This window comes from Neoarius graeffei, chromosome 22 (assembly GCF_027579695.1).
Source record: "Neoarius graeffei isolate fNeoGra1 chromosome 22, fNeoGra1.pri, whole genome shotgun sequence".
NCBI lineage: Eukaryota > Metazoa > Chordata > Actinopteri > Siluriformes > Ariidae > Neoarius > Neoarius graeffei.
This window is the reverse complement of record NC_083590.1, coordinates 60,937,903-61,009,991: the sequence shown is the minus strand read 5'-3', so window position 1 is coordinate 61,009,991 and position 72,089 is coordinate 60,937,903. Positions and strand designations below refer to the sequence as shown.

Genomic DNA, 72,089 nt, shown 5'->3' with positions numbered 1-72,089 from the left:
CACATTGAGACAAGAACCAGACCCTCTCACCAAACAACAAGCCAAGCAATATTTCAAAATCATTCAAGTTTCACACCACAAACATAGTCGACACAGCCATACAAACACACACTTTCCCAACAGGCATGCACAGACAAGTAAAAAACTAACAATATTCATCAAACCAGCAATACCCAGAAATGACACACTAGAACGCATACACAACACCACACAATGGATGACACAGAACATGCAGATCCAACACAACTTGCCTAGCTTTTACAAAACCACACACCTCCCTACAACCACACAGCCTTCCAGATTGCCAGTGGCTGAGCCAGAGAAAGATATAGAAATAGATACACCAACTCCACTCTCCCCACAGTACATCAGTCCCTCTCCTCCCTGAACCCCAATTCAAAGACAACACAAACCACTACAGATACTATAAACATCACAGACCCAGACCATTTTCCACCCCTTCCCATCCCTTTACAGCCCACAATAGAAGTCATTTCCCTAGGACACAGCCAGCTACATCCTCAGACACTCGCACAACAAACACCAAATCAACAACATACACCATCTACAACACGTACACCACCATCTATACACCACACTACCACACACCTGAACCAACACATACAGCACATATAGCACACGCACCTATGGCTAACACGTAGGCGATGCAGAAAGAACATACATCAATCAAGCACACACTCACACAACACCAGATGCACACACCAGACGACAGCTCCACCTCCCCAGTAATTCCATACAATTCTCCTAGGTCCTTCTCCATCTCATCCCTACTTCCAAGAATACCCAGAATACATCAAGCACAGATACACTGTACACACACATCAACAAAACCCTAATAGCTCTTCATCCAGAGAAACTCCCTCATGTACACACATCAATAATCACCTGGTTGTATACACCATTGACACTATTCTCCCATACTTGCAGGTTCCACCAGAGGAGACGGCCACAACACCCCCACAGCTAGAAAACACATTGCTGAAATGGTGTGATATCAAAGTCAATCAACTTCTTAATTCCGCATCTGAGCCCTTTTCTCCAATCACTGTGGGGACATCCCCTGAGCTGTCTCCTTCATCAACCCCCCCCCCCCCCCCCCCCCGACCTACTACAGTGGTGATTGAAAGTTTGTGAACCCTTTAGAATTTCTTATATTTCTGCATAAATATGACCTAAAACAGTGGTTCTTAACTGGAACAGTCTTGGGACCCACAATTTTCCATGGTCATTAGGTCGCGACCCAATTTTTTTAGTGTTCAAGTCAATTTAATGTAATTCTCAAAATATAACCATAATATGTAATAACATTATTATTATACCTGTGTTTGCATCTGCATGACCATTATATGCTGTATGTCTGATCAATAAACATAGGCAAAACATTTACATTTTTAATTCATTTAATCAAGACGTTAACTTTATACATTTAATATAGTAGGCTGTATGAACATTGCAATATGAATTTGAGCTACAACAACTATTTCTTGACATTAAAAAGACCAGGTTTTGGGCTTTCAATACAGGGTTGGGAAGATTCCCATTCTGGTTTGGAATGAATAGCAAGTATGAACGCAGCAATTAGCAAAATAACACTTGCCTATATTCTCCCGTATGCCGTGTATGCCTGTACAATGAGGAACACCTTTTAATGAGAGAGTTGGGGATGTTTTTTACTAAGTACCAGGGCTTCAAAATCAGGTAGGATGGTAGACAGAGCAACTCATAGATCGTGTTCAGTATCCAACCTGTTCCTCTGTTTTGATTTCAGTTGGACAAGAGTGGAGAAGCCACTTTCACAAAGATAGGTGGTGCTGAAGGGCAATAAGATTTTAATTGCCCAGCTTGCCAACGTGGAATACTCAGCTGTCACACTGCACCAGAACTGACACAGAGTGACTTTGCCGAATTTTGTTTTCATTGACTGGTCACACGACAGTTCGATCAGCTGGTTCTCTTCCTCACTTGGCAGCACAGCGTTTTCAACGTCGGTTTCAAAGGGATCACGCACCCATTCTTCCTCTCTGCTCTGTGCACTCTCCGGGAAGTAGTCATTAAACCACGTTTGCAGTTTGTTGAGATGTGCAGAGATGGTGCTCTTCAGAGCATTTTTGTCCGTGACGCTATCCAGCTGAAGTATCTCTTGACAGGCATTGGGGAACATGTCAAGCCTGTCTTTGGGTACTCTGGTTTCCCACAATGCGAGCTTCCTTTTAAACGCACTGACTTTTTTGGACTGCTTGAACTTACCATGTCCCTTCCCTTGCAAAGACAAATTCAGTGTGTTCAGGTGCTCGAACACATCGACAAGATATGCAACTTTGGCGAGCCACAGTTTGCTGTCAAACAGCTCACCATAGGGCGAGTTGGTCTGAGAGAGGAATGTTGCTAGTTCTGCTTTAAGTTCGTAAAATCTGGTAAAAACCTTTCCTCTTGACAGCCAGCGAATTTCCGAGTGATACAGCACCTGTAGGTGCTCAGCGCCCAGGTCCATACAAAGTGTTTTGAAACACCAACTATTCTTCCCACTGCACTTAATATGATTGACCACTTTAACCACATCTTTCAGTGTGCAATCAAGCGCTGGCACCATGTCTTTTGCTGCTAGTGCCTCCCGATGGAGAAAACAGTGGTTCCAGGTTGCATTCGGTGCCCTCTCAAGTATTCTCTTCACCACTCCCGAATGCCTGCCTGTCATACAGGCTGCACCATCAGTCGTGATCCCAACACAGTTGCCCCAGGTCAAACCCACTGAGCCCAAGTACAAATCCACGGAGTTGAAAATTTCATCCACAGTTGTTGTGGTGGGCAGATCTCAGCTGCAGAGAAACTGTTCTTGTATGTCTCCTTCCCAAACGTGTCTCACATGAACGACTAATATTGCATGATTGGCGATATCTGTGGATTCATCCATTTGCAATGCGAAGTGGGTGCTTGTCTGGATACGACTTGTAACCTGTTCTTTTATGTTCTCAGACATGTCTTCAATGCGCTTACTTATAGTATCATTCGATAGCGGTATTGTCTTCAACTTATTTGCCGCTGCTTCATTGACCATCTCCCTGACCATATCCATAGCAGCAGGTAAGATGAGGTCTTCTGCTATGGTGTGAGGTTTCTTGGCCTTCACTATCCGATGAGCTACTGTTAGGGTTCTGCTGGGATTCGAACCTGGTTCGCTGGTGTGATAATCCAGCAAACCCCCACTAGGCCACCAGGGGAATGACTCAAGTGCAGAGGCGTGAGGCGGAAGTAGAAAGGTATCAAAAACAGTTTATTTACACTATGTACAATCTAAGGGAAAAAACAAAAAGAATAATCCAAAACTCAGAAGATAAACCAAAAATAAAAATATCCAAAGGTACAAAGTCCAAAATCCAAATAAGAAAAAAGGCAAAAACTCAAACGTTCAGAAGATCAAAAAGGTCAAAAACAAAATCCACAAAGTCCAAAAAGAAAGAAGCAAAAACAAAGAATACAAAGACACAGGCAAGGTACATGGGACAGAAGGAACTAGCACTAACAGCATAACATAGGAAAAAGACTCCGTGATAAGGGAACAAACAGAGGGGTATTTATACACAAACTAATTAAGGACAGGGTGGGGCAGGAAACAGGCAATAAGACAAAAACAGAACACAGTTGTGACCTCTAGAGGCCCAAAACAAACATGACCAGAAAAGGGAATAACAGTGGCCTCTAGAGGCCAAAACAGTCCCAGTCCTAACAGCTACGTGGTAAGACGCACGGAGTGCCTGCACTTGTGTGGAGCGTGTTAGTCGCATTTGTGAAGCCCTCAGTTCTTGGTGCTGTCTTTCAAAATACTCAACTGGTTTATCTTTGACCGTCCAGGTGTTTTGTGTCCAGGTGACATTTCAGTTTCGACGGCTTCATGCTCTCATGTGCAAGTGTCTCACCACATACCACACAGATGGGTTTCTGTACCATTTTGTCCTCAACACAACTAAATCCATATTTCAAATATTCGGGGTCGTACCGTTGTTTCGACATGTTGTTCACCACTCAAATGACTAGCACGCACGTTATGTCGCATAAACATTCTGCGTCTATGGCAACAGATGACACGGAGCTGGAATCGTCTATCAAAATAAGAGTTGTAAATTGTCGCAGAAAAAAGTTGCACTTTTTTTTTTAGTGAATCAATGAATTAGCATTTTTTTTTTTTACACCACAGCTCTGCGACCCACCCAGGACCCCTCCACGACCCACTTTTGGGTCGCGACCCACCAGTTAAGAAACACTGAACTAGAGATTGAGTCCAAATCCTGATGTCAAAAGTCAGGAAGGGAAAGGTGTCAACTGCAAGTAACATGAGCCAAATGTCTGAGTTCATACATATAGAAATGGGTAGACAGCAGGTGTGTGATGCTGTATAAGCAGCAGTTCAACTAGATGCTGGCTTTATGTGCCTCAGAGGAGTCTTTATTATTCCAGCCCCAGAGAATTTTAGCTTCTGGCAGAAAACAAACAAACAACCCAATCCAGACATGTTCAGAACAACCAAATGGGTCCAGGCATGCAACATTACACTTTTAAAATGACATAATTGTTATTAGTAGAAATGTGTGAGGGTTAGGTTTAGACCATAAGGTGAACCCCGTTTTCGTTTTAGGTCGCTCCGACGTCTCTGAACCACATGCTCTTTAGCTGATAAAAAGGACCAAGTTATGTTACACTTATAGCAAACTTTCCGCGTCACAGAATCGCACTCGTTTTTTAAATCGAGACATTTTCTGAAGAACTATTTTCCTCAGAGCTGAATGCGATTTTGATGTCACAAGACACCACGTGACCGAGCTAAACCAATTGCATAGCCGATTTATGACAACAAACTGGAAAAATGACAGCCTGCCTGGTGTTGTCAAATGTAACCAACATAAAGGAATCTCCCAAAATATCCTTCTAAAGTGGGCCAAATTGATTCTTAACAGTGCTTTATTTATAGCACGAAGAACAATGATGCAAGTGGATGATAAAGGCAGACATTTCATGTTGTCATTTTGATCAATAAATGGAAATAATTCTAATTATCATTGATAATGATCATTCATGTATTTCTAAAGTGGGCCAAATGGATTCTAAAGTGCTTTATTTATAGCACGAAGAACAATGATGCAAGTGACCTTTCATGTTGTCATTTTGATCAATAAATGGAAACAATTTAATTATCAGTGATAACCATTCATGTATTTCTAAAGTGGGCTAAATGGATTCCAAACAGTGCTTTATTTATAGCACAAAGAACAATGATGCAAGTGGGTGATAAGGTAGACCTTTTCATGTTGTCATTTTTATCAATAAATGGAAATAATTCTAAATTATCAATGATAAGGAACATTCAGGTATTCATTTGTTCATTTATTCACTCACAACTATATACACAACACATAAAAACAATCATAACAAGTATACATTGACTGGCATAAACTTATATAAATAAACATCATAATAAAATGAATGATAATGTTGCGTTTGGTGGGGGTGTGGAACACAAGCTGAGGAAAATCACGGGTGAGTCTCCTCTTCAATGTATCCTGTCTGTAACACAACAAATCAACAACAATAAAGAGTCATATGAGTACCAGCAAAGGGGGGGCTTCATGTTGTGGCTGATATAGCCACTTTCACAAATCAACACAGACAGTGAATAAAATATTACAGGCTGGAGTTTACTTGCTATGCAACAGATTTAATACCAAGTATTCCCAAGAGAAGCACATAACTAGCATCACACTATCAAGAAGACTGCTGTCTTCCTTATTGCAAAATAATAAATGTCTGTGCGATGGCAAGCTGAGTGGTCACACACACGTATGAAATTTGCCTTGGATGTGACAAATAATAAATTTCCTTGTAATTACCTGTAGCTTGAAGCATCAACACCTTCACTTGACTGCACCAGGTCAATAAAGGTCTTCCTCAGTTGGCTCATTCTCAGCACCTCTTGGTTGATCAGCAGCCTTTGACGGATTACACTCTCACAGAACAACTTATAGCTGAGATCAAACGTTGGCTCAATCCTGAGAAAATAATATAGAAGATATGTGTTGGGATTGTGTTCTCATACATAGGACACACATTGTACTGTATGTGCATTTATGTAAAGTTAATATATGACTTACTGTTCTTTCTCTGCTCTGTCAGGATCACTCAAAAATCTTGTGTACTGTCGGTAGCAACTTTTGTGGTACTGCACCTCCAGAGCCACACAGTCTTTGTCCTTGACGTGAACGAGAATGCTATGGTCGTCCTTTACTTCAGCAGCTTCCTGCAACTTGCCTTGTACAAAATAAAAGAAAAAAGGATGGATACATAGGCAGACAAACAGTCAGACTTCATTTTTCCTGGTGGACTGGTATTCAGTGGCATATTAACATCAAAGCACACAGACATACTATGACATCCATACAAACATACACACTACCCTATTAAAGTCAAAGTGTACTTTATTGTCAAAAATCTTTGCAACAGGCATTATGACAGAAGGGGGGGGGGGCAGTTCTTAACTCAAAACACTGCATTTTGGTCATTTGTGGTTTTGGAATATTATAGGCATGGGGAAGTTATGCATTGGAATGTTATTTTACTCACACCCACACAACACATAGTTCACACACACACACACACACACACACCAGCAAAAGTACAACCAATAGACATCTTTCCATATTCATACAGACATCCATACATCTGTACATTAATGTACTGTATAAATCCACACATACATTCAAATTAGACAAATGCAAGGAGATTTTGTGCAGTCAGTAGCAGTGTAGATAGTCATTCAACTACTCTCTCTCTCTGGCTACATCCACACGACAACGGCAACGAGATGTTACTTAAAAATATATCGCGTCCAAATGGGCAACGATCAGTAAAATATCAGGTCCATATGGCAACGCAACGCTTGCTGAAAACGATGCAATACACATGCCACACCTCTAGGGGCGCTGTAAGACGGTCCCTTCGGAGACACCAGAACAATAGAAGTAGTAAGGACGCATGCGCATAAACTATTATGCGTGAGACTTCATATTAGCCACAAAGTCAGGAAAATCTGTTCGTAAAATTACATTATAATGACCAAATACAATGAAAAGTATTTTTCCAGTCTCACCTGTGAAAGGTAATCCCATGTGATCTCGTTTGGACGGCAAACCTGTTGGTACAGTTAAACGCAGCTAATCTTTATTCTCCGCTTTGACCTATCCAATATGGCGGCAAGGATGACGTATGATTCTACGCGGAAGGCGGCGTCTTTAATGGTCCGGAATAAATTGAATGCTACACGTTGATGGATTAATTTGTTGTTTCTCACCTGTGAAAGGTAATCCCATGTGATCTCGTTTCGACGGTAAACCTGTTGGTACAGTTAAACGCAGCACATGAATCTTTATTCTCCGCTTTGACCTATCCAATATGGCGGCGAGGATGACGTATGATTCTACGCGGAAGGCGGCGTCTTTAATGGTCCGGAATAAATTGAATGCTACACGTTGATGGATTAATTTGCTCTTCTACGCCCTTTTTGAGGAATGTATTGTCGGACTTAAACCAACATCTGAAGAGGTGAGATCACTCCTTTTTTTCCCTATTTTTGCTGGCGGGATTGACTCTGCCCTAAGGGCAGAGTCTGTCTCGATCTCTCTCTCTCTCTCTCTCTCACTTTGCACCATTACACAATAAATATTCACAGTGAAAATATTTTGTAAGCGCGTTTCATGAACCAAGTTATAGGATTTGTTGACAACTCGCATGGAGTTCGTTACACTTCTACCCGGCATGAAGCACTCACAATCATGTGGTTGTGACGTCATTGTAAACAAATCCTACTCATCCAGACGACTTCACAACGGCAACATTGCCAGATCTTTCCACTCTGGAACCCGTTCTCAAAAAGATTGCGTTTTGGGCACCCAAAACGCCGGTGCCGTGTGGACGCCAGGCCTAAACGATAAGCAATTGTATCGGAGTCATCTGAATCCGTTGCCGTGTGGACAGGGCCTCTCTCTCTCTGTGTGCTGGGGGATGGGATGCATTTGCATAGACTACCTACTGTGTAGTAGTGATGTGTCGGTTGCGAACGATCCGGTTCAAAGAGCCGGCTCTTTGAAGTGAACGACGGGAGCTGGCTCTTCGGTGGGAGCCGAGCTGGGGAGCCGAATTAGCCCATGTTTACATTAGACCGTATCAGCGGATCATCAGATTAACGTTTTTAAAACGATTAGTGTGCACACAGCAACACCAATACACGATTTGAGTGCACACAGCAATACCAATACACGGATACGCTCGGCTCCGCAGGCATCCTGCGCTCCAAATCACTCCGCCCTGAACAGCGAGTGCCCTCTGGAGGGTCCGCACTCCGGCCTTGCGCAGCTCACAGAGCGCGCGAGTGAAGTGAACAAGCTGTGATTCGGGACTGAGCCGCTGTGTGTGTGTGATCCCAGTGCATATCACTTGCAAGTGGAAGGATGGCAAGCCTAAAGACAATCATAACTACACAATGGGCAGTATTTGCATCAGTATTTGCAGTATTTTCATACTTTTATACTCTTTAATGAAAGGTGATACAAGGCGGAAGTCCGCGCCGTTTTTCAGCAGTCGCGTCACATGACCAACGCCAGCGAATCAGGAAGGTGGATGTCACAGTGACGTTGTCCAATGAGACGCCAGCTAGAGCTCAGCACAGCGTATCCGCGTATTCTGAATGTTTACACAGCACCGGAGCTGACACGATCTGGATTGAATACGTGGACGCTGGCGGATTCCCGTTTCCCGGCATTTCCAGGCGGTTTAATGTAAACGGACAGTGCATCCGCGAAGAAAACGAGACAGATACGGTCTAATGTAAACGTAGCCTTAGTTTTTTGTCCTTAGGTGCCTCAGAGAGAGAGAGAGAGAGAGAGAGAGAGAGAGAGTTCAGCTCAGCTGAAGGATGATTGTCTATTTGACAACCATGATCATTGTTTTGTTGCCGTGAATTCCTAAAGCTCATGATATAAATTGTCGCTCATAAATTGACAGGTTCGGTCGGCAACCGCCTTGGCATGGCCAGATTAATCTGCGGTATACAACGAGACAGCAGTCATTATAACAGGAGCATATTTGCTGTTCCAGCGGCTTCTCATTACTGGTGGACATGGACAGAAAGTTCCACAGAATGGAATATAACACTGTTCTGTCTGAAACCACCATCCTCGACCCCCGTTACAAAAAAGTGGCGTTTAACGACAACAGAGCACTCGATGAAGCTCTTCAAAGAATAACCACAGCAGCTGCAAGAATTGGCCAGTCACTATAAGGGGGCCAAGAGGGAGAAGAAGCAGCAGAGGATGTGCCGGAGGAGCCAGCATCTGCTGTATGGAGGTTTTTTGAAGAGCGGGCCAGTGGAGACACTGCAAGCAGGAATCCCACGGCAGATTCCATAATGGAAGTACGGTCCTATCTTGAGGAGCCCCTGTTACAGCGAAACGCAGACCCACTAAGCTGGTGGGAGACCAAGGCTGCACTCTATCCACGGCTTACACACGTGATGGCACGGAGGATGTGTATAGTGGCAACATCTGTCCCCTCAGAGAGGATCTTTTCAAAAGCAGGACAGATTATAACTGAGAGGAGAAATAGAATCAGCCCTTCCAAGCTGAGACACTTGGTTTTCCTCAATGCCAATCTCCACTAAAGACTTATTCTGGGAGTTTGTGCAGCCTTAATGTAAATAGTTTTTTGTTATTGACACTTTTGTAATTTTTACTTCTTTGTTCATTGTACTTTATACTTTTTATACTTATTTTATATACTTATTTAATATTTTATTTAATAAAATATTTTTTTGCACATTGTTCTGTGTTTGTTAAAATAATTTCCAACTTTGCTTCATAGTTTCTTAGGCCTGATTTATACTTCATAATTTATTTTGTGGCATTTTGTTCAAGGTCGAGTGTGAAATAAAGCCATAAAGGATAAACAGTTGATGTCTTCTGTGTATTTTATATTGGTAATATAACACAGTTTTGTATTATATTTGTGAGAAAATAATTTATTAATTGGTAAGTAAGTTTTATTTCTATAGCTAGAACATTGTTACACTGCTATACTTTACAAAGCTTTACAATGGCTACAAAAACTAAAAAATAAAATAGAAAACATCCTAGGGCGGCACGGTGGTGTAGTGGTTAGCGCTGTCGCCTCACAGCAAGAAGGTCCGGGTTCGAGCCCCGTGGCCGGCGAGGGCCTCTCTGTGTGGAGTTTGCATGTTCTCCCCGTGTCCGCGTGGGTTTCCTCCGGGTGCTCCGGTTTCCCCCCACAGTCCAAAGACATGCAGGTTAGGTTAACTGGTGACTCTAAATTGACCATAGGTGTGAATGGTTGTCTGTGTCTATGTGTCAGCCCTGTGATGACCTGGCGACTTGTCCAGGGTGTACCCCGCCTTTCGCCCGTAGTCAGCTGGGATAGGCTCCAGCTTGCCTGTGACCCTGTACAACAGGATAAAGCGGCTAGAGATAATGAGATGAGAAAGCATCCTATTGATAAAATATAAATAATAATGTAATTAATTAACTAGTTAATTGCAGCAATTAAATCTCATCTCATTATCTCTAGCCGCTTTATCCTTCTACAGGGTCGCAGGCAAGCTGGAGCCTATCCCAGGTGACTACGGGTGAAAGGCGGGGTTCACCCTGGACAAGTCGCCAGGTCATCACAGGGCTAGCAATTAAATCAAAAATAAAATCTCAGGAGCCGTTTGGGAGCTGAAAGAGCCGGCTCCTTATAGTAAGAAGAGCCAAAAGAGCCGAAATTCCCATCACTACTGTGTAGTGGGGGATGAGGGTGAGATGCCTTTTAGCTTACCTGCGGTTAAAGTCTGTGTCTTTGACAAAAAGTTTCTTTTTGTCGTCTGCCAGCCTTGACGACATATTTCGCGCTTGTCATGAACCTCCGGTAACATGTGGGATGGAAAGCCGCGTCTTCGGGAATTTTATCAAAATCCAAGTCAAGACAGTGTTTGTAATGTTCGGATTCGTCTCTGCACTCACCCTCAACTCCAGCCACTGCCGAAGGCTGTCTCGGTAAGTATTCCACCGTATGCTGGTGAAATTCTGTGTTTTTTCATGCTTCACAGAAAATATGTGCATATAACAAATCTTACGTGTCGAAGATTTAGTTTTTTCAACAGTTTCGGCCGAGTTTTCTTCTTCTTCGGTGCTGCTGGATGATAGCACTGCTGCCATGCTGCTTCTGTTTACCTCGCACAGCTGGCAGCTCCCAGCTACCCGATTCGTCCAGTCTGATGACGTTTCAACCGTGGCACCTCTCGCGAGCCAAAGTGTTATTACGCCTGCCGAATATGTACATGCGCCTTGGAGATACTAGTTCTTCATTAAATGTTGCGATTTAAGAAATGAGCGCGATTCTGTGACGCGAACTGTTTTGTTGTAATCTGACCACAACTCATTCTTTTTTATGAATTGAAGCGTGTGCGGTTCGGAGAGGTCGGAGCGGGATCCCTTTCCGGAAGGACTTTTCGAGGTTCACCTTACGGCCTAGTTGGGATAGGCGTCCTCCACCCTGAAACTCCACTCCAGTCCAGGTGGTGGCGCTGACGTGTCCAGTAGCTGCTTCTCCAACCGCCAGTAAACACTGGAGAAGAAAAAGCTGATGCTCGTCTGAATCGCTTTAGCCCCTCGATTTATAAAAATCAAAGCACATTATTGTGTCTGGCTCTGAGGATTTAAACCCCTGAGGTAAGTTAAACTGAAGGTGTGCGGTCGAATCCCAAATACATGTCCACTTTACTGTTTTATTACGTTCAGTATGAAATAATGCCGTGTGCACTCTAGATAGTGCACTATTTATCCACTCAGGAGAGAGTTGTAGTTTGGCTAACCTGTTTAGTTGTATATTGAAAGTATTTAAATCTTCACTTCAAGTTCATTTCCATCGCTTTCTTTTTTCTTCTAAATTGCAACTTCCTCGCAATTCCAACTTTTATTTCTCAAAATTCCAACTTGATTTCTCACATACTTTTTTTTTCCCTTGGGGTTTTTATTTATTTTTTTAAAATGCTGTTGTTGTTATTGTTTATTATTATTATTATTATTATTATTATTATTATTATTATTAAGCTAATCAGGCAGAATCACCCCCTCTGCAGTGTGTTGAGCAGAAAGCTTTACACACTGAAAATGAAAATGGATGAAATCATAGGGGACTGTTTTAGGCATGGTTTCCCGAACCGGGAGGTCTTGTTGTTGGAAGAATCGTATGGTGTTGAGCTCGAAGCCTCTGATCCCTGGAGAGAGAGAACTGTGTCTAACAATTAGCTCTGGCAGCAATGAAACCTCTTACTTTAACTCAGGGCTAAAGGCCCAACTCACACAGCTCTGCATCCTGTTTTCGCTCTGGCTTTATACGCAGGACCTTTATTTTTAAATAAATTTCTGATATTATTTCCATCCTTGACTCTTGTATGCTGCATAAATGGACATTTTTAAAAATATATATTTTTGAGCGTTATAATCGACCGCAAAGTTGGCATTCGAGCTGAGCCAGGGAGTCTGGAGCCAGATTCGTGACGTCACGTGCGGATCCGCCAGCAGGCTGAGAGAGCTTGGACGGTTTCAGTCCACAGTCTGTGTAGACCCGGGCTATTCAATTGGCGGGGTCTACACAGACTGTGGACTGAAACCGTCCAAGCTCTCTCAGCCTGCTGGCGGATCCGCACGTGACGTCACGAATCTGGTTCCAGACTATGGCTATGAGCAAAGACTTCGGCTATTGTTCCGGACTTGTACGGATCGAGAGAGCAACGACGGCATCGTTACGAGTTGCATGGATATTGGGGGGAAAAAGAAAAAGCCGTTTACAGACTCGGAGACAGTCAAGGAGTGTATGCTGGCATCCACTGATGAGGTGGTAACAGATGAGAAAACATGAAAAAGCGTTACAGATTTGATCAAGCAAATTCCAATAGCTGACATGTCAAATATGAGGAGAGTTGAGTCCCTTGCATCGGATGTTTTCAAGACGCTTTTGGACAAGCTGAGGAAGGCTGAGGTTATGTCTTTGGCCGTGGATGAGTCGACAGATAACAGTGATGTTGTGCAGCTGTGTGTCTCTGTGCGATTATTATTATTTTTTTTTTAATGGAGAAAGTTTTCGCGAAGATTTACTTGGTTTAATTCCCCTGGAGGGGCAGACCACCGGTGAGATTTTATACACCAAAATTTCTGCATTCTTTGAGGAGAACAACTTGGATTTGGCGCGCGTCAACATGCTGGTGACGGATGGTGCGTCCTCCATGGTGGGCAGGGATCAGGGGCTGGCCGTGAGGATGGCAGCCATGGCTCCGCAGGTGAGATCGCTACATTGCCTTATCCACCAAAGCTTCCTGTGTGCCAAACTCAGTGGTGAGTTAAGAGAGACCATGGACTCTGCCATGGCAACTATAAACTTTATCCGTTGCACCTCCACTTTACAGCACCGGCTTTTCCGCAAGCTGTTGACTGACATGTCTGCTGAATACAAAGATTTGCTCATTCACAATGACATTAGATGGCTTAGCAAAGGAAACACATTGAAACGTTTTTGTGAACTAAGAGAGGAGATTCTGGTGTTTCTCCGGTCTTCAAAACTGAAAAAAGCTGGCAAGTTTCTGTCTCTGATGGAAAATGATGAGTTTAATGCCACTGTTTGCTTTTTGAGTGACGTTTTCCATCATTTGAACCAGGTCAACGTGGCGTTGCAGGGCAGAGATAAAACAGTTTCAGAACTTGTGGAGAAACTTCATGCTTTTCAAAGAAAGCTCTCACTCTTCTCTGCTGATCTTTATCCTGGGAAAATGCTCCACTTCCCCACATTAAGGAAATCTGGCCTGCAAATTACAGAGGTGATGTCAGGCTTTATTGACTCATTGAAAAACAACTTTGCCACCAGGTTTGATGATTTCAGCATCTCCAGTGAAGTGATGAGATTTGTTAAGGACCCTTTCTGTGTGAATGTTGAGGCAGACTTTGCATTGAAAGGAAAGGAGCTAGTACCATCATTGGATGAGGTTTTTTTTACACCTGGAACTCATTGACATTCAGTCATCAGATGATTTGTGACAGTCATTGCAGCAGGCAGGTTTTGAAAAATTTTGGACCCATGTAGTCAGTCGAGAGAAATTTCCACACTCAAGGGCTCTTGCGCATTTTCTTCTGACAATGTTTGGCTCAACATACACTTGTGAGTCGTCATTCTCACACATGAATGCCATTAAAACACACAATCGCATATCCCTGACTGACCAGCATCTGCAACACTGCTTGCGCATTGCCCTGACAACATATACACCTGACTTCACTGCTCTTGCTAAGTCAAAAAAATGCCATTTCTCTCATTAGATGGCACATGCTGGCAAACTACATGCAAGATACAGGCATGTTAGTCAAACAAGTAATGAGGATTGATTTTTGAACAGTATGATGCAGTTAACATGTTATTCACCTCATATTATGTACTGAACTGAATATTGAGGTGTCTGATGCAATTTTAATATAGGCAGATAAGAAAAAAAATAAAGAGAGGTCAACTAAGGGACTTTTTTTCCCTCCTCATGTTAGCAGGGCGGGCGGCACGGTGGTGTAGTGGTTAGCGCTGTCGCCTCACAGCAAGAAGGTCCGGGTTCGAGCCCCGTGGCCGGCGAGGGCCTTTCTGTGCGGAGTTTGCATGTTCTCCCCGTGTCCGCGTGGGTTTCCTCCGGGTGCTCCGGTTTCCCCCACAGTCCAAAGACATGCAGGTTAGGTTAACTGGTGACTCTAAATTGACCGTAGGTGTGAATGTGAGTGTGAATGGTTGTCTGTGTCTATGTGTCAGCCCTGTGATGACCTGGCGACTTGTCCAGGGTGTACCCCGCCTTTCGCCCGTAGTCAGCTGGGATAGGCTCCAGCTTGCCTGCGACCCTGTAGAACAGGATAAAGCGGCTAGAGATAATGAGATGAGATGTTAGCAGGGCTAAAATGGGTGAGGTGGTTATTGTTGAAAGCATTGAAATGTTTTGCCTTGATAAAGTGCCATGCACTGTTACATTGTTATAATTAGAAGCATACTATGTAGTTTGGTTTTCTATTTGTTGATGCACTTGGAATTTAAGTTGTCAGTTAAATTAATGAAAATGTAAACAACTGATATGGCTCACATAAACTGGGTGCAATTTGAAATATATTGCCTTGATAAAATACCACGCACTGTTATGTTGTTATAATTAGGGTTGCAAAGGGACGGAAAATTTCCGGAAAGTTTCCATGGAAACTTTTTGGTACGGGAATTTTGGTAATTTTCAAAAAAAAAAAAAAGCACTGGAATTACGGTAATTTAGGGGAATTAATTAATTATTTTATTTTAAATAAATGTTTATATATATATATATATATATATATATATATATATATATATATACATAAACCTTTATTATTTATTTGTTTATTTATTATTAAGTCATAAACAAACAAAAATATAAACATTTTATTTTGTCATCAGCAGACATTATTGCAAAATGGAGACAATTAAAACACATGATTACTAAGCATACACCGATACTGGCATCGGCATCAGCCCCGATACTCCACTAATATACTCGTACTTGTCAAACAGTTGCCGATACCATGAACCGATACTAGTGCCGATCCCATGCGCCGATACCAATGTTCCCCGCAGCGCTTTTTGTTCCATTCGAGAGAGAAAAAAAAACTGAAGCATTGTTGAGCTCAGGCTTGAGCATAATATGATAGGCTATACCATGCGCCGATAGTGTTCCGTGAAGCGCCTTTTGCCAGCGTCCGTTCGAGGGAAAAAAAGCCTCTCCCGGGAAAAAAAGCCTCTCCCAGGAAAAAAAATTGTAAATCTCAAGCATTGAGCGTAGGCTAATTTCGTCAGAAGACAAAAAATTGTTCGACAACAACCCATTTTTCCATGACGAAGATGTGTTTGCGTAGTCATGAAACAGTGCCGTCACATCTTTCCCCAACACTATTTTAAACATCTCTCCACACTCCACTCCCTTTCGCTGCCATACGCAGATAGGCCTACGCTAAGATCCCCAACGTTGTCCTTTTTTAATGTTGGCTATTCGCCTAGGTAAGGGTTTTGTAGGACAGGCTACTCACTAACAAACAAATGAAAATCGGATTTTTGTATAGGTGAATCCAACCGGCAGAGTTTTTAAGTACGAGTCCAACCGGGAGAGTTTAAGAGTGAAGAGTGAGAGAGAGAGCTTTAAGAAATGGCTGATTGAGTTTTCCAACTTGTTTCAGTTGAGGGCAACGCTAAGACCAAGGAAATTGACGTCCCATCTACAGGTATGGAGCTCCACGAGCACGGGACGCGATGTTGCGTTTGGTTGTAACGGCTGAGTCTTCTTCTCTATACACTCGTTCATGACTAGTTGTCTCCCTCTGCTGGGTACTGAATGTCAGTGCGCAGAGTTGTAGTGGGTGGTTGCGAGCATTGCGGCGGCCCGCGGGTGTTAGATTATAGATATGTAGGTAGCCTATATTTTAATAACATCAACAGTATCGGCAAGTACTGAAATGATAGTACTCATACTCGTATCGGTTTTCACAAATGTGGTATCGGTGCATCTCTAATGATTACAACATTTTAGCACATCTGATGTCCCATTAAACTAGCACTAACACATTTTGCTGTAGCTAGCTAGCATGAGAATTTATTCAATGAAATGTTCTAATTATCTTACATTTATTTTTACCAGTAAGCTAGCATTAAATTTTGTTTTCTTACATGAAATGTTCATAGGAAGCTTTCATTTAGCTTATCTGGTTTCCCATTAAGCTAGCACAATTTGCTGTAACTAGCATCACAAGCTAACTACTTCAATGAAATGGCACAATTCTAATTTACAAGTAAATTAGCACTAGATTTATTCTGCTATACCTTTTCATTTTTACAGGGATGCAAACAGCGCGCCTTTTGGCGGATGGCGCCTTTTTCACGGCTGAATCGCACAGATCTGAATTTTTTTTTGGGGGGGGGCATTGGAGTGTCTGATTATAATTTCAAAGTAAATTCTGTATTAAAATGACTAAATAAGCAAATCCGTTACAGTCCATGAAACAGGAAGTATAAGGATGAGGAAAAAACAGTTTAAATCGGGAAGCTGCGCACATTTGCGCAGTCCTGCCGCTCAGGCTGCACAAATGTGCGCAGCTTCCCAATTTAAACTGTTTTTCCTCATCCTTATACTTCCTGTTTCATGGACTGTAACGGATTTGCTTATTTAGTCATTTTAATACAGAATTTACTTTGAAATTATAATCAGACACTCCAATGCCCCCCCCCCCAAAAAAATTCAGATCTGCGCGATTCAGCCGTGAAAAAGGCGCCATCCGCCAAAAGGCTCGCTGTTTGCATCCCTGTTTTTACTTAAATACCATAATAGATAAAAAATCATCCTCAAACATCCTCAAAACTTACTTGATGGCATGTAGTCCTTTGTCTGTAATGTGTGATCTCGGCAGTTTGTATTTAAAACAGTTCTAGCTCTTCAGAATTCTAGAAGTTATTGTGCATGTGATAGAGGGATGCAAAATGCATGTAAGGGGTGTGGCTTCAATGGCTCCTGAGAAAATAACGTGTTTTGTCCATGTGAGTGAGTAACAGCGTGCTATGCACAACTTTATTCCCATAAATCTGCCTCTTTTAACCAAGATTATGCTACAATATTTTTTTCTACTTACTTAATTGATGTCCACTTTCAAAATTCCCAGTCTTTTCCCAAAAATTCCTGAAAATTCCCATGGAAAGTTTCCACCTTTGAAAATTCCCGGAATTTTGCAACTCTAGTTATAATTCTTTTCTGTACCATACTACAGTATGCACTTTGGTTTTATTTTTGTTGGTGGAGATAAATTTGATGGTGCCTCTCACTTAAACGAGTGTAATCTTAAGTATCTGTGATATCGCTGACCTAGACTGATAGACTGCTATGATGTCTGATTTATGTTCAGAATGGACAAAAAATTATTACAGTAGCAGTCCATGTGTGGATTTATATGCATATGTTGTTCTGCATTTATAAAATATATTGACTCCTTCAGTATGTTGTTGTAATTTCTTTGTTACTGTGATTACTTATATTCTCTGGACCCTTATTTTGCCTCAGATTCATGAACTGGCCCCAATTCCAAATTATTTGAATAGCCCTGCTCTACATGCCTGGAGGGTATTGTGTCCAGGGGGATGATAAATACCTGGCCAGGAAAGGACAAGGTGTGGCTGATCGGAGGCAACAGCTTCTTATGTCTGTCTCCTGCTGTGCTCAAGTTTACCCTCTTGTAGAGATGTAATGGTTCACGTATTCATCCAGGACCATTTCAGGACGGGGCTTTCGGTACAGTGCAGATGTGTACCAAATGCAATCTGTAACAGTAATTAACATAATTTAACTGTAATGCGTAACATTAATTGAATACTGGAATATGTCCCTGATGTGGGTGGAGTACAGAAGCACGGCAGGCGAGAGATGACGTTCTCGCACTTTAAAAAAAAAAAAGTTTATTTATTTATTTTTACAGGGTCCACTACATCAAGACTGTGTCTGTTCCCCGAGCTAAACAAAAAAGTAGAAATACTCAGAGTTTGTTCCAGTAACCTAATCAATGTAAATTTAGATCATACTAACTGTACAGCCGCTGCCAGCACCTTTGATCTAAAGGTGTGGCTATTAAATATTAGATCTCTTGCATCTTAAAGCGCTAATGGTTAATGAACTCATGACTGATCAGGAGTTTAATGTACTTTGTTTAACTGAAACTGGATTAAGCCAAATGAATATATAGCAGTAAATGAAGCGAGTCCTCCTGGATACACCAGCCTCGTCTAACTGGCAGAGGAGGAGGCATCGCGGTTATTTATAATTATCGAGGTGTAACACACAAACCTGGTTATAAATTTAATACATTTGTAGTTCTTTATATGAATATAATTTATGTAGCCTCGAAAAATAAGTCTACCCAGTTAATTCCATTACTTATTATTTACAGGCCCCCGGGGCCATATTCTGAGTTTCTTTCTGAATTTGCAGATTTTATCTCAGACCTGGTTATTTCCTTAGACAAAGCTTTAGTTGTCGGAGATTTTAATATTCACTTTGATAACCCAGAAGACCATTTGAAAACAGCGTTTGTCCATTTTAGATTCAGTAGGGGTTAATCAGAATGTCATACGACTGACCCATAATGGTGGTCACACCCTCGATGTAATACTAACATTTGGGTTAAATGTAGAAAATATGGTCACACTTCCACAGTCTGAAGTTCTCAGATCATTATTTCGTTCAAAATATGTCTGAGTAATAATATATGCACCTCACCACGCTTCTGTGTTAAACATACATTCACGTCAACTACTGCACAGAGCTTTATAAATGATCTCTCAGAGTTGTCAACTTTGACTGGGTCACTGTCAGCCCCTGCAGAACTTGATCAGGCAACTGAATGCTTAGAGGCAACGTTCCGCCATGCTTTAGATAATGTAACTTCTCTTAAAAGGAAAATGGTCAGAGACAAAAAATTAGCACCCTGGTATAATGATGACACTCGCACATTAAAACAAACCACTCGAAAATTGGAATGTAAATGGCGGCAAACAAAATTGGTAGTGTTCAAATTAGCGTGGAAGGAGAGCTTCCTGACGTATAGAAAAGCTCTTAGTGCTGCTAGATCAACATATCTCTCCTCCCTAATAGAAGATAACAAAAATAATCCTAGATTCCTATTTAATACTGTAGCAAAATTAACCAGGAATAAGTCCACTATTGACACATGCACACCTGCAGTATGTAGTAGCAACGACTTCATGAATTTTTTTTTTTTTTAAATGACAATTGAAAATATCTGACAAATTCAAACTGCTACTTTGTCAGACAATGTAAGTGACCCTGTAGTTAACAATATAACTGTATCAGATCAGCCATTAGAATGTTTTACTCCCCTTAGAGAAACTGAATTACTTTCATTGATCTCGGCATCAAAAGCCTCAACTTGCGTACTAGATCCCTTACCTACACGTGTATTCAAACAGATAATACCTGAAGTAATTGAACCGCTTCTAAAAATAATAAATTCTTCTCTTAGGATCGGCTATGTACCCAAATGCTTTAAACTAGCAGTTATCAAACCCCTGATTAACAAACCTGACCTTGATCCCTGTCAGCTGTCCAATTATCGGCCAATATCAAACCTCCCCTTTATCTCCAAGATCCTTGAAAAAGCTGTGGCACAGCAGTTATGCTCATATTTACATAGGAATATAACATCCATGAAATGCATCAGTCAGGATTTAGACCTCATCATGGCACAGAGACAGCACTGGTTAAAGTAGTAAGTGACCTACTGTTGGCTTCTGATCAGGGCTGTGTCTCGCTGCTTGTGTTGCTTGACCTTAGTGCAGCATTTGATACCCTTGATCATTCCATTCTTCTGGATAGACTAGAAAATGTTGTTGGAGTTAAGGGAATGGCCCTCTCCTGACTTAGCTCTTGTTTAACTGATCGCTATCAGTATCTTGATGTAATGGTGATTTTTCTAGACATACTGAGGTAAAGTTTGGTGTTACACAAAGTTCTCTCTCAGGTCCACTGTTTGTTTGTTTTTTTCTTCATCAAGTCAAGTCAACTTTATTGTCAAATATGCTATACATGCTCGACATACAGCACAGATGAAATATCAGTCCTCTCTGACCCACGGTGCAAACAGGCAATGCAGTAAATAAAAATAGAATAATTGAAAAAAGCAAACAACAATATAAACAGTATAAACACTCCAGATAGGAACTAGACATAGACTAAACACTCAAGCAATATAAACAGTATAAATAAACAGTATAAACACTAGATAAGAACAAGACATAGACTAAACACTCAGACAATATAAACAGTGAAAACACTAGATAAGAACTACACACAGACTAAACACTCAAACAGACAATATAAACAGTATAAACACTCTAGATATACACTCATATTGCCAAAAGTATTCGCTCACCTGCCTTGACTCACATATGAGCTTAAGTGACATCCCATTCCTAATCCATAGGGTTCAATATGACGTCGGTCCACCCTTTGCAGCTAGAACAGCTTCAACTCTTCTGGGAAGGCTGTCCACAAGGTTTAGGAGTGTGTTTATGGGAATTTTTGACCATTCTTCCAGAAGCGCATTTGTGAGGTCACACACTGATGTTGGACAAGAAGGCCTGGCTCTCAGTCTCCACTCTAATTCATCCCAAAGGTGTTCTATCAGGTTGAGGTCAGGACTCTGTGCAGGCCAGTCAAGTTCATCCACACCAGACTCTGTCATCCATGTTTTTATGGACCTTGCTTTGTGCACTGGTGCACAGTCCTGTTGGAAGAGGAAGGGGCCAGCTCCAAACTGTTCCCACAAAGTTGGGAGCATGGAATTGTCCAAAATGTCTTGGTATGCTGAAGCATTCAGAGTTCCTTTCACTGGAACTAAGGGGCCAAGCCCAGCTCCTGAAAAACAACCCCACACCATAATCCCCCCTCCACCAAACTTTACGCTTGGCACAATGCAGTCAGACAAGTACTGTTCTCCTGGCAACCGCCAAACCCAGACTCGTCCATCAGATTGCCAGATGGAGAAGCGCGATTCGTCACTCCAGAGAACACGTCTCCACTGCTCTAGAGTCCAGTGGCGGCGTGCTTTACACCACTGCATCCGACGCTTTGCATTGCACTTGATGTATGGCTTGGATGCAGCTGCTCGACCATGGAAACTCATTCCATGAAGCTCTCTGCACACTGTTCTTGAGCTAATCTGAAGGCCACATGAAGTTTGGAGGCCTGTAATGATCGACCGTGCAGAAAGTTGGCGACCTCTTCGCACTATGCGCATCAGCATCCGCTGACCCCGCGCCGTCAGTTTATGTGGCCTACCACTTTGTGGCTGAGTTGCTGTCATTCCCAAACACTTCCATTTTCTTATAATACAGCTGACAGTTGACTGTGGAATATTTAGGAGCGAGGAAATTTCATGACTGGATTTGTTGCACAGGTGGCATCCTATCATAGTTCCACGCTGGAATTCACTGAGCTCCTGAGAGCGACCCATTCTTTCACAAATGTTTGTAAAAACGGTCTGCATGCCTAGGTGCTTGATTTTATACACCTGTGGCCATGGAAGTGATTGGAACACCCGATTCCGATAATTTGGACGGGTGAGCAAATACTTTTGGCAATATAGTGTACATACGTATATACAGTGGTGGGCAAAAGTTTACATACCCCAACAGAATGTTTTGTTTCTTGGCTATTTCTAAGAGAAATTGAATGATAATACACAAAAACCTTTATTTCACTTGTGGTTAATGGTTGGCTGAAGCTATTTATTGCATTGATTACTGCATTTACTCTTTGAAAACCATGAATACAACAAAAACTACCTAAATGACCCTGATCAAAAGTTTACATACCTCTGTGAATTGGCCTGAAAACCTGTACACAGTTTGACATAAACAGGACTGAATGGCAATTAAAGGCAACTACCTTCACCTGTGATCTGTTTTCTTCTAATTAGTGGGTGAAAATAATAGTCAGTAAATTGCTGGACTTTTGAGAGAACCTTTTATCCCTCATCCAGTGCTGCGCGTCATCTTTGAGCCATGGGAAAATCAAAGGAATTGTCAAAGGACCTGCGTGAAAAGGTAGTTGAACTTTATAAATCAGGGAAGGGATATAAGAAAGTATCAAGGCAATTAAAAATGTCAGTCAGCACTGTTCAAACAATAATCAAGAAGTGGAAAGTCAGGGGCTCTGTAGACACCAAAGCCCGTTCAGGTAGACCAAGAAAAATTTCACCCAACACTGCTAGAAGGATTGTGCGTGATGTAAAGAAGAAGCCCCAAATAAAATCTGGTGAACTTCGAGATTCTCTGAAACAAGTCGATGTGGATGTTTCAAAGAGTACAATTAGGAGACTCTTGAGAAGAAATGGGCTGCATGGGAGAGTTGCCAGAAGAAAGCCCCTTCTACGCAAATGCCACAAAGAAGCCCATCTACGATATGCCAGACTGCACAGAGACACACCCCAAACCTTCTGGCAAAAAGTTGTGTGGAGTGACGAGACCAAAATTGAACTTTTTGGACACAACACTAAACGCTACATCTGGCGAGGAATCAACAAGGCCTATGATGAAAAGTACACCATTCCCACAGTGAAACATGGTGGTGGATCTCTGATGTTTTGGGGATGTGTGAACTACAAAGGCACTGGAAATTTGGTAAGAGTTGATGGCAGGATGAATGCAGTAACTTATCAAAAGATACTAGAGGAAAATCTACACGCCTCTGCCCGGAAGCTGCGCATAGGACGAACTTGGACATTCCAGCACGACAATGATCCAAAACACAAGGCCAAATCAACTCGTCAATGGCTACGACAGCATAAAGTGAAGGTCTTAGAGTGGCCATCTCAGTCTCCTGACCTCAACATTATTGAGCCACTCTGGGGAGACCTCAAACGTGCAGTCCATGCAAGACAGCCCCAGACTTTACAGGAACTGGAGGCTTTTTGCCAAGAAGAATGGGCAGCTTTACCATCTGAAAAGATAAAGAGACTCATTGACAACCATCACAAAAGACTTCAAGCTGTTATTGATGTTAAAGGGGGAAATACACAGTATTAAGAATTGGGGTGTGTAAACTTTTTTGATCAGGGTCATTTGTGTAGTTTTTTTTGTCATAATGGTTTAAAAAGAGTTAAGGGCAATTCCATGTAAATGTCAACCTCACCATGCAAAAATAAAGCAACATGTAATACATCAAAACCACTCCCAGAGATATCACCTAGGCCTGTATTTTACAGATGTGAATAAGTTGAACCAATTTGTAACCAACCTAATGTGTCACTGTCAGTCTTTCTTTCTTATAATGTAAAACCCAAGCTAAAATCAACTTTGATCATGTACAATTCTATATTATTGCCACAAGCCACAGAAATGTATGCAAAAATCCACAAAACAGCAAAACAATAGCAATCCTAAATATTATTTAAGAACTTTGATAGTTTTAGCTGATATTTAGAGAGTTTTTCAAAGGGTTATGGTGGTTAAATTGCTGATTTTCTAAACATATGCCATGTCTATTTCAGACGCGTCACATCCGTAACGGAATTTCGTCACATCCATAACGCTGACTTTTCCTTCCGAAACTCTGCATGAAATATAAAATATTTTAAACAAAGATTTTTTAATATTCACCTTGGACCCCTCTATCAAATGGATATCTCCATTTCGACATTAGGTTTACAATTTCACAGAGTTTAATAAAAATGTACAGTCACCCAAGAAAAGTGATACTTTTTCTGTCACATCCATAACGCATCTTTTATTGGCGTTTTCTGGCATGCCCTAGATGCACTATGGGAATTGTTCTTGTTCTATCACTTCTCCAGTATGGTACAGCCTTAAAATATGCAACACCTGTTTAAATACTGGGAGACAATAAAACATGCACTGGGTCATTTGTTGCCATTTTGAGTTCAAGTGTCACGTCCATAACGCTGGAATTGCTCTTAACATTTTCTTGACAATAAATGGCTTCAGCCAACCATTAACCACAAGTGAAATAAAGGTTTTTGTGTATCATCATTCAATTTCTCTTAGAAATAGCCAAGAAACAAAACATTTTGTTGGGGTATGTAAACTTTTGCCCACCACTGTGTGTGTGTATACACACACATTTTATTTATATATATATGTGTATGTATGTATGTGTGTGTGTGTGTGTGTTATATCAGGTGGATAGTACAGTAGTTATGCTCACTGACTACGACGCGGGAGATCGGGGTTCGAATCCCGGTCGGGGGAAAACATCATCCAGTAAGGGTCCTTAGGCAAGACCCCTCATGATATATCAGCCTACCTCAGGAATGAGTGAAGACATAACTGATAGTCATACCGGCTCAGACGTCGCCCGGGTCAACAAGGTCTGCGTCAGTTGCTAGGGAACCAGGCCAAACTGATGAGAAATGGGCTACTGGAACAAGACATCGATGGACGAGGACAGAAAATACGGATTTGCTGGAATCCTACTATACAAGCAATCACACACACACACCAGAGAGAGGGGATACATGCAGCGAATGTGGGACCATTGGATACTTCGAAACCCACAATCAAGGCTAACAAAGAAACAGCTATTAGCCCAGTGTTTCAACATCTGTAATCAAACTCTACTATCACAACTAGAGATTAATGACTAGAGATTAATGAAATACAACAACGATGCTACGGCAAGGGGGAGCCAGGAAGACAGGTCAGCGGGGAGATGTCATCATCCCCACAACCAGAGATTGGGTACCAAGCCCCAACAGCTAACAGGAAGATCGTGACCCAACTGGAAACCTTCAGAAGATCTACTAGTAGATGTGAATGCTGCTCTGAGACCACAAGAACCATCACTGAGACCAACAAGCTGATACACAGTACAGCAACAGTAATCATGCTTGTGCTTGGACACAAGGCTCGGGACATAAACAGTATCCACCATGGAAGAGACGATTAGAGGCCAAGATAAAGGCAGCACGGAGAGAAGTTAGCCAGTTAGCTGAACTACAGAAAGGGAACATGGTGAATAAAGGGGCACCCAGGAAGTGCAACTCACTCTCCATACCAGAGGCACTCGAAACTGCCAAACAGCGACTAACAGCTCTGGCCACCCGGTTGAAGAGATACACCAAGGAGGGAGCGGCCAGGAGAATAAACAAGCTGTTCTCCACTGAACCAGCCAAGGTGTACTCTCAGTGGCAGGGGAACAACAACTGGTCAGACCCACCAAGAGCTGAGGTGGAAAAATACTGGAAAGACATATGGGAACAACACCAATGCCCAATGGTTAGTGGACCTAAGAGCTGACCACAACAACCTCCCAGAACAAGAACCAGTAACCATCTCAATGGCAGACGTCCAAGAGCTGGACAGCACCAGGCCCCGATATGATCCATACGTACTGGCTGAAGAAGCTAACTGCACTCCATGAACGCCTAGCAGCACAGATGAACCAGCTGCTGAGGGATGGGACCCACCCAGAATGGCTAACCCAAGGCAGGACAGTCCTAATCATGAAGGACCCCCAGAAGGGACCCATCCCATCCAACTACTGGCCAATTACCTGTCTCTGCACAACATGGAAGGCCCTGTCAGGCATCATTGCGGCAAAAATGAGTAAGCATGTGGCTCAATACATGAGCAAGGCACAGAATGGAATTGGAAGTAACACCAGAGGAGCCAAGCACCAGCTACTGGTCGATAGAACAGTTGCCTGAGACTGTAAGAAGAGACAGGCCAACCTGTGCACTGCCTGGATTGACTACAAAGCCTACGACTCAATGCCACGCACATGGATACTGGAATGTCTGGAGCTGTATAAGATCAACAGGAACCTAAGGACCTTCATCCAGAACTCAATGGAAATGTGGAAGACAACCCTAGAGGCCAACTCAAAACCCATTGCCCAAGTCAACATCAAGTGCGGCATATACCAAGGAGATGCGCTATCACCACTGCTGTTCTGCATAGCCCTGAACCCCCTCAGTCAGATCATCACGAAGAGCGGCTACGGGTACCGATTCCGTAGTGGTGCAACAATCAGTCACCTGCTCTACATGGATGACATCAAGCTGTATGCCAGGAACGAGCGAGAAATAGACTCGCTGATCCACACCACCCGGATCTACAGCGATGACATAGGGATGTCATTCGGATTGGACAAGTGTGGCCGGATGGTCTCAAAGAGAGGCGAGATGATCCGGACTGAGGGGATTGACCTACCAGAGGGCAACATAGGTGGGAGGGAGGGAGGGATTGTGTGTGTGTGTGTGTATACACATGCATACATACATACATACATATACACAATGTATGCCTTGGGTATGTAGGGTTAAATAACACACATATATATATGTGTGTGTGTGTGTGGCAGATCACAGAATCCAGGGACACATGTTGGCCCGGGGGCATTTTGAGTTATTGACAGATTCAGAAAGTACAGTTTCTAAGCTTTCCAATGATGCCTTCCATGTGGAGATCTGACAATATTTGAAGAATGTGTGGCCTTTTGAAAGTGTATACTTCTTAAAACAGAAAAGGGAGAAAATCGCCCTCAAAGTTTTCCATCTCAGCTACTCTGGGTGTAGGGCGGGCACATAATGGTGCTCATTTGCATGACATTAAGGAAAGCCCTACCCCCTATGAGCTAGCACGATGCTACTTTCATGTAAACAAAGATCACCACGTCAATTTTCCTTCCATGCAAAGTATGCCCAACACAATTATGAAGTACAAAAATAAGTCCTAAAGTATACTTTAACGTTTTGTGGTTGAAAAATTACCGTATGTTCCGCACTATAAGGCGCATCGGATTATAAGGCGCACCTTCAATGAATGGCCTATTTTAAAACTATTTTCATATATAGAGCGCACCGCATTATAAGGCGCATAGAATAGAACCTACAGTAGTGGCTGGGGTTGCGTTATGCATCCACTAGATGGAGCTGCGCTAAAGGGAATGTCAACAAAACAGTCAGATAAGTTAGCAGTCAAACTTTATTAATATAATACAGACCAGCGTTCTGACAACTCCGTTCACTCCCAAAATGAATAAACAGTTTTATTGTTTTCCCCGAGGTAATGTCAGTGACGTAGTATATTCGCGAAACAGATTCTCTCTTAACAAGGACCGCCTCTGAATTCATTGATGTTAAGTTCGCATGCTAACACTGTTGCCTTCATTCGAATAGTGACTGTAGAGACGCTTCTACTTGCTTGTCTCTGTTCAGCAACCCACTGTTCGAGTTTGTCCTCTAACTGTGGCCATCTCGCTTTGTTCCCTCTGAAACTCTGTTTGGTCTTCTTTACTTGGCGTAGATCATCTTGTTGCTTCCTCCACTTCTGTACCATTGATTCGTTAATGCTGAATTCTCTCGCTGCTGCTCTATTCCCATGTTCTACTGCGTGACTGATAGCCTTGAGTTTGAACTCTGCGTCGTAAGCGTGTCTCTTCAAAGGAGCCATTTTGTGGTCTTTAAACACACACAAAGTTAGTCTGGTTAACACCAAATATGGTCTGGAATCCGCCTATTGAATTTCTCGTAGGGGAGGTGTGGTTTACGATTGTCAACGGCCGTTTATTGGACGTTGCGAATGTCTGTCGTTTGGCATATACGTAGCCCATGGCCAATCATGGCAGTTGTACCCGGTGACGTAGTTAGAGCGACGAAGAGGCGAAGAAGAGAAGGGAAGAGAAAGAGAAGGCAAAACAAAAATAGGAAAACAATGGCACCGAACGATTACTGCCGTTTGTGCAAGACAAATATGAGAGAAGCTGGTTTGGTTAGTTTGGTTCGTATCGCTCGCCGCCATGTTAAATGTGATCCGTAAACAGTCCCAAATAAACAAGCTTCCGTTTGTCGAGTAGTACGCGTCACCATCTTTCCACCCTTCCCCACTCTCTGATTGGCTCCCTAACTCAGGCGAGCCTTTAGACCATAGTTTCCATGCTGTCTTTTCAGATCGGAACGATTGTGCAAAGCAGCATGGGATTTCCCAGGCTAACACAAAGTCAGTCTGTGTGTGTGTGTATATATATATGTCCTCAAATAAAATCTCTGACACACACAAATGGTGTGGGACCGTTACCGCATTCTTACCGTTGTTACTACGGTGACGCCCCCTGACTATGGTAGCCGTGATTAACCAATATTGATCCATATATAAGGCGCATCGGATTATAAGGCGCACTGTCGGCTTTTGAGAAAATTGAGGGCTTTTAGGTGCGCCTTATAGTGTGGAAAATACGGTACTCGCACCATAAGAAAGAAAGATAGCACGATGATGACACAACTAACACAACACTAGTTTCATGTAAAGCCTCAGTCACAACCGGCCGTATGTGCTCCTACGGCCGGTCTACATGCAAAAAACGCAAGAAACACACGGAGAGCGCGCATGAAACGCACAAGAGCGTGCGTGTGATGTGCTGATTTTTGAGCCGCAGACCGGCCGCAGAGGTTCTTTGTCATGTCAAACAAACTCTACGGGCACTTACGTTTTGTTCAGGTTGCAAGACAAACTTACGGCCAACGCGCGTCTTTCTCCGTGAACAAAAAAAACCGCAGCGATTTGGGGAAACGCCAAAAATCACACGGCCAAAAAATCGTACGTCCGGTTGTGACCTAGGCTTAACCAAACCACAACACTCCGTTACATGCAAAAATAACCACACAGCCTTAGATTAATAAACTTACCCCATCAGAAAGAGAAACGGCACCTTGCACACACCAATGCCTCCGATGGAATAATGTAGTCCTAGAACGGTCTGTGTATCATCCGATCATTCAAGTATTCCATTCATTCTGGAAAATGAGGTTGCGTTTTTTTTTTTTTTGCTAGAAATGGTGATCTCCGATGTAAATACCGAGTGTCTGTTTGCTTCGCGGTGTTTGCTCCTCTGCGCTCTGTTTAGTAACTCATTCCATAGTGAAATCACACGCCTGTATGCAGTTAAGTAGCCATGCGCTGAACTCGGATCATACAGCTGATTCGAGGAAAAAAAAAACAAATGACTTAAATCATCATGTGAATGGCCCATATGGTAATTTACCCACACCCCCCAGCAGGCTACAGTCCTGACAAAAATGAGACAATTTGCAACAATGTATGCTTTTCCAACAAAACAATCTATTATCTGAAATACTGATTGCATTCTTCAAGATCTCAACTTGCACATGATGGAAAAAAACAAAAATCACAAATTTCGAAAAAAAAAAACCCTTCTTTTGCGATTATCTCGGATTCGTTTCGGCCGACATCTGTCCCTGGATTTGGTGAGGGGTCACACACACTATATATATATATATATATATATATATATATATATATATATGTATATGTATGTATGTATGTATGTGTATGTATATGTGTTCAAATAACCAAACAGTCAAGGGCACTTGAGGTATAGCAGGTAAACATGAAATAAACAGTATAAACAAACTAGCAGCTGTTAAGATGAGGTAGTGCGGAATAGTGCAAATGAGCGAGGTAAAGTGAGATGTGCGGTCCCTGAGTTCAGTGTGTTAATGAACGATGAGATGTATGTATGTATGTGTGTGTTGGGGGGGAAACTGTGAGGATGACATGTCAGATGCTGAAGGGGGTGTGTGCGAGCAGAGTCTGTGGCAGGGGGGAGGAGGGGCAGAACAGGGAGGGAGTTGAGCCTCCTGACTGCCTGGTGAAAGAAACTGTTCTTGAGCCTGCTGGTTTTGGCCCGGAGACTCCTCAGTCTCCTCCCCAATGGCAGCAGGCTGAAGAGGCTGTGCGATGGGTGGGTGGGGTCACCTGCAATCCTGATGGCTTTGCGGGTGAGGCGGGAGTTATATATATCCATTAGAGAAGGGAGAGAGACACCAATGATCCTCTCAGCTGCTCTCACGATGCGCTGCAGAGTCTTGCAGCAGGACACGGTGCAGGCACCGTACCACACGGTGATGCAGCTGGTCAGGATGTGTTCCACAAAGTGATGTGGTGGTGTTGCTCCAGGACAGGTCTTCAGAGATGTGCACACCCAGAAACTTGGTGCTGCTCACCCTCTCCACTGCAGCACTGTCGATAGATAGTGGAGCATGCTGGGTGTGCTCCCTCCTGAAGTCCACAACAATTTCCTTCGTCTTCTCCACATTCAGACGGAAATTGTTATCCTTGCACCACATGGCCAAGCGGCTCACCTCACTCCTGTAGATTGTCTCATCGCCATTGTTGATGAGACCCACCACAGTCGTGTCATCTGCAAACTTAATGAGATTAGAATTGGATGTCGGTGTGCAGTCGTGGGTCAACAGAGTGAAGAGGAGGGGGCTTAGCACACATCCTTGGGGGGGCCCCCGTGATCAGTGTGATGGTGCTAGAGGAGTTGCTGCCGACCCATACAGTCTGTGGTCTCCCCGTCAGGAAATCCAGCAGCCAGTTGCACAGGGAGGTGTTGAGTCCCAGCTGGTCCAGTTTATGAATGAGCTGCTGAGGAATGGTTGTGTTGAATGCTGAGCTAAAGTCTATGAACAGCATTCTGACATACGAGTCTTTTGTCTCCAGGTGGGTGAGGGCTGAGTGGAGGGTAGTGGAGATGGCGTCATCAGTCGAACGGTTGGACTGATATGCAAACTGGAAAGGATCCAGGGCGGGGGGGAGGGCAGACTTGATATGCCTCATGACTAGCCGCTCAAAGCACTTCATGAGGATGGGTGTGAGTGCGACAGGGCGGTAGTCACTGAAGCAGGAGGGAGACGGCTTCTTCGGGACTGGGATGATGGTGGTGGTTTTGAGGCACGTGGGGACAACAGCCTGGCTCAACGAGATGTTGAAGATGTCTGTAAAGACGTCTGTGAGCTCCTCGGCACAGTCTCTCAGGACACGACCAGGAATGTTATCAGGACCTGGGGCTTTTCGTGCATTTGTCATCCTGAGAGCTCTCCTCACGCTGTCTGGGGACAGCGTCAACACCTGGTCGCCGGGAGGTGGTGGGGTCTTCTGTGCCGTGGTGCTGTTGTCTGTCTCAAAGCGAATGAAGAAGTCGTTCAACTGATTCAGCAGAGATGTGTTGTCACAGGTCTGTGGCGAGGGCTTGTAGTCTGTGATGGTCTGAATCCCCCACCACAGGTTCCTGGTGTCTCTGCTGTCGTTGAAATGGTCAGCAATGTACCTGGAATACTGTCTCTTGGCCACCCTGATGCCTCGTGACAGATTGGCCCTAGCTGTCCTCAGGCCCACCTCGTCCCCAGCTCTGAAGGCGGTGTTTCGAGCCCACAGGAGCCTATAGACTTCCCCTGTCAGCCATGGCTTCTGATTGGCCCAAATGGAGACTGTTTCTGTGTACACCTGGAGATCTGTGGTGGTGTTGTAGGTGGCCGCCTGTCTGAACATGCTCCAGTCAGTGGTGGAAAAACAGTCCTGGAGTGCCTCTGAGGACCCCTCTGGCCACACATGTATCTGTTTTGTAGCTGGTTTGGTGACTTTAACCAGTGGCCTGTATGCTGGCATTAGCATAACAGTGGAGTGAGCTGAGGCCCCAAGGTGGGGTAGGGCTCTGTAGGGGCCTTTATACATGGTGTAAACATTGTCCAGAGTATTGTTTCCACGTGTAGGAAAGTTGATATGTCCATAGAGTTTTGGAAACACGCTTTTGGGGTTTGCATGATTTGAAATCCCCAGCCAGGATGAAGAAAGCATCTGGGTGGGCTGTCTGCTGCTCACTGATATGCTGATTGAGTTCATTCAGTGCTTCACTCCTGTTGTTATTGGAGCCGGGAGGGATGTATAATGCTACCAGAATATGGCTGTAAGTTCCCTCGGCAGATAGAATGGCCGGCACTTAATAATCATAAACTCCACCAGAGGTGAGCAGTGTTTGCAGATCACAACAGCATCGCGGCACCAGGCATCACTGATGTAAACACAGAGTCCTCCGCCACGAGTCCCCCCCCCCCGACTAGCGCTCTGTCTGACCGGTAGCATGTTAGCCGGGCTAGCTGAATGGCACAGTCCGGGACGCTGTCATTAAGCCATGTTTCCACAAACACAAGGACACAGCACTCACTCACAGACTTAAAAGATGAGCGGAGCAGGTGGACATAATCCAGCTTGTTGTCTAGCGAGTGTACGTTGGCCAGAGTGATGGTAGGGATAGCCGGCCGGTGAGGGCTAGCCGCTAGCCTAGTTCGGATACCTCCGCGCTTGCCTCTCTTCTGCTTCTGCATGTTCCGCCTGTGGCACTTCCACTGCGGGCTGGATGCAGGAGTGGGGGTCGGTGATTGAGCAGGCCTCTGGAGCAAACCGTAGCCGCATAGCACTTCTGCGTCCGCTGGATTTATATCCGTGAATATAGTTCTGCGGATGTCGAGCAGAAACTCACGGGAGTATGTGCGCCTTGAGACTAATGGACGCGACAAAGACGAACAGATACACACTGTTTTAAAACACGAAAATACCGTTCTGTCGGGACAGAGAGGAGCCGCTGCGTGTGTGCGCGTCGCCATCTTGGAAACACAACAGTTATATACAGTGCTCAGCTTAAGTGAGTGCACCCCCTTTGAAACGTAACATTTTAAACAATATCTCAATGAACACAAACAATTTCCAAAATGTTGACAAGACAAAGTTTAATATAACATCTGTTTAACTTATAACGTGAAAGTAAGGTTAATAATATAACTTGGATTACACATTTTTTTCAGTTTTACTCAAATTAGGGTGGTGCAAAAATGAGTACACCCCACAACAAAAACTACTACATCTAGTACTTTGTATGGCCTCCATGATTTTTAATGACAGCACCAAGTCTTCTAGGCATGGAATGAATAAGTTGACGGCATTTTGCAACATCAATCTTTTTCCATTCTTCAACAATGACCTCTTTTAGTGACTGGTTGCTGGATGGAGAGTGATGCTCAACTTGTCTCTTCAGAATTCCCCATAGGTGTTCGATCGGGTTCAGATCAGAAGACATACTTGGCCACTGAATCACTTTCACCATGTTCTTCGGAACTCCAACAGTGGCCTTAGATGTATGTTTAGTCATGTTGGAAAAGTGCACAACGACCAAGGGCATGGAGTGATGGTAGCATCTTCTCTTTCAGTATAGAGCAATACCAGGGTTTTTTCTAGAAAAATTTAGTATGAGGGTGCTCACCATGGTGAGGGAGTTAAGCGACCGGGGGGTGCGGGGGGGTTGTGCCCCCCCCGCCGAGAGAGAAATTGTTACAAATTGTTTGTCAACATTGAAAAAGAAAGAAGTAATCATCTTCTGTCCCAGACAGTCTTTGGCTTTCTTCCGTTTCGTGCCGCGGGATGACATCTTTAAATGCCCAAGTGTCAACAAAAACAACTCGCGAACTACTTCTGTCAAAAACTCCCGTGCCAGTGGGTGAAAGGTCATTCAGCCTCAAGAAATCTCGCTCTACAAGTCAGCTGACCTTGTATGTAACCCATGTCAAATCTCGCGAGAGCAGCCGTGACAAGTAAACAACGTGCCGCCTCAGTCTGGAAACCGCCAATTCGGATTGTTTTTGCACCGTCTGGCGGTGTATCTACTATGATTGGAATATTTTTGGAGTAATTATAACGTATTTGATGATCAGACACATTGTCACATGGCGTTGCTGGGATGTTTTCACGGAAAAAAGATCATTTTGAGAAAGATTGCATGTTGTGCAGTAGCATAAGTGCATGGCCTAAGTGTGACTTGGGGTTCAATTGGCATTTCCGTAAGAGGGCGCAGCGCCCCTGTTCCCCGGTTTAGACGAAAGCCTGAATACATCTGTGAATTCATGATGCCATCAATGAAATGCAAATCCCTGACACCAGCAGCACTCATGCAGCCCCACATAAGGACACTGCCACCACCATGTTTCACTGTAGGCACCATGCATTTTTCTTTGTATTCCTCACCTTTGCGACGCCATACAGTTTTGAAGCAATCAGTTCCAAAAACATTTATCTTGGTCTCATCACTCCAGAGTATAGAGTCCCAGTAGTCTTCATCTTTGTCAGCATGGGCCCTGGCAAACTCTAGGTGGGCTTTTTTGTGCCTGGGCTTTAGGAGAGGCTTCTTTTGTGGACGACATCCATGCATGCCATTCCTCTGCAGTGTACGCCGTATTGTGTCATGGGAAATTGTCACCCCAGTTTGGCTTTCTACTACTTTAGATAACTGCAGTGAACTTGCATGCCGATTTTCTTCAACCCTTCTCATCAGAAGACGCTCCTGTCAAGGTGTTAACTTCCGTGGACGACCTGGACGTCTCTGTGAGATGGTTGCAGTTCCATCTTTCTTAAATTTTTGTACCACTTTTGCTACAGTATTCTGACTGATAAGTAAAGCTTTGCTGATCTTCTTGTAGCCTTCACCTTTGTGGTGTGAAGAAATTATTTTCTTTGGGGAATTCTGAAGAGACAAGTTGAGCATCACTCTCCATCCAGCATCCAGTCACAAAAAGAGGTCATTGTTAAAGAATGGAAAAAGATTGATGTTGTAAAATATCCCCAACTTGTTCATTCCATGCCTAGAAGACTTGGTGCTGCCATTAAAAATCATGGAGGCCATACAAAGTACTAGATGTAGTTTTTGTTGTGGGGTGTACTCATTTTTGCACCACCTGAATTTGAGTAAAACTGAAAAATGTGTAATCTAAGTTATGTTATTAACCTTACTTTCACGTTATAAGTTAAACAGATGTATTAAACTTTTGTCTTTTCAATATTTTGGAAATTGTGTTCATTGAGATATTGTTTAAAATGTTACTTTTCAAAGGGGGTGCACTCATTTACGCTGAGCACTGTACCGTATTTTCTGGACTATAGAGCGCACCTGTATATAAGCCGCATCCGCTCTATTTTTAAAAAAAAATTTAAAAAAAGATATACAAGCCGCACCGGGCTATAAGCCGCAGATATCTATGTTGAAAAATTAGATATTTACTGCATGTACAGAACGATTTTGTACTGTAAATGTACATGTATGTACCTGAACAGATTCTTTCCGAACAGTGCCTTTTAACACGGCAGCAACTTTGCTGATTAAAACGGAACAGAACCAAGATAAAATAACCGGTATTTATTTACCTTCATTTCTCCTGTGTTTGAAACCACAAGTCACTTTAATCATCTTCGCTGGATTTGAAAATAATTACCAGTTAGTAATTTGTCGTGCGTGTTCTATCTGCTAAAGATCTGCTAATTCTTCTTTGCATTGATTTTTCGTCTATCTTATTTTTGATTCTACTTCCGGTTAGAGCGCCCCTAGCGTTGGAAGAAAAATCCACAGAATAGCCGCACCTTTGTATAAGCCGCATGGTTCAAAACCTAGGAAAAAAGTAGCGGCTTATAGTCCAGAAAATACGGTATGTTACCTCTGGGTGATATTATTTGTAAACATTGTATTAGTTTCCACTGTTATGCTGATGACACACAGTTGTATGTTTCTGTAAAACCAGATGAGAGACACCAGCTTAATAGAATTGAGGAATGTGTGAAGGACATTACACTCTGGATGCTTATTAACTTCCTTCTGATTAACTCTGACAAGACTAAAGTACTTGTACTCGGACCGCATGCAGCTAGAAGTAAGTTTTCTGATTACATGGTAACTCTGGATGGCCTTTGTTTCTTCACATGCAGCAGTAAAAGACCTCGGTGTGATTATTGACCCCAGTCTTTCATTTGAAACTCACATCGATAACATTACCCGGATAGCTTTCTTTCATCTCAGAAATATTGCTAAGATAAGATATTTAATGTCACTACATGACGCAGAAAAACTAGTTAATGCTTTTGTTACCTCCAGGTTGGATTATTGTAATGCCTTGCTGTCTGGATTAGGGATGGCGTAAACTAAAAAAAATCTTGACCGACCACCGAGCCTCATTAGCCGGTTAAAGTCGGTTAACCTACGAGTTTAAACAGGGATGCAAACGGCGCGCCTTTTTCACGGCTGAATCGTGCAGATCCGATTTTTTTTTTTGGGGGGGGGCGCGTTGGAGTGTCTGAATAATTTCATCAGAGTAAATTCTGTATTAAAATTACTAAATAAGCAAATGCCGTTACAGTCCATGAAACATAGGAAGTATTTCTTCTCATACTTCCTATGTTTCATGGACTGTAACGGCATTTGCTTTAGTAATTTTAATACAGAATTTACTCTGATGAAATTATTCAGACACTCCAACGCCCCCCCCCCCCCCCCAAAAAAAAATCGGATCTGCACGATTCAGCTGTGAAAAAGGCGGCATCTGCGCCTTTAGTTTGTGTGGAGAGATATGATCTGCAATAACATGCATTGTTGGCTACAGACCGAAACATACTTTCAGAATGCACTGGCCAAGGCAGGACTAAACTCCATGTGCTTTCTAATAATAATTAAAAAAAAAAAACAGAATAGTAATTTGTAAGCTAAAAAGCCTGTGTCTACACTTTTCTTTCGCCGAGTGGCAGCTGTCTTCAACTGGGGTGGGAGGGCGGGACATGACTGAATGGGTGTTTCTGATTTGTCAGCTGTCGTCCTTACACCGCATGGCATGCCCCAAGCGTTTACAACACAGAATTCCAGGTTCTCCGCTCCAAAATCGGCAGCTTCAAAACGATTGATTTTTTTTAAACGACAACCAAAAAAAAATTAACCGGTTGACGTTGATTCGGTCAACCATCGGTCAAACGGTCATCGGTTAACATCCCTAGTCTGGATGTTCCAATAAGTGCATAAACAAGCTCCAGTTAGTTCAAAATGCAGCAGCAACGGTCCTTACTAGAACTAGAAAATACGACCACATCACCCCTGTCTTATCCATACTGCATTGGCTCCCAATCAAATTTCATATTGATTATAAAATACTACTGTTGACCTTGAAAGCACTGAATGGTCTCGCACCACAGTACCTGAGTGAACTTCTGGTCCTTTATGACCTGCCATGCCTACTTGGATCAAAAGGTGCAGGCTATCTGCTGGTACCTCGTATAGTGAAGGCTACATCAGGGGGTGGAACCTTTTCTTACAAAGCCCCACAGTTATGGAACAGCCTTCCAAGTAGTGTTTGGGAATCAGACACCGTCTCAGCGTTTAAGTCTAGGCTGAAAACGTATCTGTTTAGTCAAGCCTTGTGTTAATGGTGTTTATGAGGTAAAGGTGTAGATCTGGAGGGTCCTCAGACATAGTGTTTTGGTAAACTGGGATGTATGGATGCTGTCAGTCCCCCACTTGCTTGCTCACTCAAGTTTGTTGACAGTGTAATGGCTGGCTGCTTTATGTCCCGGGGCTCCCTCATGCCTGTGTTACCTTCTGGCTTTCCCCTTTAGTTATGCTATCATAATTAGTTTTGCCGGAGTCCCTGCTTGTACTTGGTGCAAAATGTATACTGTTCCTACTTATTCAGGTGACACTGGGCATACCTAACAACCTGTGTCCCCCGCTCCCCCAAATACTGTCCCTCTGAGTTACCTGTCAATCCTGAGGTTGAGATGCTGACCTCTTCTGCTCCTTGGACCTGCCTGATCCATCCTGATGCCCCATGTCTGGTTGGGGTCTCATCACATCGGCCCCATATGGACAGTTGAGTCACACTTGGAAGATGCTCAGGACACCAACAGTAATGCTTTTATGGCTGAGGACTACAGTTGACTTGCTAACTTTAGGACTGCAGTTGTCATGAACAGTTTTGCACTCAAGTTTCCATCGATGAAGAGTTTATAACATCAACGAAACTGACTTAATGTTAAAACTGTTAATGTTATAGTCATGTTGTCTGTTGTTGCCCAAATGAGGATGGGTTCCCTTTTGAGTCTGGTTCTTCTCAAGGTTTCTTCCTCATGTCGTCTGAGGGAGTTTTTCCTTGCCACTGTCTCCACAGGCTTGCTCATTGGGGATAGATTAGGGATAAAATTAACTCATGTTTTAAGTCTTTCAAATTCAGTAAAGCTGCTTTGCGACTGTGTTGATTGTTAAAAGCACTATACAAATAAACTTTATTTTTGTGCTGCTTTTCAGCTTTAACATCCGTTTACACACACACACACACACACACACACACACACGTACATGCACATCAACACAGTTGTGTTCTGGTCTGGGGCGATCCCTTCTCTCTGCTCTCCCCTTCCTATTCTCTCCTTCACCATCACTGCAACAAACATATACACACAACATTAATCAACAACAGGTGCATTGACTGACTGCCACTCACCTTCCCTGGCCCCGCCCTCCACTCTCAAAATGCCGCTAGGCCATGTCCCCACTGCCACATACCCCCACCGGTCGACTCGGGCCGGGGAACCATCCATCCTGCAGTGGACTCCCCCTGCAATGGAACAGGAAGTCTGCCACCACCGTCTGTGCCCTGGCCTGTGGACCACCTCGAATGTAAATGGCTGGAGGGCGAGATACCAATGGGTAATCCGTGCATTGGCATCTGTCATGCAGTGGAGCCACTGGAGGGGCACATGGTCCGAACAGAGAGTGAAAGGGCACCCCAGCAGGTAGTATTGGAAGGTGAGGACCACCCACTTGATGGACAGGCACTCCTTTTTAATGGTGCTGTACATACTTTCACGCATCAAGAGCTTGCAGCTGATGTACAGTTCCTTGCCCTCCACCTTCTGGTACAAAACGTCCCCCAGCCTTCTGTCCGATGCATTTGTCTGTAAAATGAAAGGGAGAGAGAAGTCAGGGGAGTGTAAAAGTGCCCCCCCTCCACACCACACACACACACACATTGCAGCTTTTTCCTTGGTGAAAGCCTGTTGGCACTGCTCTGTCCACTGGACCAGATCTGGTGCTCCCTTTTTAGTGAGATCAGTCAGTGGGCTGGTGATGTCCGAATAATTAGGTATGAACCTACGATAGTAGCCAGCCAGCCCCAGGAACTGCCTCACCCCCTTTTTGGTCTTGGGCCTCGGGCGAGCCACAATCGTGGCAGTCTTGTCAATTTGGGGACACGCCTGCCCATGACCCAAGTGGAACCCCAGATACCGTACTTCCACCCACCCAATTGCACATTTTTTCAGTTTAGCTGTGAGACCCACACGCCGCAGTGACTCTAGGACAGCCCTAAGGTGTTCAAGGTGCCGAGGCCAATCATTACTGTGCGCGATAGTGTCATTGCGGTACATTGCCACATAGGCAGTGTGGGGATGGAGGATCTTGTCCATGAGCTGCTGGAATGTGGCAGGAGCCCCAAATAACCCAGAAAGAAGCATGACAAACTGGTGTAATCCAAATGGTGTGGAAAAGGCTGTTTTCTCTTGGGATAGAGGAGTCAAGGGGATCTGCCAATATCCCTTCGTTAAATCCAGTGTCGAATAAAAGTGAGCAGCACTGAACCGATCAAGCAACTAATCAATGTGAGGCATTGGGAATGTGTAGAATTTAGACACCACGTTGACTTTTCTATAGTCTATAAAGAACCGGACCGATCTATCAGTCTTGGGTACCAGGACCGCTGGGCTGCTCCAGTCACTGTGTGAGTCCTCAATCACAGACACAGAAGGAGAATATGGGAGGAACCACTGGTGCAGTGGGCCGGCTGTGGGGAGCTGGCCTCCGTCTCTGTGGTGGGGGAATGGGGTGGGGACGGGAAGAGAGAGAGAAGAGGTGACCCATCCGCCTGCTTTTAGAGAAGAGGTGACCCGTCCGCCTGCTTTTGGAACGGCCGTCAGATGGCCCTCCACCAACTTGATGGCTTGCTCCATTGACACTGAGCGATGATGCTGGACCCACTCTGCCGTTCCTTCCGGAAGTTGAGCGATAAACTGTTCTAGTGTCACCAGTTCGATGATCCTGTTGGTGTCATGCTCGTCCACCCTCGGCTGCTGTTGGCCAAATGCAAACGGCCGGCTGACCTCCAACATCAGTGTCCAGAAGCACTGGTGATGTTCTGGAGAGTGGCCGACACATTGCAGGATGGCTCTCTTCAGGTCGGTGTATATGAGCTGGCTGTCGGTGGCAAGCTGCTGCGTGGTGGGCTGTGCCTCGCCAGGCAGGAGTGGAAGTAGGCATGCTGCGTGCTGCTCGACCGGCCACCTCCATGCTTCGGTCGCTGGCTTGAAGAGAGTAATTAAAGCTTTCCAGATCATTGTACAGGCCCATCTTTGTGAGGGTGATGTGGGGAGGGTCTGCTGCGGTCGAGGTCCCCGCCGACACAAGCAGATGCCAGAACACCTGGTGATCTTCCTGCTTGACCAGTATCAAGGCTTCAAAGCATTGATCTTGTTCCTTCCGGAGGGCAGTCAGCGCTTGATTCTGGTTCTGCTGGGCAGTACCGAGGGCATAGATGAGATCCTTAAATGGGGAAGACTTCATGTGGTGATTTCCCTTCTGTACTCCCGGGTTTCGGCACCACTCTAATACATCCCTCATGTGGGTGGAGTACAGAAGCATGGCAGGCGAGAGATGACGTTCACACACTTTTTTTTTTTTTATTTTCGTGTTTGTTTTTCAGCTTTAACGTCTGTTTAGGTACACAAACATGTGCATACACACAGTTGCATTTTGGTCTGGGGAGATCTCTGCTGTCTCCCTCTTTTTCTGTTCTCCCCAATCACTGCAACAAACACACCCACACAACATTTAATTGACAACATGTGCATTAAACTTTGCCACTCACCTTCCCTGGCCCTGCCCTGCATTCACAAACTGACACTAAGCCATGCCCCCACTGCCACAAATACGTTTGAAGTTCTTCATACTAACTGTCCAGGTTTTTGTGTCATGCCGAGATAATCATTATAAAGAATCACGACGCCTCCTCCTCTGCCAGTTAGACGAGGCTGGTGTATATAACTGTAACCAGGAGGACTAGTTTCATTTAATGCTACAAACTCCTTTGATTTTATCTGTTTCTGTTAAACACAGTACATTAAACTGCTGATCAGTAAGAAGTTCATTAACAGTTCGTGCTTCAGACATAAGAAAAAAAATATTTAAGAGTCTTACTTTTTAGGTCAAAGGTGCTGGCAGCAGCTGTACAGTTAGTATGATGTAATTTTTATATTAATTAGATTATTAGAACAAACTCTGAATATTTCTACTTTTTTGTATAGCTCTGGGAACAGGCTCAGTCTCAATGTAATGGAACCTGTGTGATGACTCTGTGCCTGTAGCAGACAGACAGTTTAGCCTGTTTGTCTGCTCCCTGGCCTTGGCTCTGGATTGTCATGGATTAACTAGGCCTGTTCTGAGACTATGAGCTATGCTGCGAGAAATGAGAGCAGCACCTTCCCGTGTGGGATGGATACAGTCCTGCCCTAACAGATTTGTTGTTTGATCTTTAGCTGCGTGAGGACATGAAAACCGAGACATCCACGGATGGAGAGACCTCAGAAGCCTGTGTGAAGAAAGAGGAGACGCTGGAGCTGAAAATCTACAACTATGGAGACGATCTCGACAGCCCACCTGAAGGTCTCTCCGTTAAAGTGGAAGATCCTGACAATAAAGACCATTTCTGTAAGACATCAGGTCACTCTGGTGTTAAGTAACACTCACTGTTTATTCTGCCCTGCACACTATCTGGTGCACTAAAAGTGCAATACAGTACATTTGGGATGTCGCCTCAGTCTCTCTTATGATTTTAATCAACAAATTGTTACATTGAAATTTAGATGTTTTTATTGATTAAAGTATGAACTTTGTTTATAGAGTGTGTAACATGGTAGCAAGGAGTGAGAGAAACTATTTATTGATTTATTTGAAATACTTTAGTCGTTTATAAACCAATGTTAACCTGAACAAAATAAGTATGGAATATCACATGATGGGTGTGTATAAAAATTTATGCCGCGTGATTTATTTTCATATAACAGGATGGCTCAAAGTGTATGAGTCCCCTCAAACCATAGTGATTTGCTTGTTATTGCAATTTTTAATTTATTAATGAATGACACATTGAATGTTTTATTTGTTTCTGCTTACATTTAATGTTGCACAATGTCTGTCATTCTCTCCAGCCACTCCTGTGTTTTATTCTGAGACTAAAAAAAATGTGGGATGTCGTGTGACTGAGAAACCAGAAAGCACCAAGTCCTCTGTCCTGAAGAGACTTACATCTTGGGAAACTTACTGACTGATACCTGGGTCTCCTTCCATAAATGTTAAATAAATGCAGTGTTTCCCCTAGAAAATGTTTGAAGGTGCGGTGGCAAGACCTGCGCTCAGACGTCCCACCCCAGTACGAGGATAAAAACAGCCAACAGCACAGAAGGCTATACATAGATTAATCCATCGGTTATGACTTTAGCTCACAACATGCCAGCACATAACTGCGCAGAATAAAATGCTAAAACAGCCAACAGTACACAACAAAAGCACCTCGGTAGTAGGCTAACTCAACTTTAAACAACTTGCTTGTATCAGTACCAATGCAGTATAGAAACATTGAAAACAGAGGAAGCAGTGCACTCGGCGGTGCTAATAGAAGTAACCAATGACTTGCCCTTAAAACTTCCCAAAGGCCTGCCTGCGTCTGTCATTGGCCTGCACGAACTCCTTTGCGATGGCTGTCATGTCAGTTTGTTCCAGAATGTCACGGTGAATATGGCAGTTCATCAAGTCATTCAGTCTCTTTTGTGTCATTGTGGATCGGAGGTATGATTTCAGTCGACGAAGTGTGGAAAACGAACGCTCTGCTGATGCCGAGGGCACGAAGGCCAAAAGCCAGGGCACCGAGGCCATAAAATAAAACAATGATTTTAAGTTCATGTCTATAATGAATTTAATTTAAGGACTAATGACTCTCCTGAGGAAGATTGGAGTCCCGGTCAAAACTATCAAGCAGGTAAAGAAACATCTACAATTTTATGTCTGAAGATAAGAAAATATTGAACACATCTAAACTTATCAATCCATCACTCACTTAAAAAATTGTAAAACTTATTAAACCTATATCCTCCCATAATTTTTGTTCAATTGACACCAAATGTGCAAGAGCATCTTCAGACTGTACTACTACGCAGATTTTTGATTAATCAAAATTGAGCCTGGAGTACATCAAAATGTTTGACTGTAAATGGAACATATACTAGCATGCAGGCTACTGATTAACCCATAAGAGCCCAGACCGATTTCTCAATCAAGGAAAATTATTGAGGAAATAAAATGAACTAAATAGACGACAAAGAAAACATTTCTGACCTTTTATTTTTTTAAAATAGCACTTTCATGTCTCAAGATCTGAAATATTAAATTGCAAATTTGCAGAACACTGCAACACTATTACACTGTTAACCCCAAAGTTCATTCTATGCAAACAGTTTGAGTAAATTCCACTTTTAAAGATTAGTTTTATTGCATTACTTAAACAGTATGAGTACATGAAGAGTATATGAGACAGTCATTGGGTTACTCATTTTTGTAATTTAAACAAACTAAAACTATCATGTTTTACCTCCGGCCACAGTGCTGCCCTGTTGTGATCGGCTCAAAACTCAAGACAAGTTGAGTTGACGGCTACAGAGGAAGTTGCGCCATTTTCTAATTTATACAGAGCAATTTAAGGTCTTTGCACTTTTGACAGCAAGCTAATTAGCATGTTAGCGGCTACAGTCGGTACTCGGCACGTTAAAAGTGGGTCAACGTTGTAACGACATAACGCTACTGTACAAGCAATGCTTATTTAACGGTAACAAACTTAAGCCCTATATGTTGAAATTCCTCTCTTATTCGTTCGTTAATTGGGCAGGAGATGCGTTTGATTAAATCTTCTGATTGGCTGGTGATAGATTGGTGGGCGGGGATGCATTTGATTAAGTCTCCTGATTGGCTGGTGATAGATTGGTGTCATTATAGTGCGTCTGAGCGGTTCATGCCAGGCTCGAGTCCGCTCAACGTCAAAAAATATTGGTTTAGCCTATTTTTTAAATAATTTTCAAAAATAATTTTCAAAAAGTTACCCGGGCCACGGCCCCCCCTTCAGGAATTCCTGAAGGTGCGGCGGCAAAAATCAAGGTGCGGCGGCCCGCCGCAGCCAATTGTACATAGCGGAAACACTGAAATGTGTCCTAATGTCTTCACCACATTAGAATATTATAGTTTGGAGGGGTTTTTTCCCCCTCTTTCTTCCACCCATTTTCTGTCCAGTGTGGTCACCTGCTAGTATCCACCCACTAGCCAGGTCTCTCTAACCATGTGAGTGAAGGCTAACACATGCTTCCTCCAAGACATGTAAAGCCATCAAACTCCTCTTTTTCAATTGTAGCTCATGCTGTGTCGCATGATAGCAAAACACACCTGGAGGAAAGTGCTATGTGCTCTCTGCCCCACATGCATAAGCTCGCAGAAGATCCCAACCAGCTGTGATTTAATAGGGGACAGAGAGAATGCCCCCATTATGTCCCTGGAATGGGATGTTCAATAAGAGACAGTGGGTGCGAAAGACAGGAGTCCAAATATACGGATTTCGGGGCATTACAGTGGCGCAGCTCCAGGGTCCTGGATTCACTTCTAAGCTCGGATTGCTGTCTGTGTGAAGTTTTGCAAGCCCCACCTGTCACTGTAGGTTTCCTCTGGGTCCACTGGTTTCTTCTTCAGCAAATGGTTATGCTTGGTTATGCTATTCGGTGTGTGTGTGTGTGTGTGTGTGTGTGTTTTTAATTAAATATGAGTCCTAGATGTATGGCATTGGAGGGGAAAAAATGTCTAGATTTAGAAATGCCATAATTGTCAGCAAGCTCAAATAGAGATGTGCGTTGGACTATTTATTTATTTACTTTCTGACTGACTGTGTGGACAGTTAATTTTGTTTGTACCTGCATGTGATTTCATAACAAATTTGGGAAATTCTGTTTCCCAGAAGACAAGCAAACAAGTAGCTGAATTTAAAACAACCCTGACCAGACAAGTCCTAAGAATACTGTAAATACATCATGCAGTGCCACAGTCACATTAATGAACATTTGTTTTATTTTGCCATGCAAGCTTCATATCTGACCACTTGTTTACTCCCACAAGGAAGTAAAAAAAAAAAAATCATACTCGTGTCCAGTACTGGCACAAAATATGGAAATGCCTAAGAAAAGATCGATTTTGCATACTTAATCAGTGCAAATGACATCAGAATCTGCACTGAAGGCAACTGAAATACATTATGAAGATACAGAGACACCTTTAACCACAATTTTATACTTTAACCATGAAAACACTAGCAGTTTTGGCCATCATTGTGTGATCAACATCATAAAAATACTGGAAATAGTATCTCTTTTTGTCTAGTTTAGCCCCAAAAACCACCTTAATCACTCCTTGTTGGGCAATCCTACCATGATATGCTAATTATTCCACAGGTGAAAACCATTTACTAAATCATGTGGTCTCTACAAATAATTCATTAGAAAAAGTATTTATCCTCTGACTACAGCCAGGCAACAGGCAGAAATGGCATCAGAGAGAGAAACTACAGAAGAGCAGCATATTAGGATGAAAGTTTTGCGGGAGGAGGGCCATTCATAACTAGCCATAGCAAAGAAACTGCAGGTGACCCACAGTGCTGTCTGGAAATGCCTCAAGCATCACCAGAAGACTGGGAACTTCAAGAACATTTCAGGCAGAGGAAGGAAGAAAAAGTTGACTAAAGCTGATGTCCAGTACCTCAAGACTACATCCCTACAAGAGAGGAAGAAATCCAGCAAGGAACTGGCACAGGACCTCCAAGATGCTACAGGCAAGGATGTCTCCCCGCACCTGGCTAGGAAGGCCTCAAAGGTCATGTGTCAGTGCACAAAACTTTTGTTGAGAGGTGGAAATAAGCAGAAGAGACTTAACTGGGCAAAAATTCACAGGAGTTGGACTTCTGAGCAGTGGAAAAGGGTCTTGTTCTCAGATGAGAAGGAATTTGAATTATTTGGCAACGCTATGCAACAGTAATTCCGGTGCAGAAAGGGAGAAAGATACAAGGCAAACTGTATTTCTCCCACAATAAAACATGACAGAGGGGTCCTGCAAGTATAAGGAGCTATCACCTACAATGGAGTTGGTCATCTCTACAAAATAGATGGAACCCTCACTGCTGACAAGTACAGACAAATCCTTATCCATCAAGCTGTGCCTTCTGGAAGAGCTCTCATTGGCAACAACTTTATCTTCCAGCAAGATAATGACCCAAAACACACAGCCAGGGTGGTTAAACAGTATCTACAAAACAAAGAACAAGATGGCAGCTTGACAATTCTTGATTGGCCAGCCCGAAGTCCTGACATGAATATAATTGAGCAAGTCTGGAACTACATGGAGCGAGAGAAGGTGAAAAGGGCTCCTTCAAACCTGCCACAGCTCTGGGAAGTGTTGCAAGACATATGGAGATTAATTCCACTTGATTTTATTCATAAACTTTGATAGCATGCCTGATCGTGTCAGTGCACTTCAGTGTCAAGGGGTTCCATACCAAATATTGATATTATTTTAGAATGATTTACTCTGGTTACTTGTAACATTTATTTATGATGAAAATGTTTAGTTTATTAAGAGAACTTGAGAACAAAAGGTCAAATTGTGTGGTGTTTTGTCATTTTGGTAGGTGTTTCCATATTTTGTGCCAATACTGGTACCTTGTTGTGTTCTGTTTGCTCTCAGTCCTGATGGACACCTCTAGTCTCAACCAGATGCTCAGTGAACCTTACTGGCAAACTTTCTTAGGATAATCTTTATACAGTACTAATGTGCTGTATATGGTCTTAGACACACAGATTGCACACATGTTTGGGCCTCATTTCTTCCTGTTGTGTTTTCTCTACTCCCAGACTGTGAAGTTTGCAAATCCTTCTTCCTCAACAAATGTGAGGTTCATGGACCACCCCTCTTCATCCCAGATACTCCTGTTCCCATGGGAGTCCCTGACCGAGCCAGACAAACTCTTCCTCCTGGGCTAGAAATCCAGAAGTCCAGTATTCCTGATGCAGGCCTGGGAGTGTTTAATAAGGGGGAGACTGTTCCAGTAGGTGCACACTTCGGACCCTGCCAGGGAGAGCTGGTGAACAGAGAAGAAGCCAGGAACAGTGGAGACTCCTCGGTTGTGAGTGTCATAAATTTTATTATAAAGATTGTATATTTTTATGTAACAAAATATGATGACTAGATGAAGGTAGCTCCAATTAATATCAATTTCTTCTTGCAGATGATATGTGGAGTAGTGGTGTAAATCGCAAGTTTGATCACAATGTGATCCGACGTTGGTTCTTTTAGCCAGTGTGGTGGAACTTGCCTGTTAATAAAAATACTAGTAACACCTCAGTGCTCAAGTAAATAAAGTAATGCTCAAGCAAATATTTATTTATTGTATAATATAATTATTCATGAAAGTCCCATAAAATCACAAGCCCAGGTAGTCACTAACATGGGTCCTCCCATAACGACTTCTAAACATGATCAGCTTCCTGTATTATACAAAATATTAGTAATCAACATTCCATTATAATCTGTTTTCCCAAATGCAGTTGAGAAAAACTGTACCAAGTTTTCCTTGACTCTGATGCATGCACAACATGGTAGCTGCTTCTCTCTCTCGCTCGCTCTCTCTCTCTCTCACACACACACACACACACACACACACACACACAACACACGGAATGTATTCATTTACACTTAGTTTGTTTCTTTTCTAAAATGTCGAGGATAAACAGAGAAGCATGACACTACAGGATTTGAACAGATACTGTTAACTATAATTAATGCTAAAGTGAATATAAGACTTGTTACCACACCAACGAGCCAATGGTTTTCGATGCCACAAAATTTGCCACTGTCCGAGTTGGTTTGATGCTGGGGTCTGCAGTTGGTGTGACGTTGTTTCATTTCCGTGAATTCACAAATGCAGGCAAAGTATAATTTGAACATCGGTTCAGTGAGGGTTGATTAGATACGTATAGTATATACCCGGTGTGCTGTGAGACAAAGTGAAGTGTGCTGTGGAATTTTGAGCAACCCCATGCATTTTTATGCAGGCTCATGAAATAATATTTTTTAAAATAGAACAATGACTGTACTTTTTCATTAAAAATGTTTGTAGGTCATCACTTGCTTTGAACTTTTAAATTTTTTTTAATCTAAATGGCCTTTAATCCCATTTTGAAAATAAATTTGGGTCCAGGGAGGAGGATTATTATTGTAGCGACCAGAAAAGGCAGTCCCTTTAGTTGTTGCCAGTTCCACGGAGCCTTGCCAGAGTGCAAAGGCTCATAGGGCTGTTAATGTTTAAGCTTAGAGAGAGCATTAGGGGCTAAATAGCAATGAGCCACCTTGACCAAGACTCCTGCAGTAATAACCACCTCTGTCCAGTATTTCTGATAGGCATGTATCTTGTAGTAAAATAAAACATCTAGAATCATGTTATGTACAGAGCATAGGATATCACATAAGTCAACCTGTCCCTATCCCAGTCCACCATCCCACCCTGCCTGAAGTTCTCTACCATCTTCCATTGCCAAAAAAAAGACCATTAGCAGCCTGAATGACCACTCTCCAGTGGCACTTACTCCCATCATCATGAAGCGCTTTGAGAAACTGGTTCAGAGTTGCATCATCACAAGTCCCCCACCCATGTTAGACAGACACCAGTATGCTTATAGAGCTAACAGGTCTACAGAGGATGCCATAGCTACAATTCTCCACACTTCCCTCACTCACCTTGGGCAGCAGGAGAGCTATGCTAAGCTGCTCTTTGGGGAGTTTAGCTCAGCATTCTCCCTCACAGACTGGTGTCCAAACTGACAGACCTGGGACTGTCCTAATCCATCTGCCTCTGGATAAAGAACTTCCTGTCTGATCGCTCACAGAGGGTGAGAGAAGGCCCCCACATCTCCTCAGCCTCAGCAATGGCGCCCCACTCTTCACCCTCTAGTCAAGTCAAGTTTATTTTTATAGTGTTTTTAACAATAGACATTGTCGCAAAGCAGCTTTACTGAATTTGAATGACTTAAAACATGAGCTAATTTTATCCCTAATCTATCCCCAATGAGCAAACCTTTGGCGACGGTGGCAAGGAAAAACTCCCTCAGACAACATGAGAAAGAAACCTCGAGAGGAACCAGACTCAAAAGGGAATCCATCCTCATTTGGGTGATAAGAGACAATGTGATTATAACAGTTTTAACATGGTCAGTTTTGTTGATGTTCTAACTCTTCATTGATGGAAACTTGAGTGCTAAACTGTTCATGACAACTGCAGTCCTAAAGTTAGTAAGTCAACTGTAGTCCTCAGCCATAAAAGCATGATGGAAGATGCTCGGGACACTTACAAAGTGTGACTTTTAACTGTCCACATGGGGCCATCCTCCACAGGAGCAATGTGATGAGACTCCAACCAGACGTAGGGCATCAGGATGGATCAGGCAGGTCTGAGGAGCAGAAGAGGTCAGGATTGACATGTAACTCAGAGGGACAGATGGGGGGGAGCGAGGAGAGAAAGAGAGAGAAAACGCAGGTTGTTGGGTATGCCCAATGTCACCTGATGAGTAGGAACAGTATACATTTTGCACTGAGTTTTGTTTTTTTTTTCCCCCCCCCCAGAGTCCCAAGCAGGAGAACTGACAGCATCCATACATCCCAGTTTACCAAAACACTCCATCTGAGGACCCTCCAGATCTACTCCTTTCCCTCATAAACACTCTTAACAAAAGGCTTGGCTAAACAGATATGCTTTCAGCCTAGACTTAAACATTGAGACTGTTTCTGATTCCCGAACATTACTTGGAAGTCTGTTCCATAACTGTGGGGCTTTGTAAGAAAAGGCTCTGCCCCCTGATGTAGCCTTCACTGTACGAGGTACCAGCAGATAGCCTGCACCTTTTGATCTAAGTAGGCATGGCGGGTCACAAAAGACCAGAAGTTCGCTCAGGTACTGTGGTGCGAGACCATTCAGTGCTTTCAAGGTCAATAGTAGTATTTTATAATCAATCTGAAATTTGATTGGGAGCCAATGCAGTGTGGATAAGACGGGTGATGTGGTCATATTTTCTAAAAAAAAAAAAGTTCCTCTACACTTACAACTGCACCCTGCTCACTCCCGTAATAGCATCATCAAATTTGCGGATGATACTACCATAGTGGAGCTCATCTCTGGGGGGAAGGAGTCTGCTTATCAGCACAAGGTGGAGCAGCTGTCTGGGTGGTGCTGAGACAACAAACCTGGTCCTCAACCACCAAAACCAAGGAGCTGATCATAGGCTTCAGGAAAAAGAAAACAGACTTTCAGTCTATTCTCATCAGTGGGCAATGTGTGGAGAGGATCCTGGACTTCTGGTTCCTGGGGGTGCACATAGAGGAGGATCTGACCTGGAGCATTAATGCCACACAAGTGATAAAGAATGCACAGCAGAGACTTTACTTACTGATGATCCTCAGGACGAACGACCTCACTCAAAAACTGCTTGTCCTTCTATTGTTGCTCCATAGAGAGCACTTACATACTGCATCAGTGTGTGGTTTGCCAGCTGCACAGGAGCAGAGAAGAAAGTGCTCCAGAGGGTTGTCACCACCACCCAGATGATCATCAGATGCCCTCTTCCCTACCTGGAAGAGCTTTACAGTTCCTGCTGCCTCAAAAGAACCCTCAGTATATTAAAAGATCCGTCCCACCCAGAAATTCTCTCTTTGAACTGCTGCCCTTGGGCAGACAGTTCAGGTCAATTAAGAAATGGACAAATAGACCCCTTGCACATGATGTCACGCATCATGTGATAATTGACCCCCAGGTGAAAAGACACCAGCTTTGTAAGCAAGGCTTCACCGGTCTTAAATATGGTTCATTTTTGTGCTGTTTTTGGTTGTTCCAGTCGTTTAAATCGAGGAATAGATAAAAGATATTACCATTTCCCTGCTATGAAGAAAAATGTTAACAAAGAGAAGCAAATGCTTCAAGAACAATGAAGAAATGAGTGGTTAAAGAGAATGCAGCGAGAGGAGCTAAGCCTGAAAACTCCAGAGAAATTTGCCACTCTGTTTAAAATGTATTTTTTTTAAATAGACAGGCACAACAGAGTATGGAAGAGTTTGTTTAAGAATCTCCTTTTATTTCTGCTCACATTCGAATTAGCTTCTTCGTGAAAGTGTTCAGACAAAATCAAATGATTTTCTTACAGATGAACCAACTTCCTTATTTGACATGAAAAACCCAGATTGGGCACCAAACAAACAACACTGACATAATTGGTTAAAAAACCCAACAAGGAGCGACATGCTCCTGATACATCCTGAAAGAACAGAAAAGATTAAGAGCGCTGCAGCTTTGCTTCTGTTATTGGAGGAACTCAGTCCTGTGCAAAATGTCAACATGGAGCCAGAGTGTAGTAATGAACCTACAGTTTGAGAGTTCTACACAAACACACTGAACTTTACAACAGCTGCAGGCATGTGAAATGGAAATAAATCGACTAAGGCAGGAAAAACTATTTTGGATCAAATTGTTAGTGCCTGTTGCATACTTATCAACCTGTGTGACTCAGTTGTGCCTTTTGAATAGAGAATAAATGAAGAGGGAACTGAACATGAACAGTTTATTGAAATGATTATTACAAGGGTGATTATAGTTAGCTATATGACTACAGCTACAACTGGAATGTGCCGATTCTGTTTGCATTTGTAATTATTGTACCATCCACTATTTGATAAAATTAAAATAAAATCATACATCATTGTTTGAACGTCTCGAGCAAGATAATGTTATTTTACAAATAATAATACTTCAGAGATTTCGGGTTTTTTAACAATCATAAATATCAATGTATAAATGAGTGCAAACAGCTCTGTAACTTGATGTCCTTGAGGTTGTTGAGACATGGCGGGCCGGGAATACCATCTAGCCCACAGTTCAAGTAGTAGTCCTTTGAGAGTAAATGCTCAGGCTTTTGCAGCATTCTGTTCCCTAAAGCTGATGTCGGTAAAAATTCTTTACACAAAGGTTTTCTTGTTTATGTAGTGGGGTATGCGTTTGTTTGTTTGTTGTTGTTGTTTTTTAAACTGTTCTTCCATGTCCGGATTCTTCAGGAAAAGGAAAGTACATTCCAACATGTAGCTAACACTAGGCCACAAATCGGCACCGTCACTCCATTGGTTTTGAGGAATTTTGTACAGATCATAGCCACTAATAAACTCTAATTTCCATTTATCTTTCACTTCTTTATAACTAAGATTAAGTAATCCGGTAGTAGAGATTTTTAGCTGTAGTTTTCTTCAGACAACAGCAACGGACGTCAGACATGTTTGAGTTGAGAGAGATTTCTTTCACAGCTACCCTAATTTGCAAAAGAACAGGTCGCTGTTCCACTGGCAGTAGTTATTAAAAAAAAAAAGACACAATAATAGTGTTTCCCTCAGGATTTTGTGAAACTAGGGTCAATGGACCTCGCTCTGGGGGCATGCTCCCCTGTAAGATAATTTTGTTTATTTTAAAGTTAAATGTATCAAACTGGTGCACTTTGAGAGCAAAATTAAGAGTTTAGATCTATGAAGAACTTCTCATCTCATTATCTCTAGTCGCTTTATCCTGTTCTACAGGGTCACAGGCAAGCTGGAGCCTATCCCAGCTGACTACGGGCGAAAGGCGGGGTACACCCTGGACAAGTCGCCAGGTCATCACAGGGCTGACATATAGACACAGACAACCATTCACATTCACACCTATGGTCAATTTAGAGTCACCAGTTAACCTAACCGGCATGTCTTTGGACTGTGAGGGAAACTGGAGCACCCGGAGGAAACCCACGCGGACACGGGGAGAACATGCAAACTCCGTACAGAAAGGCCCTCGCCGGCCACGGGGCTCAAACCCGGACCTTCTTGCTGTGAGGCGACAGCGCTAACCACTACACCACCGTGCCGCCCCTATGAAGAACTTGCTCAAAACAATTTTGTGCTTTAATAATTTAATCATAAACACACTGGTTGTATCGATATGAATGATGATGCCACAGCAAAAAGGTCACACCCGCAAAGCATGGTTAAGGAGTTTAACAGTTCATTAACAGTTAGGGTTAGGGTTAACCACCTAGCCCATCATAATGTGTGTGACATTCTTCATAATCGATAGCCAACTTTAATTTGGTGTGCCTTGACATTTCTGGTTTGACCTTGGATGTGCTTCAGCCCCAACAAGCTTGGAAATCTCTGGTACATATGGCAGTCAGTTATGGTTGGGCAAGTTACAGCAGTTTTAATTGAACATGCAGCCTAGCCCATCTCTAAAGTCCTTCCCGCGCCATGCAGTCAGGCACATTGGGCGGCACTGACCTTCGTTTCCATAGTCCTCGGCCTCTCATCTATACAGCTAGGGTTACGGGGGGGGGCTAGTCCTCTGGTAACCGCAAGAGGTAACAGCCTAGTCTATAGCTATGTTTTAATGTTCATTTTAAGCTCTTCATTCTGGTCCTTGAAAATGGCATTGCAGGACAGTTCAGGGTGCTGATGACCAAACAGTATGTAGATTTTTTAAAACATTTGGAAGCCTATGCCTCTAATGCCTTGTTTGTTTGGTTTTTTTGGCCCCTCCTTTAATTTTTGACTTTGCCATGGATTTTGTTTCACTGCTGCACACTGCTTTTGCATTAATGTAAAAGGTTAATGTGCATTAGCTAGCTTGGTTATGATTGACCAGTGAGAACATGTCTGCTGTCATGTGAACCCAAAATGACAGGCCACAGAGAGGGCACACAGCAAAACAAAATCTCTGTTCATTATGCCCTGATGAATAAAATAGCTGGTTCTGTTCAGACAGTCATCCTAGCTTACTTCTCAAGGGAATTTTTACAGCCAGGGGAAATATCCATAGCAAAATCCATTCCAGTATGTTGCCTTCCCTCTTTTTCACATTCCTAACCATAGTTGGGAAGCAGGAGTGAATCCGGTTTGCTAGACTCACTCACTTACCTGCTTGCATGGCTTTCATAATGCTCCTGGATTCTAACGGGTATATGATTCAGGACACACACACACGGTGTTGGTCTGAACAAAGTAAACATCTTCATATGAAAATAGCGCTCATCATTTCTGTGAAGATTCTCAGTCATCCAGTTCATAGTAAACTGTGGGTGGTAAAAGAGAGCAACTGGACTTACTTGAAGATTCTTGAAGATGTTTCACCTCTCATCCAAAAGGCTTCTTCAGTTCTGTCTCACTAATAGGGAGTATCAGGTATTTATCCTCATGGATGAAAAGCAATCCTAAGGTGTTGTTGAGTCATCCTGTTGGTGTGGGTCACTGGGGGCTGGGTATGAACAGCCTTGAGAGTCATTGGGGTGATCAATGGATTGCTGGTTCTCTCTGTCCTCGTGTGAGTCACTGAAAACAGCTGGGTTTTGGTGTGCATTCAGTTGTCTGGGACGTGTGCCAAGGACTGCATTGTAGGTGGTTGATAAATGAGGTCTTAGATCCCCACCTCTGTTCAGTGATTGCCGTTCCAGGTTGACAGAAATGGCTTCTTTAACTCCTCGCTCATACCAACGATCCTCTCTGGCTAAAATGCATACGTTGCAATCCTAAAATGAGTGTCCTTTGTTGTTAAGATGAAGATAGACAGCAGAGTCCTGGCCTGAAGAACTGGTTCTCCTGTGTTGAGCCATGCGCCTGTGAAGCGGTTGTTTTGTTTCCCCAATATATGAGTCTGTGCATTCCTCACTGCACTGAATTGCATACACTATGTTGTCCTGTTTGTGTCTGGCTATTCTGTCCTTAGGGTGGACCAGTTTCTGCTTCAGGGTGTGGGTGCAATCAGTTAATTATTGATATTAAGTGATCAATCTCGTTAAATCAGTCTCATTAAATTTTGAAGGTTAATAATTAAAATGAATCAATCCCATTGAATCGTTTAATTTAACTCGTTTGAATTGAATCATACCATAGAATCACTCTCATTTGAAGTGAATCATTTAGTGAATCGTTTAGTGAATCATTCAATGAATCGTTTAGTGAATCATTTAGTGAATCGTTCAATGAATCGTTTAGTGAATCATTTGGTGAATCATTCAATGAATCGTTTAGGGAATCATTTAGTGAATCATACCATTAATCCTGGTGCTTAATAATAAATTACCAAACAGCTAAATTATGGTATATTTCCAAATTATTACGATCACTTACCATATTACATAACATACGCACCCTTTTTGAATTCTTTGAGAAGATTGGGGACTTCAGATATTGTTGTTCACAAATAAACACAGTTTGTTTAATGAATGACTTTATTATACAAAGATAAAAAAAATCAATATATACAAGCAGTGAGGTGTGTGTGTGTGTGTGTGTGTGTGTGTGTGTGTGTGTGTGTGTGAGAGAAGGACTTGACCATGTGTTTAGCCTCGTGTAGCTAACTACACGTGGTGGAGGCCTAGCTTGTTGGTAGCTAAACAAAAGAATGTTATCTAAACAGAACAAAGGATTAGCTCTGTGTTTAGCCTTGTGTTGCTAGTGTGAGTTTGCTAAAGGCCCTATGGCCTAGCTAAAGTGTGTTTGTTAGGCCTGGTGAGGCCTACTGAGCACGTGTTGCTAAAGACAAGGGTATTAGCCGTAGCTAACTGAAAGCTAGCTTGTGGATTTCTAGCTGAGGTGTGGTTTATCAGGCCTGATGGCCTGCTGAGCACATGGTAGGCCTTGATTAGCTTTGTGTTGCTAAGCAGACAAAAGGGAAGCTGTAGCTAACCCACTAGCTCATAACCATACTGAATCCACTGAAATCTTGAGATCAAGATGTATAATAATGAAATTATAATGTTAGTAAGAATAAAAGAGAGAGAAGCATGCACAGCCTATCTATTAAACAATTGAGAGAACATAGAACCAAAATAAATCAACACGCTGCGTGTCTAACAGTGTAACAGATAAACCTGGGTTTAAATTCACACTTTTTCAAATAAAAGCAAATTCTTAAGACTATCCTAATTATGCCCAAATGCCAAAATCTTACTTAATCCTGCCTTTAGCAAGATACGAAGAACTATTCGCCGGTGTAGTCTCGGGCCTCGCCGTGGGAGCACGTGAGCCGCTCGTGATGGAGGCGGAGAAAACTTTCGGGTCCAGCGGAGCACTTGGGTGGTTCCCGTGAAAGCAGAGGATTCTTGGTCCGAACCTCAGCGTTCGTGAGGAAAAGTCTCTGATCAGAATAAGATGCACAGCGCTTTTGAGTTAAAAAGGATTCAATCGCTTCTTAACTTTTGACTGCCTGGGCTGCAGTCGTGACGTCACTTCTAATGCAAGTAAACCGGTTGTAACTCGGGTTGAGTTTAAAGATCGCGCGACTCTAGAGTTTACCTTTGCCAAGGGTAAGGAAGAAAATCGCGCTGAGTGATGGATCTTGCAAGAAAGAAGACGTCTTTTTGGGGTGGAGAGCGCCTCTTTATACGTCCAGATCCATCGGAAGCCAGCCGTGAGAGACAAAGATGGAAGCGTTGTCCCATTGTTTTATGTTTCCTTGTATGATGACGTAGATGATCCCGCCCACGCGTGACGTAGGTCACATGGAAGTGGACTGGGAATTGTAGTTCTGACACAAGATGGCGGCATGATACCTACAAGGGTGTTACTGGGTCTGAAATGTACCGGAATGTTGTGTTTGTAGAAGATCCTCCTGAGTTTTTCAGACAGACCAGAAATGTAGGGAATGACAATGTTCTTGCGTTTGTTCCTGTCGTCCTCCTTGTCCATTATGTTCCTTTTTCTGCTCTTGAAGAAAGACCAGTTGATATACCCACAGTTCTGAAGTGCTTTCTTGATGTGATTCTGCTCCTTCTCTTTCCCCTCTACCGTTGTAGGAATGTTCTGAGCCCTGTTTGGTAAGGTCCTAATGACCCCCAATTTGTGTTCCAGTGGGTGGTGAGAGTCGAAGAGTAGGTACTAGTCTGTGTGTGGGGGTTTCCGGTAGACCTCGAAGCTAAGGCTTCTGTCTTGTCTAATGTGTACATCACAGTCCAAAAAGGCTAGATTATTCCCACTGACGTCCTCCCGAGTGAAATTGATGTTGATATCCACTGCATTGATGTGCTTAGAGAAGGCTTCCACCTCATGGGTTTTGAGTTTAACCCAGATGTCATCCACATGTTTGAACCAGTGGCTGGGAGCAACTCCTGAAAAAGTGGTCAAAGCTGTATGTTCCACTTCCTCCATGTAAAGATTGGCCACAATAGGGGACACCGGTGAGCCCATGGTGCATCCATGCTTCTGTCTGTAGAAACTTTCAAGCAGGGTGCAAATCTGGTCCATGGTGAGGTTCGTTCTATCCAGTAAGGTGCTGTCTTGAAGGAGTCGTTTTCTAACAGATTCAACTGCTTCTGTGGTGGGAATGCAGGTGAAAAGAAAAGTGACATTGTAGGGAACCATGGTTTCATCTGAGTCTAGTTTGAGGTCTGCAACTTTAGTAGCAAAATCTTGGGAGTTTTTGATGTGATGTGGCGTGTTCCCTCAGGCCAGGACTCTGCTGTCTATCTTCATCTTAACAACAAAGGACACTCATTTCAGGATTGCAACGTACGCATTTTAGCCAGAGAGGATCGTTGGTATGAGCGAGGAGTTAAAGACGCCATTTTTGTCAACCTGGAATGGCCATCACTGAACAGAGGTGGGGGTCTAAGACATCATTTATCAGCCACCTACATTGCAGTCCTTGGCACACTTCCCAGACAACTGAATGCACACCAAAGCCCAGCTGTTTTCAGTAACTCACACGAGGACAGAGAGAACCAGCAATCCACTGATCACCCCAATGACTCTCGAGGCCGTTCACACCCAGCCCCCAGTGACCCACACCAACAGAATGACTCAACAACGCCTTAGGATTGCTATTCATCCATGAGAGGATAACTACCCGATACTCCCTATTAGTCAGACAGAACTGAAGAAGCCTTTTGGATGAGAGGTGAAACGTCTTCAATAATCTTCAAGCAAGTCCAGTTGCTCTCTGTGGCAGCGGGGGCATGGTCAAGCGTCGGTCTGTGAATGGAGGGTGGAGTCAGGGAAGGTAAGTGGCAGAATCACTGCACCTGACGTGAATTAACCTGTGTTTGTGTGTCTCCCCCAGTGACCGCACCTTATAAAAGGAGAGAGAGAGCAGAGAAAGGGAGCTCTCCCCAAGCTGGACACGTGTGTGTGTGTGTGGGGGGGCGAGCAAAGTAAGCCGCTGAAAAGCACAAATAAAAGTTTTTGTAAGAACTCAGTTCTGTCCTGCTGTGCTTCTGTGCTCCACCCACCTTCAACTGTCTCTACAGTGGTGCTGAAACCCGGGATGGAGTACAGAAGAGAGCAGCCTCATGGAGTCCTCCCCCTTCAAGGACCTGGTCCATGCCCTCGCCACGGCCCAACAGAGCCAGCACCAGGCGCTGGTCGCCCTCCGGAAGGAGCAGAAACAATGGTTCGAAGCCCTGGTGCTGGTGCAGCAGGAAGATCGCCAGGCGTTCCGGCACCTGCTCGCGTCGGCGGGGTCCACTGCAGCGGACCCTCCCCACCTCACCCTAATGAAGATGGGTCCGCAGGACGACCCTGAAGCCTTCCTCACTCTTTTTGAGCAGGCACCAGATGCGTGGGGTTGGCCGGTGGAACTGCGCGCCTCCTCCCCCTGCTAACAGGCGAGGCGCAGCTGGCCGCACTACAGCTCCCTGCCGACAGCCGGTTGGTCTACACCGACCTCCGCAGGGCTGTCCTCCAATGTGTGGGACGCACCCCGGAGCAGCAACTGCAGCGCTTTCGCGCGCTGCGCCTGGGGGAGGTTGGCTGGCCGTTCGCGTTTGGCCAACAATTCCGGGACACCTGCCAGCGGTGGCTGAGGGCCGACAACCACGACACCGAGGGAATCATCGACCTGGTGGTGCTGGAACAATTCATCGCCCGACTTCCGGAAGGAACAGCGGAGTGGGTCCAGTGCCATCGCCCGGTGTCACTGGATCAGGCCATCATGCTGGTGGAGGACCATATGGTGGCTGTTCCGATGGCAGGACAGCATGTATCCTCTTCTCCTCTCTTTTTTTCTCTCTCTCTCTCTCTCTCTCTCTCTCTCTCTCTCCCCTTCTGTTCCTCATCCTCGCCCCATTCCCCCACCACGGAGGCGGGGGCCGGCTCCACCCCAGCCGGCCCGCCACATCCGCGGTGCCATACTGTTTCCTACTTCCTTGTCTGTGTCTTTTCCCCCCTCAGGTGAGTGAGCTCCGAAACACCAGTGCAGAGGGAGAGCCTGGGCCGGTATGCTGGCGCTGCAGGGAGCCGGGACACCTCCAGCATAAGTGCTCAGCGATGGAGGTGGGCGCGGTGGTCCGGATCCCTGACGCTCCAGGGACCGTCCTCGATCAGGCCAGAGCGTATCGCATACCGGTGAGTATCCAAGGGGATACGTATCAGGCTTTGGTGGACTCCGGCTGTAATCAGACCTCAATCCACCAAAGCCTGGTGCAAGACGAGGCATTGGAGAGAGCACAATTGGTGAAGGTGGTGTGTGCGCACGGGGATGTTCACAACTACCCTTTAGTGTCAGTCCACATTCTATTTCGAGGGGAGAAATTTAAAGTAAAGGTGACGGTTAATCCTCGCCCTACCCACTCGATAATTTTGGGGACTGATTGGCTGGGATTTAGTTATTTAATGGCACATTTAGTGAAGAGTGGGGCCTGCCATAATTTAGCGGGAGGAGGTCCCGGTGTGACATTGGCGGGAGCAGCTGTCACAGAGCCGTCTACATAATCACCGCATCAGAGTGAGGAGCAGTAGGCTCCTCCTCCTTCTCTCTGGGAATCCCTCGTGGATTTCCTGTTGGAGCAGTCATGAGATGAAATTCTGCAGCATGCGTTTGACCAGGTGAGAGTAATCGATGGTCAAACGCTCCAGCCAAATGCCACCCCGTCCTTCCCCTATTTCTCCATTATTAAGGATAGGCTATACCGAGTGACGCAGGACACTCAGACTAAGGAACCGATAACACAGCTTTTAATCTCAAAGAGCCACCTGGAATTTATATTCCAGGCGGCTCACTTTAATCCCATGGCTGGACACTCAGGGCAGGATAAGACACTAGCCCGAATAATGGCCCGGTTCTATTGGCCAGGGATTCGTGGCGATGTCCGTAGGTGGTGTACGGCGTGCCGCGAATGCCAGTTCGCAAATCCCGCGGCCATTCCAAAAGCGCCTTTGCGCCCTCTGCCATTAATCGAGACCCCGTTCGAAAGAATTGGGATGGATCTCGTTGGGCCATTAGATCGGTCAACACGAGGATATCACTTTATTTTAGTTCTGGTGGACTATGCAATGCAATATCCGGAAGCAGTGCCTCTTCGCAATATCTCAGCACGTAGTATTGCAGACGCACTCTTCCGCGTCATCTCCCGAGTCGGAATCCCCAAAGAGATTCTAACTGATCAAGGCACTATGTTTATGTCACACACACTGCACAAACTGTATGGGTTACTGGGAATTAAGCCTATCCGCACCAGCGTTTATCACCCACAAATGGATGGCTTAGTTGAACGGTTCAATCGCACCCTCAAGAACATAATTCGGAAATTTGCAAGCGAGAACGCATGCAACTGGGATAAATGGCTCGAGCCCCTGTTATTCGCAGCGTGAGAGGTCCACGGGGTTCTCCCCATTCGAATTATTATATGGACGTAAGCCACGTGGCATTCTAGATGTGCTGCCTGAAAATTGGGAGGAGGGACCTTCAACAAGTAAAAATGAAATTCAATACGTTATCGATCTGCATGCCAAACTCCACACACTCAAGCACCTAACCCAGGAGAATTTGTGGCAGGCCCAAGAACGTCAAGTCCGTCTGTAGGACAGGGGCACGCGCCTTAGGGAATTCACACCAGGAGATAAAGTACGCGTGTTGTTACCCACGTCGAGCTCCAAATTGATCGCCAGGTGGCAAGGACCCTTTGAGGTCACACGGCGAGTCAGGGACGTTGACTATGAGGTGAGATGAACGGACGGGGTGGGGCATTACAGATTTACCACCTCAATCTGTTAAAACTTTGGAACGAGGAGGTCCCCGTGGCGTTGGTGTCGGTGCTTCCAGAGAAGGCGGGGCTGGAGGTTCAAAATGGAAAATTGGCATCGCCCACCGCACCAGTCCCCTGTGGAGACCATCTCTCCCCTACCCTACTCACAGAGGTCGCCCAGTTGCAGACAGAATTTTCTGACGTGTTCTCGCCCCTGCCCGGCTGCACCCACCTCATAGAACACCACATTGAGACGCCCCCGGGGGTAGTAGTGTGCAGCCGCCCTTACAGACTGCCCAAACACAAAAAAAGGTGGTTCGGGAAGAACTTGAGGCCATGCTCGAAATGGGCATTGTTGAGGAGTCCCACAGTGAGTGGAGCAGCCCAGTGGTCTTGGTTCCCAAGGCCGATGGGTCGGTCCAGTTCTGTGTGGACTATAGAAAAGTCAATGCGGTGTCTAAATTCGATGCGTACCCAATGCCTCATATTGACGAGTTGCTCGATCGACTAGGCACGGCTCGTTTTTATTGGACACTGGATTTGACAAAGGGATATTGGCAGATCCCCTTGACTCTGCTATCCCGAGAGAAACCGGCCTTTTCCACACTGTTTGGCTTACACCAGTTCGTCACACTTCCTTTTGGGCTGATTGGGGTGCCCACTACGTTCCAGCAGCTTATGGATAGGGTCTTCCGCCCCCACGCCACCTACGTGGCCGCATACTTGGATGACATCATTATTTATAGTATTGACTGGCCTCGGCACTTAGAACACCTAAGGGCCATCCTTAGGTCGCTGAGGCGAGCGGTTCTCACAGCCAACCCGAAGAAGTGTGCAATTGGGCGGGTGGAAGTATGGTATCTGGGCTTCCACTTGGGCAATGGGCAGGTGCGTCCCCAAATCAATAAGACGGCAGCGATTGCGGCCTGCCCGAGGCCCAAGACCCAAAAGGGGGTGAGACAGTTCCTGGGGCTGGCTGGCTACTATCATAGGTTTATACCTAATTATTCGGACGTCACCAGCCCGCTGACTGATCTCACTAAAACGGGGGCACCAGATCCGGTTCAGTGGACGGAGCAATGCCAGCGGGTTTTTTCTGAGGTAAAGGCTGCACTGTGTGGGGGGCCACTGTTACACTCCCCTGACTTTTCTCTCCCCTTTGTTTTGCAGATGGACGTGTTGGACAGAGGGCTGGGGGCTGTTCTGTCCCAGGAGGTGGAGGGGGAGGACTGTCCAGTGCTGTACATCAGCCGGAAGCTGTTGGTGTGTGAGGGCAGGTACAGTACAATAAAAAAGGAATGCCTCGCCATCAAGTGGGCAGTCCTCGCCCTCCGCTACTACCTGCTGGGGTGCCCTTTCACCCTCTGTACGGACCACGCACCCCTGCAGTGGCTCCACCGCATGAAGGATGCCAATGCGCGGATCACCCGTTGGTATCTGGCACTCTAGCCGTTTAAGTTCGAGGTGGTCCACAGGCCGGGGGTGCAGATGGTCGTGGTGGATTTCCTCTCCTGTCAAGGGGGGGGAGTCAGCTACAGGTCGGACGGCTCCCCGGCCTGAGTTGGGCGATGGGGGTATGTGGCAGCGGGGGCGTGGTCAAGCATTGGTCTGTGAATGGAAGGTGGAGTCAGGGAAGGTAAGTGGCAGAATCACTGCACCTGAGGGAATTAACCTGTGTTTGTGTGTCTCCCCCAGTGACTGCGCCCTATAAAAGGAGAAAGAGAGCAGAGAAAGGGAGCTCTCCCCAACCTGGACGGGTGTGTGTGTGTGTGTGTGTGTGTGTGTGTGTGTGTGTGTGTGAGCGAAGTAAGCCACTGAAAAGCGCAAATAAGTTTTTGTAAGAACTCAGTTCTGGCCTGTCGTGCTTCTGTGCTCCACCCACCTTCAACTATCTCTACACTCTCTTTTACCACCCTCATCACCTTTTACCACACTCATCACCATTACAGTCGTGGCTAACTCCACATAACTTCTGCATATTGACAAAACCAGCCATATGTTGGGGGGGGGAATCCAGCAAAACTCCTGAGTGCCTGTGCAGGGGTGGAGGTATCCTTTTCAATTCCACCCCTGCACAGGCACTCTCAGGTGATCATGTCAGGGCAAAATTGGCCTTTGGTTATTTACTCTTTACATTAATGTTATAGAAAACATATTGCTCTCAATGGTGCATTTTGCCCATGTTCAGGGTGGAAAATAAAAAAGAAAGATTTGAGTAAGGCAAGCCAAATTGGTGTTTTTAAAAAGAAGGGCTCATGGAGAATCAAGAAAAAAATATTTTAAAAATCTGCGCACATTCCCACAAGGTGTTGAGGTGCTCTGAAAATGACATCCAAAATGATTTGTCAGACTTGTGAGGTCTTCTGTTCGAACACTGACAGTTTCCTTTTTGTTTATTGCTTTTTTTGAGAGAGTTTCTACTTATCTCAATCAGGGAAAAAAATCAAGAGCCTATGTTGGGTAAAAATATGTCTTCTGAAGGCCGAAACGGAGCACAGCCAAAAACTCCAATAAAATTTTGATCATCTTTGAGGGAGTGCTATGACCATGCAGGATCCAGACCCAAAATGACAGTTTTGCTACATACTATTCCTATTTATGTACCAGCATGCAAAATTTGAGCCTCCTACATGGTTTAGTTCTTGAGCTATGGGCTTGTGAACTTTGACAAAAAAAAAGCGTCTGAACAAAATTGACACCCCCCTCCCCCAGTAAAACTGGCTGTAACATGGAAAGTATACATCTTACATTCAAATAAATTTACAGTGTTTCTCCTAGGTAACATGGGTACATCTGGTGATTTTTTCAGAATTTTTTGAGACCTAAGTGCGCGGGCCCCGGTTGAATTGACGTGGAATGACCCGACTGCAATTTTCAGGACACAGGACTAAAAGTAAATTTAAAATTATTTAAATTAAAGATGAACACTGCTACACTGAACTAAAACAACATTGGCACCCAAATAAATATTACTTGTACAGATCAAAAATATTTTATATAAAATCCATTTAGGGACAGAACTGACTTTTAAAGTTGTGTATTTTTGTAGCTGTCTGTTTAGAGACCAAAACACAAGGGACAGATATTTATCAGAGAGGTCTGATTCACAGCACAGCTTTGCCATGTCAGAAGTAAAGCCTTTAATGAGAAACCTTTCCTTTGCCTAAATTCTGATAAAGCCTTGCCTGCATTTTCCTATAGTTACTAAATTCATCTCGGAGCTTGTCAGCTGTTTTGTGAATCTTACAATGCAGTCAAGAACCTTTAATTCAGCCTTCATGAGGCTTAATAATATTGGCATGAGACATTGTTCTTGTTTCTGTATACCTCATTTAAAGCCATATATTGATTTTGTAAAGAAAATGTAAATGTGGTATTTTTCTACAGGTATACAGGAGCATGCAGTGTGAAGAATACATCGATGCCGAAAGAGAGACGCATGTGAATTGGATGAGGTGAGCAATACACACCAGCTGTTGGGTCATTTTAGTGATTTTAATTTTATAGCTCCTCATTTGTTGGAAGAACTTTATCTTCATGTCACTGATATCTCTGCCATGCTTTCTCCAAGTCTGTAACTTTGCTCTGATTTTTACCTTTTCTGGAACGTTGCCTCACTCTTTTAGGTATGTGAATTGTGCCCGTAATGAAGAAGAACAGAATCTTGTGGCATTTGAGTATCAAGGGGGAATTCTGTATCGTTGCTGTCGATCCATTAACCCAGGACAGGAGCTCTTGGTGTGGTATGAAGAGGAGTACACCAAAGAACTCAGTCCTGCACCAACAGGAACAACCAGACAGCAAGGTGTTACTTTTGTCTCAGAGGTTATAGCGGTTATTTTCTGCATCATTTCATGACATGTTTCTGAGCCTACCAGTGTTTCTGGGATGAAAGCTGTTGTACAATGCAGTCTGCAATAACTTGAGCATTCCCCAGAGAACTCATTTTGGCCTGTTCCACCAACCAGGTAGGTCTTCTCTATCATATAACAGTGACCAACCAGAGAGGGTGAAGTCTATCAGCTTCCTTTGAGACATGTGAAGTCAGCCCACTGCATATCTTGCTATTGCGGAACTGACTATATAGTAAACCACAAGATATTGTAGTTTTATTCATCATGCCCAATTTAACCAGAAGTAGCGTAAAATGCATGCCCTGTGGATCCCGAGTGGCACAGCAGAAAAGTGTTGTCCCTGTCATCCTCCCCATCATCCAGATATTGCCACTTTCAAATCCTGATGATGCCACAATCATCTGTGGTTGGGAGCTCAAGACAGCAAAATTGTCTGGGCTCTCTGGGAGGGAGAGATGGCATGCTCTCTCTTCTCTGCCCTGTCAGTTACACTGGCCAGTCATGGGTGTGTGAGAGCACATTTATTAGGGAAGTAAGTGGATTGGGCTTTCCTCTGAGTGTGCTTTGCAGCCCCCTGACATTGTATGAGTAAAACGTGGTCAACTGGTGTTAGTTGTCTTGGAGGAAGCACATGATAGCCCTCCCTGGTTGGTAGCTGTTATATGATACTGGAGTGGAGTCTGATGGGTGGGAATTGTCCATGGCTAAATTAGGGAGAAAATTGGGGAGAAATTGGGGGGTGGGGAATGCCCTGTCACAGTAAACACATAATATAGGATAATGTCAGACCTTCCCATATTACAGAAACACGGGGGGGAGGCATTATAATATCTTCAGTGCAATATAACCAGCTGGCTGGAGAGAAGTTAGTTGAACACACACATGCAGTGTGCCTGAACCAAGTGAAGTTGTTAATTGGATAATGCAGATATCAGTCAAACCCATCAACCATTATACAAATCAATTGCAACACATTTGCTGTATTTCAGGAGCATATGTGATGGTTATATTATCAAGCAATTTAACAAGCAATAACAATGTAAAAATTTAACAATTTAATAACAATAGCAATGTTGGTTTTAGTATTTTTATGGAATTCAATAATTTCACAAGTCTCATACCATGGAAAAATTATCTTTTTAATTATGTTAATTTTTAGCTCCTTAAACTCTTGCAGCTGAAGAACTTCAACATGTTAAGGAACAAATAGCATCCAATGAATGAATGAACAATTAAACACACGGAGGTTTGGTTGCTTTATTACTACAAACCACACCATGGCATTCTTCAAATACTGCAGAAAGGAAATTCCTACTGCTGCAGACCTACTTGAATGCCATCTGAACCGATGCAGTGTGTCCCTTTTTTAATACGCCTACATTTAAATTAAATGACTATTGTTATGTCTTAATTTATGGATGTTGGCTTGCTTTCATCAGTTACATTTAATATGAATCAACTGGGTTTCACAAAATCCCACAAAACTTAATTTCATGAAATTTGTGTGTAATTGAAATTGTGTTTTAAACTTGACAACCTAATCCATATATAAAATACAGATTTGCTTGTGTAAATGCTACTAGAAGCTATTTGCAAATCTATTCATATCCAGTTTAATAAATAAGGCCCATTTTTGGATCTTTCAGAACCTTGAATGTAAGTACTGAGTTTCCTTCACAATCCAGGATGAGATGTAAATAAGGCTAGGCTTTCCATTACCTAGACTTGATGTGATGTCCAACAGGAACCAACAGCTCCCCTTTGGTCGCTCATACCCACGGAGCTATGGCCAATGCTGTGCATAGCTGCTGTTCCAGGACCTTATTGAATCTCCCAGTATTCCAGGCTAGAAGCTGCTATATCTTAGTCCTCAAACTTTTTTTTTTTTGTCTCAGTCTTAATTCATGTAGAATCTTGTTTAAGTTTCAGTAAAAACACTCCTTACATTGGGTTAGTGTTGTTATATTTTATAATCTTGTTGCATTTCATGTTCAATTTTTGTTATTTTTGTCCTTTCGTTTCTCCAGAAGTAAAGAACGCTCTGCTGCAAGTCTTTTCCTGCTCCACATGCCCTCGTTCCGATGCATCTCAAATTTACCTCGACAAACACATCCAGAGATGCCACTATGAAGAGTATGCGAGACTGCGAGAATCAGGAGAGATTAAATATGAGCTTCAGATCCCCTCCAAATGCTCCAGTCGTCAACCAACATCAGCTGATACTATCCATTCTGATACTTCCCATAATGATATACAGAAGGAAATTCACCACTGCTCAGATTGTGGAAAGAGTTTTAGTCATCAGAATGCACTCAAGACACACCAGCCCATTCACACAGGACAGAAGCCGTATCACTGCTCACAGTGTGGGAAGTGTTTTACTCGTCAGAGTCATCTCCAAACACACCAGCGCATTCACACAGGAGAGAAGCCGTATCACTGCTCACAGTGTGGAAAGTGTTTTACTCGTCAGAGTCATCTCCAACAACACCAGCGCATTCATACAGGAGAGAAGCCGTATCACTGCTCACAGTGTGGGAAGTGTTTTACTCATCAGAGTAATCTCAGAAAACACCAGCGCATTCACACAGGAGAGAAGCCGTATCACTGCTCACAGTGTGGGAAGTGTTTTACTCAGCAGAGTGCTCTCCAAATACACCAGCGCATTCACACAGGAGAGAAGCCGTATCACTGCTCACAGTGTGAAAAGAGTTTTACTCGTCAGAGTGCTTTCCAAACACACAAGCGCATTCACACAGGAGAGAAGCCTTATCACTGCTCACAGTGTGGGAAGAGTTTTACTCATCAGAGTAATCTCCAAATACACCAGCGCATTCACACAGGAGAGAAGCCGTATCACTGCTCACAGTGTGGGAAGAGTTTTACTCGTCAGTGTGATCTCCAAACACACCAGCGCATTCACACAGGAGAGAAGCCGTATCACTGCTCACAGTGTGGGAAGAGTTTTACTCATCAGAGTAATCTCAGAAAACACCAGCGCCTTCACACAGGAGAGAAGCCGTATCACTGCTCACAGTGTGGGAAGAGTTTTACTCATCAGAGTAATCTCAGAAAACACCAGCGCATTCACACAGGAGAAAAGCCGCATCACTGCTCACAGTGTGGAAAGAGTTTTACTCAGCAGAGTGATCTCCAAACACACCAGCGCATTCACACAGGAGAGAAGCCGTATCACTGCTCACAATGTGGAAAGAGTTTTACTCAGCAGAGTGATCTCCAAACACACCAGCGCATTCACACAGGAGAGAAGCCGCATCACTGCTCACAGTGTGGGAAGAGTTTTACTCGTCAGTGTGATCTCCAAACACACCAGAGGATTCACACAGGAGAGAAGCCATATCACTGCTCACAGTGTGGGAAGAGTTTTACTTATCAGAGTAATCTCCAAATACACCAGTGCATTCACACAGGAGAGAAGCCGTATCACTGCTCACAGTGTGGGAAGAGTTTTACTCGTCAGAGTGCTCTCCAACAACACCAGCACATTCACACAGGAGAGAAGCCGTATCACTGCTCTCAATGTGGAAAGAGTTTTACTTATCAGAGTAATCTCCAAGTACACCAGTGCATTCACACAGGAGAGAAGCCGTATCACTGCTCACAGTGTGGAAAGAGTTTTACTCGTCAGAGTACTTTCCAAACACACAAGCGCATTCACACAGGAGAGAAGCCGTATCACTGCTCAGAGTGTGGGAAGAGTTTTACTCATCAGAGTAATCTCAGAAAACACCAGCGCATTCACACAGGAGAGAAGCCGTATCACTGCTCACAGTGTGGGAAGTGTTTTACTCATCAGAGTAATCTCAGAAAACACCAGCGCATTCACACAGGAGAGAAGCCGTATCACTGCTTACAGTGTGGAAAGAGTTTTGCTCATCAGAGTGCTCTCCAAACACACAAGCGCATTCACACAGGAGAGAAGCCATATCACTGCTCACAGTGTGGGAAGAGTTTTACTCGTCAGAGTGCTCTCCAGATACACCAGCGCATTCACACAGGAGAGAAGCCATATCACTGCTCACTGTGTGGGAAGAGTTTTACTCGTCAGAGTGCTCTCCAGACACACAAGCGCATTCACACAGGAGAGAAGCCATATCACTGCTCACTGTGTGGGAAGAGTTTTACTCATCAGGGTGCTCTCCAACGACACCAGCGCATTCACACAGGAGAGAAGTTGCATCACTGATCATAGTGTGGAAAGATGTTTACTTATTTAGTTACATTTAAGACCTACAAGTGCACTAACTCAGACATTGCATGATTTAAAGTTGTCAATTTAAATATGGTTATTACAGTTTTGGCTGAAAATGACCTGTACTTTGAACTTTATTGTTCATGTTACACTGGTCAACAATTTTTCAGAAGTTGTCTGCTTCAGAGATGAAATTGGCTATTCTGAAATCTGGTGTGTTGAATTAAAAGTGACAGTTAATCAGCTGATTGGCTACAGTGTTGTTTTTGGCAGCCATTTTTGATTTAGTTTTAGTCTTAGTCTTTTGGACGAAATGCTTATTAGTTTTAATCACATTTTAGTCAATTCTATCCTTGATAGTTTTGGTCTAGTTTTAGTCGACGAAAACTAAAAGGGTTTTAGTCTAGTTTTAGTCTAAAAAATAATTACTTTAAAACATGAAATTAGGCCAATACAGAGATAGGAAATTATAATTGAGGTTGACAGGTTGTTCATAACATACTCTCTACATAAACGCTGTCTAGTGTGCATGCTCTCTACATAAAAGCTGTCTAGTGTGTATACTCCATTGTTCACAGACTCGTGTTTCTGCCTCCATTTAACATGTCGCAATGCGCTGATGGAGCACAAACATGTCATGATGAACACACAACTAGAAGATGACCACGCTGTCCATTAATGTAAATATGATGGCTAAACATTCTGCTAACGTTAGAGTAGCCAGGTGTGCTGCTGCTCATTTAGACATATTAAGGCACAGCAACAGGTCTGAAAAGCTACATTTCCCCCCGTATGTTTCACAGTAACTCAAATATGGGTCAATATATGACAAAGCATTCAGTTGCTGTCCCACCAAAAATCCCTGCAGGACAAGTTTTACTCATCAAGTCAAGTCAACTTTATTGTCAAATATGCTATACATGCTCGACATAGAGCACAGATGAAATTACAGTCCTCTCTGACCCACGGTGCAAACAGGCAATGCAATAAATAAAAATAGAATAATTGAAATAAACAGTATAAACACTAGATAAGAACTAGACACAGACTAAACACTCATAAATAAAAACAACAATAGAAATAAACAACACAAACAGTATAAACACTCTAGATAAGAACTAGACAGACAACCTATGCGACTTACGACCGATCGACTTTACAACCATCTGGTTATGACTGGCAAGTGTTTCCCAGCTGATCGTACGACAGTTTCCGCCCCAGCTCCCGGCAGCATCCAGCCAGTGTTGCCAGATACTGCTGACGGTTTCCAGCCCAAAATATGTTCAAAACCCGCCAAAATGCACTTAAAACCACCCAATCTGGCAACACTGCATCCAGCCTCTTCTATTATGTGTGCAGTGTTTCGCTGGACAAACAACGAGCAAGCTACAGCGCGCGTGCAGCTTAACCAGATGTTGTGCTATAACGAGCGCAGCTGGTAATCAAAGTAACTTTCACTTTTCTGTTCTGTGTCCAATGTCCAAAATGAAAAGTTAGTTTTCAACTGTTCAGCTAAAAAAAAAAAATTAAAACGATTGTGTTGTTGAAATGATGTTTGCAATTTATTTATAATCAAAAACTGATACAGGTGGATGAAAGAGTGATAGTGTGATAAAAAAAAGTACTATACTAGTACTACTGAGTGATGAGAAGGCCTAGTGAATGCTTGATAAGTAAACAATAATAAATAATTGGGTGTATTTTTCGGCACGTGCACACTATGGCTCAAAATAATATACCGGCAAGAAATAAAAGTTACTTTCACCACTGAGTATGCAGTGTTTGACTTAAACCAAATAATGAGCCAAGGTAATAAAATAAGAAAATATTAATAAAATAAGACTTTAAGATGATTACAATATCATTACACATCACAATATACTTACGTTTATTTAACATAGGCTGACTTACAACCAGATCGGTTTACGACCGGTCAGTCGTAACCAAACGCAGTCGTAAGTCGATGACTACCTGTGTGTGTGTATGTATATATATATATATATATATATATAGTGCATCTCAAAAACTTAGAATATGGTGAAAAAGTTCAATATTTTCCATCAGTTACTTAAGAAAGTGAAAATGTTATATATTATAGACTCATTACACAATTACACATACACTAAAATGTTTCAAGTATTTTTCTATTTTAATTTTAATCAGTATGGCATACAATACAAAAACATAAAAAAAACCATCTCAAAATATTAGAATATTTCATTTTGAGTTTGAGTAAAACAGCATGAACACAGTGTATCTCTCGGTCTAGTTCAGTACACACAACCACAATCATGGGGAAGACTGCTGACTTGACTGTTGTCCAGAAGATGATCACTGATGCCCTCCACGTAAGCCACAAAAGGTCACTGCTGAAAAGGGTGGCTGGAAAAGGTGCACAAGCAATGGATGGCCGCAATCTTGAGAGGATTGTCAAGAAAAGTTGATTCAAGAACTTGGGAGAGCTTCACAAGGAGTGGACTGAAGCTGGTGTCAGTGTA

General features: G+C 43.6%; 2 protein-coding genes across 2 annotated transcripts; both read left to right on the top strand.

Moving 5' to 3' along the window:
* Nucleotides 1-11,685: 11,685 nt before the first annotated feature.
* On the top strand, nucleotides 11,686-50,376 carry LOC132871023 (histone-lysine N-methyltransferase PRDM7-like). Its single transcript, XM_060905183.1, has 5 exons — nucleotides 11,686-11,783; nucleotides 13,283-13,393; nucleotides 41,914-42,085; nucleotides 47,368-47,639; nucleotides 50,132-50,376. The coding sequence occupies exons 2-5, from the start codon at nucleotides 13,313-13,315 to the stop codon at nucleotides 50,150-50,152; spliced, it is 546 nt and encodes a 181-aa protein (XP_060761166.1). The 5' UTR covers nucleotides 11,686-11,783; nucleotides 13,283-13,312; the 3' UTR covers nucleotides 50,153-50,376.
* An 8,252-nt stretch (nucleotides 50,377-58,628) lies between these two features.
* LOC132870985 (zinc finger protein 665-like) lies at nucleotides 58,629-69,829 on the top strand. Its single transcript, XM_060905059.1, has 5 exons — nucleotides 58,629-58,713; nucleotides 58,810-59,905; nucleotides 64,912-64,979; nucleotides 65,151-65,329; nucleotides 67,406-69,829. The coding sequence occupies exons 2-5, from the start codon at nucleotides 59,117-59,119 to the stop codon at nucleotides 69,583-69,585; spliced, it is 3,216 nt and encodes a 1,071-aa protein (XP_060761042.1). The 5' UTR covers nucleotides 58,629-58,713; nucleotides 58,810-59,116; the 3' UTR covers nucleotides 69,586-69,829.
* Nucleotides 69,830-72,089: the final 2,260 nt, after the last annotated feature.

What these genes read in the sequence shown, in the direction of transcription:
- LOC132871023 (XM_060905183.1), top strand. Translation starts at nt 13,313, where the DNA reads ATGCTGGTGACGGATGGTGCGTCCTCCATGGTGGGCAGGGATCAGGGG. An exon ending in TGGCAGCCATGGCTCCGCAG is followed by an intron (nt 13,394 to 41,913) that starts GTGAGATCGCTA and finishes TTTGATCTTTAG; the next exon opens with CTGCGTGAGGACATGAAAAC. An exon ending in TGACAATAAAGACCATTTCT is followed by an intron (nt 42,086 to 47,367) that starts GTAAGACATCAG and finishes CTCTACTCCCAG; the next exon opens with ACTGTGAAGTTTGCAAATCC.
- LOC132870985 (XM_060905059.1), top strand. Translation starts at nt 59,117, where the DNA reads ATGCGTGGGGTTGGCCGGTGGAACTGCGCGCCTCCTCCCCCTGCTAAC. An exon ending in CCAGAGCGTATCGCATACCG is followed by an intron (nt 59,906 to 64,911) that starts GTGAGTATCCAA and finishes ATTTTTCTACAG; the next exon opens with GTATACAGGAGCATGCAGTG. An exon ending in ACGCATGTGAATTGGATGAG is followed by an intron (nt 64,980 to 65,150) that starts GTGAGCAATACA and finishes TCACTCTTTTAG; the next exon opens with GTATGTGAATTGTGCCCGTA.